This window comes from Quercus robur, chromosome 10 (genome assembly GCF_932294415.1).
Source record: "Quercus robur chromosome 10, dhQueRobu3.1, whole genome shotgun sequence".
NCBI classification, from domain to species: Eukaryota; Viridiplantae; Streptophyta; class Magnoliopsida; order Fagales; family Fagaceae; genus Quercus; species Quercus robur.
In genome coordinates, this window is record NC_065543.1 from 24,819,345 (window position 1) to 24,891,433 (window position 72,089).

Below are 72,089 nucleotides of genomic sequence, written 5' to 3' on the forward strand. Positions count from 1 at the left end.
GGTTGATTTGATGATGATGGCATTAGAACGGTCTCCTATTCCCTTTTAATCAATGGGGAGCCAACTGAAAAAATATTTCCTTTAAGGGGCATCAAACAAGGGGATCCATTTTTGCCTTATATATTCATTCATTGTTCTGAAGGGTTACATGCCTTGATTGATAAAGTAGCTTGGGAAGGACATATCAGAGGCATTTCCATATGTAGAAATGGCCTAGACTAACTCATTTGTTTTTTTGCAGATGATAGTCTTCTCTTTTGCAGGGCTTCAATTTAGGAATGCAACCACATCCAGGACATTCTTTTGGAATATGAAGCAGCTTTAGGCCAACAACTCAATAGGGACAAAACAACCCTATTTTTCAGCAAAGCAACCTCTCCAAATACTCAGGAAAGCATCATTAATTTGCTAGGAGTACCGGAGATAAAGTAATACGAGAAGTACCTGGGTCTTCCCTCTTTTGTGGGGAGGGGAAAAGAGGCGAGTTTTGCTTTCTTCAAAGAGAGGGTTTAGTCCAAATTGAAGGAATGGAAGGAAAAGCTCTTTTCCCAAGCAAGCGAAGAAGTCCTCATCAAAGCAGTAATCCAAGCGCTTCCAACCTTTGCCATGAGCTGCTTCAAATTACCTTCATCTCTTTGCCATGAAATAGAGGTAATGATCTATAAATTCTAGTGGGGTCAAAGTGGTAACCAGAGGAAAGTGCATGGGGTGAAGTGGAACACACTGTGTCGGTCTAAGCAAGAAGGAGGTATGGGATTTAGAGAGTTACAAAAGTTCAATGATGCATTATTGGCGAAGCAAGTATGGAGGTTAGCCACTAATCAAGACTCTCTGTTTTTTTGGTTCTTCAAAGGCAAAATTTTTTGAGATGGATCAATTTTTGAAGCAAAAAATAACATGGGGTCTTTTACCTGGAAGAGCATTCTAAAAGGTAAAGACATCCTCCTTAGGGGTATGAAGTGGAGGGTAGGTGACGGGCGGTCTATAAAAATTTTCAGGGACCAATGGCTTTCTAGTGTGGGCTCGGGTAGAGTATTATCCCCTCCCCCCCCCCCAAACCATGATCTGGAAATGAAGGTGGCTGACTTAATTGATCATGAGCAGCATTGCTAAAGAACAAAAATCATAGATGTTATGTTCCTTCCTTTTGAGGCGAATGTGATTAAAGCAATCCCCTTGAGTCTAGTGGATACACCAAATTGGATTTACTGGTCAAAGAACCGTAATGGAGTCTACTTTGTTAAATCTGGGTACAAACTGATAATGGAGAATGAAGAAATAAATGCACCAGGTGGTTCAAACCCAACAGTGATAAAAGAAGTTTGAAAAAAAAATCTGGAATCTCCATGTTCCAAATCGCATTCACACCCTTCTCTGGCAAGCAAGCAATGATTCCCTCCCCACGAGGGTGAACTTGGTTCACCGAAAGCTACCATAAGATGATACATGTCCCAATTGCAATCTAGAACCAGAAACTACAACTCATGCCCTGTGGTCATGCTCGAAGCTAGATATTGTGTGGCTCCCTCAATTTGCTAAGCTCAAGGAGGCAACCTCATCTCTCTCGACCTTCATTGAGATTGTCCATTTAGCCTAACATGACCCCAACTGCGTTGAGGTGTTTGCCAATATCATTTCCCTGCTTTGGATGAGAAGAAACAAAATGACACTCGGTGAAGAGAATTCTAGCTTTGAAAAAATCCCAGAGCAGGCTCGTAACTTGGTGCAAGAGTTCCATCATATCTGCCCAATCCACACAAAAATTCCAAGAACAGCCCGAGCAGTTCGTTGGAGACCTCCCCCCCCCCCCCCCAGGTGTGGTGAAAGTCAACTTCGACGGTGCTATTTTCTTAACCCATAATTCAGTAGGTCTCGGCATGATTATTCGGGATCAAGTTGGATTAGTTTTGGCTACCCTTTCACAAATAATTCCCCTGCCTACTTCTGTAGAGACAATGGAAGTGATGGTAGCATGAAGGGCTCTCTTGTTTGCCAGAGAGCTAGGATTTGAGAGAGTAATGGTAGAAGGAGACTCTGAAGTTATCATTAAAGCCATCAAGGAGAAAGCACTACTTTCCTCGGACCTGGGTCACATTTTGAAGGATATCCATGCTTTATCGTGTTCTTTTAGAAGCATTTCTTTTCATTTCTTTTCATCATACTAAGCGTATGGGCAATTGTGTAGCTCATCGGTTAGCTAGAAGGTCTTCTTGTAATCCTTTGTTAGTATGGATGGAGGAAGTTCCCCCTGACATTTTGGATGTTTACAACCATGATCTTGAATTTATTCATGAATAAAATCCGCCCTCAATTGTGGGCCGGCTTCTAAAAAAAAAAAAATGACAAGTACAATACAAAAATAACTATTTAAATTCTCAAATGTTTTATTCTTAATAATATTTTTTTTAAAAGCTTAATCCATAACAAAACAACCTGACAACATTTAGGTCTAGAAGACAAGAGAAAAGATATTGATGATTTGTTTTATATTCTATTTTAATTGCTTAAATGATAAGGAAAAAGGGTTAAAATTGTCAATTTATAAAAAATACAATTTCCTTTAAACTTGGGAATCTGGATTCCCACTTGTTTTAAAAGAAATCCACATTCCTACTGATAAGGGTTTGAAGGGGGAATCCAGATTCCCCTGGCATCTGATTCCCTAGCGTGATTTGCAACCAAACATGGGAATCTTTAAACATTCCTAAAAGTCCTAAAACATTATCCCGTACCAAACACCACATTAAGGTTTTCACCGTGTGTTGAGTTTTCAAAAATTTGGACTCGGGTTCTTCAAAATAAATAATAAAGATGGTTTTACCGACCATGGCAAGGGTTATATTTGTTGAAATTTTTGTTATAAAATTTTAGTTGAAGTAAATTTTCAAGCTCTTGAAACATATATCTAATAGAGTTTTACTTAAACTAAACTATTGTAAATATAATTACATGTTGAAGAGAAATAATAAATATATAAGATATAAAACCTAAAATAAAAAGAAAAAGAAAATAGTGGTGACGTGGAAAATTGTGGGAGTTTCAGAGGCTTCAGTTTTATATATAAATAGTATTTGTTTGGATCCAGCGTTTAGCTGACCGTTTCTGCGTTTGCGTTTTACACTTCATGGGACCCACGCTACAGTGCGTAAAAATAAACATGTAACTGTTCCCAGCTGAAATGCAGGATGAAATTAGCTTGAACGCACCGTTTCAATGAAAGCTGGGCGTGTGTGTGTACTGTTCTTCACCGTTCTTCGTGTTCTTCACCGATCAAACCCTAAACATGATTATTCATGTTCTTGAAACCCAGCAAACCCATTAACCAACAAGTGATCAAAACAGTGAAACCAAAACCATATGAATCAAACCCATGTGAAAAAAAAAAAAAAAAAATCAAACCCATGTGAAAAAAAATCAAACCCATCAAACCCAGCAACCGATCAAGCGATCAAACCCAGCAAACGCAACCGATCAAACGGATCTACCTAACAAATGGAACTGATCAAACCCAGCAAACCCACCGCCGATCAACCCATCCACCACCACCGAGTTCCAATCAACCCATCAAACCCCCCACCGATCAACCCATCCACCACCACTGAGTTCCCAAATCAAACCCATCAAACCCACTGCCGATCAACCTATCAAACCCACCGCCGATCAACCCATCCACCACCACCGAGTTCCCAAATTGAAAAACTAAAACATTAGTTCTTCATAAGACCAAACTCCATGGGAGAAAGAGAGAGGAAGCTCCACCTTGTGCATATCGAAGAGAGAGAGAGATCGATGTCTACTGGGAAAGGAGTAAAAAAAAAAAAAGGTTACTGGGGAAGGAGTGAAATAAAAAAATTTTAAAAAACAAAACAAAAACAAAAACAAAAACACGCTACAGTAGTTTCAGCCCAAAAACGCGCTACAGTAATTTTCACTTATTTGCTACAGTGTTTTTAGTTTTCAGTTTTTAATTTCACAAAATAAGTTCTATCCAAACGGACTCATAGAATTTTCAAGCTCTTGAAACATATATCTAATAGAGTTTTACTTAAACTAAACTATTGTAAAGATAATTACATGTTGAAGAGAAATAATAAATATTTAAGATATAAAACCTAAAATAAAAAGAAAAATAAAATAGTGGTGGCGTGAAAATTGTGGGAGCTTCAGAGGCTTCGGTTTTATATATATACTAGTATTATACCCGTGCGATGCACAGCTATCATGTGTAAATTAATGAAAAAAATTATTTTAATTTAAAATTAAATAGATAATAAAAATAAATTAATCTTTTACTCTATTTTTTTAAATGAATTAACCTTTAACTTTTTTTTTATAGTACTAAATATTTTTAACATACACACACGGGGAGAGGGGAGAAGGTTTTTTTTTTTTAAAGAAAAGTAACCTTTAAGTTATATAATGAATGTACATTGTGTAAGATTGAGTTTTTATATAAAAAAAAAAAAAAAAATCATATATAAGTCCAAAATTAATTGAATAGAATATGGTAGATAACTATGCAACTAATATAAAAGGAGATTCCTAAAAAAATATAAAGGGAGTTTGCATATGTAAAGCCCATATTTAAATGAAAAACCTTGAACTCAACCTCAATGTAATAGTTAAGAAATTTGAACAACCCAAATTACTCAACATAAAAAATAAAAGTAGATAAACTTACATAAGAATTAAATTTTTGTCTTTGAAAGTGAGGGAGGAGGCATTGAATTTTACCCTATCAAAACCAAATGGGTAACTATAAACTTCAAGAAATTTTTTTGAGAAAAACTCGATACCAAGAGTATTGTTTTATCGAGTTCTTCGAAACCTCAAGGAAACTCCCTAAAAAAAAATGAATAAAAAAAATTTGGGAATTTATTTTTTGAATTTGAGAGAAAAACAAAAAACAAATAAGAAATAGCCCTAAAAAATGATACATACTTGGACATTCAAAATATTAATTAAAAAAATAATGAAACCTGGCCTTATTATTTATAGTGACCTGAGAATCTAAAGAAGAGAGTCATGGTATAATAAAACTATTATCCATAATCATTCCTATATTTATCCAACCACAGTTAATTTTTTTTTTTTTTTAAAAGTTGATAAGAAGTAGTCTCCATTTAAGTTGTGAAGAAGTTGATATAAGAAAAAAAAAAGGAATTTATTTAAAATCAAATACCATAAAAATCAATTTGTTAATGTTAATTACAATTTTTTTTTTGTTATATCGTAAAATCAAGTTGTTACGTATTTGTTAACGTTATTAGCTTCTTCTTTTCTTTTCTTTTTGTTATCCAAAAATTTGACATTTATCCCAAAAAAAAAATTAAAACAAAATAATTTGAAAAAAAAGTATATAACAAATCCTCCCCGTGTGTATATCCTCCCAATGAAATTGGGTTTTTTTATTTTTTATTATTTTTTTAATATATATATTCATGGGATTAGCTATACTTCTAGCTCACAACTACACATTTTAATAGTTTATGCTTTAGATTATATTTTCTTTATATCCTATTATTTTAGGCTTTGTTGATAAAATCTCAAAATGTGACACTCTATTGGAATGTTATTTTTCAATTTTGGTCCAACTGACACTTTAAGGCCTTGTTTGGTTTGTCATTCACTCATAACACTCATAACTCAAATCTCCTCACTCAAACTCATATCCCAATATCTCACAACTCTTAACTCAATAAAACCCATAACTCACTCTCACGCTCATTTGGCTGAAGATTTTCACAACTATCTCAAATTCAAAAACCCACATTTCTGTCACTCACTAGGTCCCATATAGCATTGATTGCACTGCAAAGGCACTACAACGGCAACAGACTACCCGTGTGTAATACCTCTCTCCTCTTCACACCCTTCCCACAAAATCTCATTAGCTTCTCTCTCCATTCTCTCCACAACTCCTCTATTATCTTCAACTTCTCCTCACCTAAACCATTGACCTTGACATCTTCGAGAAGCCCTCTCTCTGCCTCTCATTTTCTGCCCCTCACCTATCCTCCTCCGCATTGTCCCTTTTTTCTCCATTAGAACCGATTGCCGCTACCTCCGTCCCAACCCAAGAAGACCGAAGGTCCGTTCAAGGCTTCCGTTCTCTGTTCTAATCTTCAAATTGGGAAACCCACATGGAGGAATTCACGAGCCCAACTCCGATCACAACCTAGGTATCCCTATTTCCCCATTTGCAGTCACATTCAGCTTTTAAACCCTTGTCGACACCGTGGGTATACCGAATGAAACTCGTGCCATAACCGATGCACAACCTACCTCTTGTGAAAATCCTTCCCAACCCTAGCATTGAGAGTGTGTGATCACATCCCATAATGGCTCACGAGGAACACCTTCCGCAAAATTACCCAACAAGAATTGGCCAAAGACAATGTCACGTAATTCATCAACACAGTCATCATCCCACCTCCTCAAATCCCCAGCCATCTAACAACAACCTCTGATCATGTAACAATCACATATAAAAAATAAATATTTCCATGTATTCAATGCCGTCCATGGTGTGGAGGTTTAACAACACTTACCAAAGCAATAACATACTATTGAACGATTTCATTTAACTGATTGACAGTGAATATATAGGTAGTTTAAGAAATACTCTTTATGGTTAGCTACAATAATACCAACAACAACCACAAATATCAAATTCTAAGGATGAAACCCCATCATGGCACTTCATGAGATCTGTATATGTGATCCAAGTTAGATTTAAAGGTGTGTTAGGTATCATCTTATTTTCATTAGTAACACTGCTTCATCTTCATCAAATAAATCAATATGAAAAAATTATGAAGGGGTACATGTTTCTTGATGTGTTGCAAACTTGCACTAAAAAGCTAACAATTTTTTTTCTAATCAAGTCAAACAATAGAGCAAATATGTAGGGGAACCCACAACACAAATTAAGCAAAGAAATAAATAAGAAAAATAAACAAAGGCATACAAGTAGAGTACTCTAACAAAGGTAGTTAATTTTTTTTTTTTTTTTTTTTTTTTTTTTCAAGCCAAAAGCGGAGCAAAGCATTCACAATACATGGTTATAAATACTAAGACATTGTTCATAATACCATGGTTCTAGCGAAGGAACAAGACAGAGAAACTTCTAAAATATTAAAAAAAAAAAAAGAGAAAAAGAAAGAGGCATAAACATAAAGAGTAAACACAAAGGGTATTCAAGAGTAAACAAGCATTCACAGACAACGTAGAGAGTAAACACAAAGAAAAAAATATACATGAGTAGCTATACTGAGACATTGTTATTAACCAAGCATTCATAGTGAAGAAATGGAGGAACATGGAAAAAAATGGAATTGGTGAATGGAGCTTTGTTGGAGCTGGGCCTTGTGTTGATTGGCGGAATTGGAGCAAAAGATTTTTGGATGGATTACAAGAATGCTTTTGGATCGGGTTAGGCTTGTGCTATGGCTTTAGGAGAAGGGAAAAGGGAAAGTGATGAAGAAGAGTATGGTCTGGTGGTTGAGAAAGTAATGAGGAAAAATATCTGTTGCTCACAAAAGCCTGCAGTGATGGGACGAGACACTGCTGTGGGGCCTGTGTTTGCTGGAAATTTACAAAATTGCCACTAATAACTTAAAACTCTTAACTTGAAAACAGCCTCACCGTGTTTCCAAAATTGCTCACCCATCACTCAAAATTATGAGATATCATTACTGAGTTAATGGTTTTGGAAATTCATCCAAACAAGTATGCTACTCGTGGGCCCCACCAATTTTGGGTTATGAGTTAACAAAACTGGGATTTGTTAACTTAGTTCAGGGAAATCCAAACAAAGCCTAAATATCTCTCTACCTTTTTTTTTTGAGAATCTAGACTAATAATTTCATTAAAAGAAAAGTCAGCCATAATCGGCTATAAGTACATTATTCAAATGTGGAGGAATCTCCTCCATCCATACTGTCAAACCGCTAACATGTCTTGCATGTCTAGCTAGGTTGTGGGCTAAGGAATTTCCTTTTCTATGTACATGGGTTACACTGCAACTACGGAAGAGACCTGCCAGAGATTTAGTCTCATTGATGAGTTGGCCGTAGCAAGCAAAAGATGGACCCTCTTGCTGTAGAGCTCTGGTAATAAGTTCAGAATCACCCTCTAGAATAATGGATTGAAGATTCAGCTCTTTTGCAAACTTGATTGCTCGTCTAGCTGCTAGCGCCTCCACCTCTGCCACTGTCTGAGGCATTGAGACTTTTTTCTACCAGAGAGGCAATGACCTGACTAGCTTTATCTCGTATGACCACTCCAATGCTTGCTTCCTTGGTCTCCTTGAACATGGCACCATTATAGTTGACTTTCAGGAAAGGTGGTGAGGGGGGTGTCCAAGTAGCTGGTGAACAATTAGGAGGTGATTGGGAAATCACTTTTGTTGGTTGGGCTCGGTGAAAATCCTGAAGCATCTGATGTGCTTGAGTTAGGACTTGGTTGAGGGGCATGGTCGTTGCACCAGTTCTGGTTTGATTCCGACGATACCATAACAGCCAAACAACCATAAAAAATAGTTCCAAATCCATGCCAGCTTCAATGATGAACCAGACTAGCTTTTGAAAATTCGGAAATGATCTATCACATTGAAAACTCCATACCTGATCTATACTCCAAATCCCAAAAATGCAATCGCACGACCATAAAGCATGTATAACGCTCTCCTGTTGCTGCTTGCAATGGTCACAGATGGCATCCGGTATCACTTTCCGTTTAACCAAATTCTCCTTCACCAGTATAGCGTTCTTAACAGCCCTCCACATGAAGTTTCGGACTTTGTTTGGAACTGAAAGACCCCAAATAAATTTCTAGAATTTCTGTGACATCTCTAGATTCCCATCTTCCACACTTCCTCCATTCCTCTCCTTTGACAAGAAATAGTAGCCTGACTTCACCGAATAAATACCAGACTGAGTATGATGCCAAATGATCTTATCCTTTGCCAACTCATGACCTAATGGGATGCTTTTGATCAAAGTCACCTGCTCAGGACTGAATAGACCTCTCAGTAACTCATCATTCCAGCTTTGGGTTGAAGGCTTGATAAGTGAGCTTACCCGTATTTCTGGGAAATTAATTCCCATCGGGTTGACTAACCTTGGTTCTTCTTTGGAGGGTAACCATGCATCGCCCCAAACGCTTATATCTTCCCCATTTCCTACACGCCATCGTGCCCCTTTCTTTAGGACCTCTCTTCCATGCAAGATGCTTCTCCAAGCATATGACCCCTTGGTAGAATCAAGAGCTTTAAGGATAGTGCAATCCGGGAAAAATATAGCCTTGAAAACCCGGTAGAACAAGGAGCTTTTATCATGTAATAACCTCCAAGCTTGCTTAGCTAATAAAGCATCATTAAACATAGCTAAGTCTTTGAATCCCATCCCTCCTTCACTTTTTGGTTTGCACATTGTTTCCCATTTTACCCAATGAATCTTTCGCCGTTCACCCCTTTGTCCCTACCAAAACTTTCGAACAAGAGCTTCTAGTTCCTCACACAAACCAATTGGTAGTTTAAAGCAGCTCATTGAAAAAGTTGGTATGGCTTGGACCACTGCTTTGATCAAGATTTCCCTTCCCGCTTGTGAAAGTACTTTCTCCTCCCAACCCTGTAATTTTTTCCACACCCTCTCCTTTATATATTCAAAAGTTGCCTTCTTTCTTTTGCCAATCAAGGATGGTAGACCCAAGTACTTCTCATAATTCCGGATTTCAGGGACTCCGAAAGCTTCTTTAATAAATTGCCTCCTTGCCTTCGGTGTGGATTTGCTAAAAAAGATGGAGGTTTTGCTTCTGTTTATGTGTTGCCCTGAGCAAAGGCTATAAGTCTCCAAAATGTCCAGCACCTTCCTACATTCTTGAGGAGTAGCCCTGTGAAACAACAAATTGTCGTCTGCAAAGAGAAGATGGGTTAGTTTGGGGCCCATTCTACAAAGAGAAAAGCCATGTAGTTCTCCCTCAGTTGCTACTTGGGAGATGAGACAGTGTAAGCCTTCTGTGCAAAGTAGAAAAAGGAAAGGAGATAGTGGGTCTCCTTGCCTAATCCCACGGGTTGGCCTGATCAGTCCCTGGGGTTCTCCATTCACTAAAATAGAATAGGTCACAGTTTTCACACAAAGCATCATTAAATTAATCCACTTCTCTGTAAGCCCCATTCTTCTCATTACTGCCTCCAAGTAGGGCTATTCTACCCTGTCATAGGCTTTACTCATATCTAGTTTCACAGCCATAAAAGCCCTCTCTACCCGATTTGTGACTCTGCATGCTATGAAGGATTTCAAAAGCAACTAGAATGTTATCAGAAATAAGGCGACTCTTAGTGAAAGCACTTTGATGCTCAAATATGATACGGGGTAAAACTCGTTTCAACCTATTGGCTAAGACCTTTGAACAAATTTTATAAAAAACATTACAAAGGCTTATAGGTCGAAAATCCGAAACTAATTCAGGGTTTTTAATTTTCGGGATCAAGGAGATGTATGTGTGATTTAATTGAGATGGGAAAGATGCTGTATTCAGAAAATGGAGAACTGATTGGGTTACCTCAGTGCCAATTAGTGGTCAGTAGTTTTGGAAAAAAATTGGAGGCATCCCATCCGGACCCAGCACCTTGAAGAGGGCCATCTGTTTAATTGCCATCTGAACTTCCCAAGCTTTGAAGTCCACTGAGAGCTTCTCATTCAAATATGCCGTGATCAAGCTACGTACTGCCCTCATTGCTGTATCGGTTTGGCTATGTCCAGTTGAGATAAATAGCCCCTGGTAGTACTAAACCACAAATTCCTTAACTTTTTCTCTATCCGAGCTCTAAACCCCATCACTATTTCTGATCTTCTCAATGAAGTTTTTACGGCACCTTTTAGTGGCTTTGCTATGAAAGAAGCGTGAGTTTTTGTCTCCTTGTGCCGCCCAAAGAACTTTGGATCTTTGTAACCACATCATATTCTCTCTATCAAGCAGTACGTCAATTTCCTTCTTTATGTCCCTAATCCGATAATTCAAGCCTGAGGTCATTGCTTCTTTTTCGACTTCAGTTAGGAGTCTTCTATTTCGTTCCAACTCCTTCCTTACACTCCCAAACTTCTCACGGCTCCATCTGGTAAGTTCGTACCCACATTTTTCTATTTTTTTTTTATCACACGGTCCTCAGATTGCTCAAACCCATTTGAAAGCCAAACCGCCTCAACTGTGTCTGTGCACCCTTTGTCGGAGAGCCACATCTCTTCGAACCTAAAGGGCTTATTCTTCCTGTCAACAATCAGATCTGAAGGAACTATCCATAAAGGGCAGTGATCAGAGGAGTTTGAGTGAAGGTGATGAACTTTTGCCCTCGCAAATCTACGAAGCCATTCATAGTTGGCAAGGCCCCGATCAAGCCTCTCCCAAACCGATTGTCCTGCTGCATAGTGTTTGCTCCATGTAAATTGGGGACCTACAAAACCAAGATCAAGGAAACCACATTCATCAATGACTTCACGGAACATTTGCATTTGAGGCTGTGAATGGTTGCTTCCTCCACACTTCTCTTCGCTTCGCACTATCTCATTAAAGTCCCTTGCACATAACCAAGGAAGATTAAATCTAGAATTTAATTGGTGGAGCTTTGTCCATGATTCATGTCTTAAATGGGTGGCGGGTTCCCCATAGAAACCTGTAAACCTCCAAGCATCTTCCCTTCCTTTGTTGATGATAAAGTCAATGTGGTACTTTGATGAAGTTTCCATGTTTACATCGATTGAATTTTTCCAAAATAAAGCAAGTCCCCCTCCTCTATTAATCCGAGGAACAACAAACAAATGATCAAATTCCAGTTTTCTTTTTATGTCTTTTAGCCTTGCTTCATCTGCCTATGTTTCGGCTATAAACATGACAGATGGATCTTTTGCCCAAACTAAAACACCAAGCTCTTTTTTTGTACGTAGGTTCCCAAGCCCACGACAGTTCCAAACTAAGCAACTCATTGGTCCTGGCAGGGCTGCCTTGCAGCCCCTGCCATTAAGTATGAAGAGTCTAAGGCTTCCTAAGAAACCTGGATTTTCTTGCATGGGGCCCCAGTTTGTTGTACACCGCATTCATCACCTGTTCTCTTCCTAGAACTAGAACTTTGCATGGATGAGTCATCAGTGTGGGACAATCTAGCCAGTTGCTTCCACTTCTTCGTTGTAGGGTTTCCTGTATGCATGGTGATTGAAGCTGATGTGGCAAGAGTCTCATTGGGATTTCCTGAAAAGTTGGGATTGGCTTCTTCCGTATTTTTTGGTGTCTCGTCCTTCAAGGGATCCGAGATCAGTTGGAGGGAGACTTTCGTGCCATCTGTATCCATCCTAGAATCTGCCAACGTATCATACTTATTTAATGCCAAATCAATTTCCTCAATTTGAATTTTGAAAGACTTCTGTTCAGTATGGAAAGTTTGAGGTAATTGATTTGGTTGACTCGCACTTTCCTAGGCGTGATTCAAGGAGATATTAATGTTTGAATCTTGAACCACCAAGCTAGGACTTTCTAAATTGGTTCCTCCACCCTCCGTGCTTCCTCCATTGTTCGCCGTGTGGGAAGACGACGACGGCGGCGATGTTGATATTCTGTTTGGACCCTCGGGAGTTACCTCCATGTGAGAGTGGTGCTGCTCGAAAACTTCCACACCCGGTACAGAGCAAAAAGTCTTCCATCCTGCATTGAATGGGCTTGCTCTCAACCATGCACTGAATTCTTGAGAGTTGAGAGGTAGAGACCCTTTACTAGACAACCACCTATTGCAATCCTTATCATCGTGACAGACCATCCCGCACCAATAACAAAAGTTAGGCAGTTTTTCATACTTAAAGGAAACCTAAACCTCTTCCTCATCCTCAAGTAACACCATACGGCCACGGCAAAGGGGTTTGGAGACATTCACCTCTACCCTAACCCTCACGAAATCACCACCAAACATGTCTGACTCCCGTTCGTGATCTGAGGCTACACCTATGGTCTTCCCAATTTGAATGGTCGTGGGAATGTCCAATCTGTCTACTAGGAGACCATGTAGCTGCACCCAAAATTTTGTGGATGTAAAGTTTAGGTTCTGAACGTTTCGCATGCCATTGAGACGACGAAACAAGACCAGATGTTTATCGAAGCTCCTTGGTTCGTTACGCAGCACCCTCTCAGCATCATTTTCCGTCTCAAAGAAAAAGAGGAATAGATGATCTCCCACCTCTCGGATATCAAAGCTTTTGCGAGTTTTCCATAGTGATCTGAATGTGCGACCAATGGCATCAACGTTGAGGGCCCTTCTGTTAAGGAACTTAGCTGCCAAGATGACTTCATTGGTGACAGAAGGCTGTGTACGTTTTTCCAACCTGACTCGATCTCCCTCTTTCTCAGGTAAAGAAAATCTGTTCCAACCCTTGAGAATGCTATCCATGACAATAAAGAGAAAAGAGAGTAGAAAAAGAAGAGAAAAAAGAGTATATGTTTCCCCACCCCCAAAAGAGACCCCACTAGCCCTACCAGTAACAGTGTTGCAGGAGGGGACCAAGTATCATTCCAGAGGAAGATAAGAGCGTTCTACTGCCAAGGGCAGAGAAAAATCTTAGAATGTATTAGAATGTTATTTTTCATTTAGATCTAACTAAGTTTTTTATCAAGTTAAAGAAGATTACAATAATTAGAATTGTTTGGGATTGTTAGAATTGTACGATCCTACCGATCCTGAATGATCATAACGATTCTACCAAAGATCCTTAAAAGATCTGGATTGTTTTGGACAGGGAACATTGTAAAGTCGTAGAATAGTAGGACCCAAATCAGAATTTTGGTAACCATGGTAGCATGTCCTATTTATTTATTAGTAAAATGCTGACATGGGATAATAGTATTGGAGGGTGTAAATAAGGTCTTTTACATCCAGTCCTTATCAAATTTGCACTCATTACATAAACATAATTTATTTTGTAATAATCATTTATTGGTAAATGCTAAGAGTATTCAATCTCAAAAACATAAATTTGCTCTCCTTTATTAGGAAGCGTGGGTGGAATAGTATTCAAAAGTGAGATAGATTTTTTTTTAAAAGTGAGATAGAGATAATGTCCTAAATTTTAGGATCTTTCTATATTTGAGAGTTGATAACAGTTCGAAAATTTGAATTTAAAATTAAAAGTAGTAACTCAGATTGGAAAAGAGGAAAAAAACTAAAAATTTAGGAGCTTTTTAAAAAATAGTAAATTACTCTTTTAACTAGTTTGTGTTTTTAAATTTAAAATTATTTAAGTAAAAGATATATATGGATATTTTAGAGAGTTTAAGAATTTGTGTGAGGATATTTTAGTACATAAAATGATAAAACCCAAATAAGGAATTCTATTATTAATAATATAGAATAGATATATATGATTTAGAATTTAATTGGTTTTAGATTCTTTGATTTTTGAACCTAATAATTCACTTGCTACAAAAATTTTAAACTTAGATGGATATGTGGCAGAAAATTAAACTCTAATTAAGATCCAATTTAGAATCTAATTACATTTAGACTCTTTAATTTTAACACTTAGTAATTCACTTGGTACAAAATTAAAAATTAAATTTGATTTTTGCACCTAATAATTCACTTGCTACAAAAATTTTAAACTTAGATGGATATGTGACAGAAAATTAAACTCTAATTAAAATCCAATTTAGAATCTAATTATATTTGGACTTTTTGATTTTTACACTTAGTAATTCACTTGGTACAAAATTAAAAATTAAATGGACATATAATGTAAAATTGAGAATTCAATTAAAATATAATTAGATTTTTTAAAAAGTTTTGGCTATTAATATATATATATATATAGATTATCAAAAATTAAAAAAAAAAATATTTGTTTCTCAATAAATTTATATGTTTCATTAGTTCATGACAAAAACAGTGCAAGACAGTTCACACAGGTTTTTTTTTTTTTTTGGTTACTGTCGATTGAATGCATGTAGTAATTACTATGTATTATTATTATTATTTTTGGAGATATTAATGTATTTTATTTATTTATTTATAAAACGTATGTATGTCTGTAATGTATTATTATTGTTGTTGTTTTTTTTTTTTTTTGAAAAGGTATTATTGTTGTTGTTATAACCTAAACCCACGCGCACTCAATTCTCAATAGTCGATACTCATCAATAGACATCATATATAGGCTTAAAAAAAAAAAAAAAAAAAATCATCATATGATATGACATATAGTATAACATAAAAAAAGAAGAATAAGAATTACAAGTAATACTAAAATTCGATTATTTTCTCCCTTCCATTTATTTTTTCTCTATTGAAAGTCAGTCAGTCAGTCATAGGCTGTTTTAGGAGTTTCCAACTTCTTCTTCTTCTTCTTCCTCCCAGCTTTGAATCCCATTCCCTCCCCCAAAACAAACATCATTGTTTCTGATTCTGATTCTAATTCTGATTCTGATATTTGATATTTGATATTTGGGTGGGTGGGTATATCTATCTTTGTCTATCTCTATCTCATTTGCTCCATTTCCTTTCATATATCTCTCTCTCTACTAATATTCTTCTATTTAGGTCATCTTCATTCATTCATTCATTCATACATACATACTAGTAGTATGCCGACTACTGTTACTTGTACTATTTTCACTTCCCAACATAGATTCAGGCAAATCTCATTGGAACCCTAGCCCTAGCCCTAGCCCTACACCTAGACCTAGACCTACCAACATCAACATCAACATCTCTTCGTGTTTGATTAGTCAATCGGACATGGAGAATGGCTACGATGATGTTAAATTGGCCGATAAATTCTCCGGCTTGGCCGTCACCGCCACCAACATCGTCGATAATGATAATGATCGCAACAACAACGACAGCTTGTTTCAGGTAATAAAAGCCGTGGAAGCCGCCGAAGCTACCATCAAACAACAGGTTGAAGAGAACACTCGTTTGCGGAACGAGCTCCAAAACAAAATTCTTGAGCTCGACAGATATGTATGTTTTTTGTTTTTTGTTTTTTGTTTTTTTGAGTTAAACAAAAATTCTTTGAACTCTGAAAGATAACACTAAACTTCGATTTTGACGATTGCAGCAGAGGGTAGATGAATCAATGGTTCAAAGACATACATGGAATGGGCGGGTTCATGAATCAGCTCCCGACGATAGGTTTAGGAACATGAACATGAACATGAGCAATGCGTCGATTGCACCATCTGGTCCAATCATTCTCCATCAAGATTTAAAGCCAAACACTGAGACTACTACTACTACTATGCAGAGTCGTGCAGAAAGCAACACCTCCACCAGCAGGCCTCCACCAGATAATGCCTTCTTCTCTTTGCAATCAACACCGCCTTTCTCTCCGGGCAGGTATAATCTACATTACCATTCCCAATTTAACTCAAATGCTTACTTGCATTAATTTTCCTCCCAAAAGATCAACTTTGATTCTTCTTTCATTCATCAATGCAACTATGTGATTATATTTAAGTCTTGGCTTAGATGATTGTTCTGTTTTCACTCATTAATATATGTAAAACATCAAAACAAGAAAGAATTTGATGAAACGACTCTATTTTGTCTATAAAAATGTCACTCGGTAGAATTCGCCAATGTTGTGTGATTGTCTTAGGTTTCAAATGGAAGAACATGATGCACGGTTCAATTTAACTGGACAAGGGCTGATGCCAATGACTGAAGTTAATAATAGTAGCAGTCTCTGGAAGCAGGTATAATTCATATAGTTCTAGAAGAGAAGAATTGGTTTTCTTCTTTTAAGGTAAATATTTAATGGACCGGATGTATTTGTGTAGGATCTTGCTGTCAAGATTCGGGAACAAGAAGAGGAGATTATGCAATTACGGAAGCATCTTGCCGATTATTCTGTTAAGGTAAAAACGGCAAGTGTATATTTCTTCTTTTCTTCCTCTACACATCTTTATTGTTTTCGCTTATATGCTAATTGAAGTGACTAATATTAAATATGTTATGATAGGAAGCGCAAATACGCAATGAAAAATATGTTCTGGAAAAGCGCATTGCTTATATGCGTCTGGTAGGCAGTATTTTTATTTTTTTATTTTTTACAAATCTTATTACCTTCCTTTTCCCTTATTTCAGTTTGGGGTTTGATGTAAAGTTTTTTGGTTGTCTTGATACTAGGCCTTTGATCAGCAGCAACAAGACCTTGTGGATGCTGCATCAAAAGCTCTCTCATACAGACAAGACATAATTGAGGAAAATATACGTCTCTCTTATGCATTGCAGGTAGTTTTACGATTCTCTTTTCTTATTTTCTCATACCTGGTGGATGTTGATTTTGTGTTTGTAAATTCAACTATATTGTCAACAAAACCTTCCGTTATTTTAATTATTCCATCGCCCCCCGCACCCCCAAAAAAAAAAACCTTCTGTAGATCAGTTTTCTCAAATAGTTATGTAAATTTGATGCTACAAATGGTGTTAGGAAAGCAGATTAGGTTGTTAGTCATATTTCCTGATTTTTTTATAATTTAACCTAAGTATTATGCTTCTATTTTATATCTGTTAGGATGCACAGCAAGAAAGATCAACATTTGTTTCGTCTTTGCTGCCTCTTCTATCAGAGTACTCTCTGCAGCCACCAGTTCCTGATGCCCAGTCTATTGTTAGCAATGTCAAGGTCAAGTTTAAATAATTTTTATGTGTTGTCATTTCTGATATAGACACTGCTTCTGTCGTATTGTAAATATCTTTGAAGTAGACCATAGTATAAGTGCTGAACATTCATAAGCTTCCACTACTCGTACCTTTAGCTGGCAAATGAATTATTATTATCCATTAATTTACTACAGATATGCAAATTGAAGATTTTTTATGTTCTTGTAATTGTGTACCATTTATAATCTTTCTTTGTACAACTCTTTAGGAGAGTTCTGTTTACATAAAATCTCCTCCTATTCAAAAAAAAGCATTCTAGGTAAGGAGTTCCATTTATAATCTATCTTGTTAGCGAGATAATGAAAACCATTGTCATTAGCAGGGTAATTTCTCATACAGCCTCTCTCTCTCTCTCTTTCTCCAACCTCCTTAAGAAGGGAAGAAAGAAAAGAAAGGGAATTCTGAGATTAGTTGGATTTCTTCTCTGTCCTTGCTTGAGAGAGATTATGGGTAGCATCCACATCTCATTTACTTAATGTTGTCTTTCTTGTAACTTCCACTTGTGTTAACTTCTATGCTGAGATTTCTTTTGGGTGATGGTATAAAACCTTGAGAATTTGTATGATATTGTAGATTGGCTTTTTCTTATTTTTCAAATTAAGTAGTCCAACATTGTTCTGGCATTGAAGGGAACAATGAAATCATGTGGAGCAAAAAGGTGGACAGTTATAGCTTGTGTCAATAGATTTGAAGGCCTTTTTTTTATTTTTTTATTTTTTTAAATATCAATTTAAGGGGTAGCAAGTTTGAATTACTTGCTTCAAGCTCAGATTATACTGGCTTGGTGGCTGAGCATTACTTGCCGAAAGTTAATATTTTAAGGAGGATGACTGAGGATTTTATGAGAAACTTTACATTGCTTATCAGAGAGAGAGAGAGAGAGAGAGCTGAACCATTAGATTCTATCTAGATATAACTAGTGACAAATTTATGGCTATGCTCAGCCTTGATTTTAATTGTGCAGCTATAGCCCTGGTCAACTAACTTCATTCCTCATACATTTATGTAATATTGCATGCTAGTTGCACTTTAAAGTGTGTTCCTCTCAAAGGAGGCTTGCATTTCAAGAGGGCCACTAAAATATTTACGTGTTGGCCCTTGGGCCATATTAGATGTGCCTTGCTTCAAGGCACACTCTAAGCTCGCTTTAAAAAAAATATTTCTCTTGTATGTAAGTTCTAGTATTCTATCTGGCCTATATTATTTTCAATATAGGGAATGCTGGCATGATGCTTAGACTGTTTCAAAGCACACCCCCTCCCCTCAAAATTTGGCTTTCTGTTTAGTTTATTTGGTGGATGGTGGTAAAGGGGATGGAGCACTGTATTTTTCATTTGTTGATGTTATGTATATCTGAAACTATCCTTGCTTCTAGAGGGGTCTTTAATAATTCCTCCCTTCCCTTCTCTCTCTCTCTCTCTCTCTCTCTCTCCCCCCACCCCCCCCCCCCCAAAAAAAAAGAAAAGAAAAAAAGGAGCTCTCATGGAGGATAATTTTTCATATTTTTAAAATTTGGCTTGTACTAAAGAAATCCTGATGGAAATTATTAAAATTTCTAAAAAAAGTTTCTGCTTTATTGCAGGTCTTGTTCAAACATTTGCAGGAGAAGCTCCTTCTTACTGAGGTATGTTCTCTATATTTGAGATTCTTTATGGCTAATCTTCCGTTTCGAGTTTTGAATTGTTGCATCTGGCATTGATCCTTAATTGATCAGTAAACCTAAACTGTGTGATGTTAGCTTAAGATATCCTGGATTTGGGTGTTTGCTGAGGAATTGGAAGTTTGAGGTTAGGTCTTACTTCTGGGCCTTGAGGGGGATGCTTAGATATTAGTTTTATATTGGAGAAGCATTTGGCAAGCTGAAGTCCCAGCAAAATTGTTTTTTATTTTTGGGTTGCGGGGGTGGGGGGGTGTTGGTTGGACAGCAGCTCAGATGATAACCCTAATGGTGGATAATTTTGGAGAATGTAACAAAATTGTAGCTGATTCTTGCTGTGTGCAAATTAAGGAGACTGGACTTTGTCATTGCGCTATTGTGCAGGAATTGTGGTTACCAGTCTTCTCTTTGTTTGGGATTTTGGATGATACCTAGGTTAGTTGTGGCATTTTTGACTTGCTGGAAAGGTTCCTTCAATAGATACCAAAATAAAGTGATAGGATAAAGTTTTCCTCCAAACTGGTGCGAAGGAATCTCCTCCAACCCATTATGTGTCTATTCATAAACCCATCCATGTGTATTAAATCACATGACTCATTAAATTATTTAGACAAGTCACATGACTTCTAAAGTAGGTTTGTAACTAAAAGTACACATAGATGGTTGTTTGAATTACCTTGTAGTGGGTTGGATGAATTTTCCTCCAAATTGGTTTGGAGGTAAACCCTATCCAAAGTGATATCAAATGCTGTCCCCTTACTTCTTATATGGTGCATGGATAGGAAGAAACCTGAGGACATTTGAAGGCACAAAGTGTTTAGTGATTGATTAAGTTGAAGACTATGTTTCAAAGTCTCTCCTTTATTGGGCGATAATAATTGATCTTACTACTATAGTTTCTTTACTAGAGCACTATCTCTGTTTTCTTTTTCCAAAGTTGATTATCTTGACCATGTTCCTTTTTTTTTGGTCATAGTCAAAGCTAAAGGAGTCTCAATATCAATTAACACCTTGGCATTCAGAAGCGAATCACCCGAATTTTGCTCCACAATCACCAGCCCACACCATTGGTGCACCGTTGATAACTTCAGTATGCTCATATGCCTTCTTGTTATTCCTCTATGTATCTCTCTCTCTCTCTCGCTTTTTCTAATTATATAAATTCTCTGTCAGAACAAAAATGAACTTGAACTGGTCCCTCAACCAACACATTCCCATGGAAAGATACCAATTTCTACTTCTGATGCTCAGACGGTCAGAGATTGGGATCTATTGAGTCACCATCATAGTGGTTTGGGTGGTGTTGCAGCACAAACTCTGGAACATGAGGACTTGGGGAGGTATTCACCTCTTGCAAGCAGGTGAGCCTGGTCAAATGGAGACTGCTACTGTGAACTGAATGTACAAATTACAACCATCTGCATTTGTTGGTGGGTTCTGTTCTCAATGAATTTTTATGTTGAGTGGTCATGCATGCGTGAATTGTTGTCAAAAATGTGTGTTAATAAGAGCAAATTGTGAACATTCTGTACAAAATCAAATATCTACATATTCTTATAGATTAATTGGCACCTTTTTTATTAGGGCAGCCAGTTTGACTCCACTACCATTCCCTCTGTTGTTACCTTTATTCTCAAGTTAAAAATTTGATGCAATACTTATAAAAGATTCTGAAACTAATATGATCTTATTTTTTATTTATTTTAAAAAGAGGTTTAAAAACCTTAATCTATTTGAAATATATAACAATTGCATTTTGTGAATAAGAAGATAGCTAGGATTCTACTTTTTTTTGATAGGTAATCAGAAATTTATTAATAAAGAGAAAAAAGAAAAGAAAAGTACAAGTTGTTCATGATGATGAACAACAAGAAAAAAAGAACAAACAACACGGCAATACAAGAAATCAGGAAACTAAACTAAGGGAAGACATAAACTCAGAGAGAGAAGAACAATCAGTAAAACCCCAACACCGAGACCACTCCCAAAGATAGCTAGGATTCTACAGTATGATTGTTGTTGCATTTTATAAGATATCAGCTTAAAACAAACTTAATTTGCATATAAGGTGCACCTGTGCTTCTAATGAATTGTTATTGATCTATCCAAAAAGAGTGTGGATAATCTTGGTTAAGTGTAAGCCCCTAGCGGACTCCCCAAAAGGAGTACTCTAACTCTGGGTGGGTTGGGCACTTAATAAGCTCAAATACGTATTGCTTCCATTCTTCTTTAATAAGTGAAAGAAACACTGTCCCATAAAAACCCTTTTGTTCTTTGTTTTTTATTAGGTAATATTTGTCTTGATTGTTTTAAGCATGAATGTTTTTAGAGGCTGGAAGCCATTCATCATAACATTCTTATGGTGTTGTGTAGCCTTTTATTGAGTATGGTTTTTGTAATAAGTTGTCAATGTTACAAGATGTCAAAAAAAGAACTTGAACGGTATTCTGTTTAAACTGTCTAGTTAATAAAATGATTGTTTTTGAACAACCTATGATGGATCTGAATGTATTGTTATGCACTTTGAAAGATTGGATGGCTGCTTTTAGTTTTCATTCCTTCTCTAATTTGTTGGATTTTCTTGATTGTTGTAATAATAATGGATTTTATTGATTGTACACAACCTTTGCACTTGGAAGTGCTTTACTTGTTAAAAAAATAATAATAAGATTGTTTAATTTAGCACCTTTTGTGGTCTCCCCCCCTCCCCCTCCACCTCCCCCGTGCCAATTATTAACTAAATCTTTTAGTTTCTTTTGATGCAACTAGTGTATCAGTGTATCATTTTTTTTTTATCATACATAATTATATAATTGCCAACGGGAATTGGTTCTTTTTACTAACTTTATGTTAATAAATCCACAATCTAGAAATTCATTATGGACAATTGAACCTTCTCAAACTGTTTCTTTTTAAGAACCAAAAATATTTGTGCTAAAATAACAGATGCCAAGAAAAACAAAAGGCCTTGGACACGCAATGGATCTTGAAGGACTATTTCTGCATCCCCCTGACCAAATCCACATACGTTAGGATTACTTGTTAATGGTTGATCAAGTTGGACTGATTCTCCCTTTGAAACAAGTTCATGTCCCGGGAGGATAATATCAACCACTTAATGTCCATCCAATGTATCCACTATGGTTATTTCGTATCCTCCTTTTCCTTAGAATTCATAGGTAGCTTAAACTTGAATATCTAAACAAGATGTATTTTGCATTTTTAGTCCAATGATTTTTATTTATATTAAAAAAAATCAGTGGATTTGTAGTAAAGTCAGAGTATGGGCGCTATGTGAAACTTCTAGCTAGGCCGGGATTCAAGAACAAAAAGAAGTGGAATGATTTTCTTGTAAAAATTGTATTCTATTATTTTATGCATAAAACGGATTGGGCTTGTATTTTTTATTTTTTGAAATTTTTTTGGTAGATAAGCCCTTTAAAAAGGCTCATGTTAAAGGTGTAATGAGAATGATTATATATAATATGTGGTGAGAGCTTTGTGTATTTTGACTTATCCTAAACAAGAGAAAGGGGAGAGATAAAAAGAGATTCCCCACTGCCACGACTTTTTCTCTGTCTCCCCCCTCCCCACCTCTTTTATTGCTAGATCCAGTGTTTATCTTCACAATCCCCCTCTTCCTCCACTATTGTACTTCTCTCAGTTCTCGAATGAATGCAACTGTTTTAGTTCTTTGTAATGCACTAAATGTTTGTTTTATTTTTGGATGTTTCTCTTGTATGTATTTCATGTACTTGGGTTGCACCCCTTATTTTCTTCTTGATGAAATTTTTTTCTTATAACAAATTGCAATAAAGGTTTGTTTATATCTGGAGGCAGACAAAATGTTAGTTTCTGGGATAGCTTTAGTAGTGACATTCTGCCTTGTATATTTTTGAAGATAAGTTAGGCAACTGAGGTTGCAGTAAGTTTGTGACTGGGAAATGGAGCTAATTTTGGAAACAGCTTTGACAACTTGGTGCTGGATGTGTGTGTGTGTATCTAAGTTTTGTTAATTTTATTTTACATTTTTGCTCATAGGTTGTCTAATTTCTTTATGGTTCTGATGACTGCTTAAAAGGTTTCGGATGATAGTAGGGAGTGTTTTGGAAGGTAACTGATGGTAGTAGGGAGTGGAAGTGGGATTTTAAGTACCAATTTTTGTCAAAATTCTTCTCGTTATTTAGCAACGATTCAATGCATGCTACCATTTTGGGAATTTTTTCTTTGTGGTTGTTTTTTGGTAAGATGTGTTTTAGTTTGGGTGATATCTTTGACTGTTAGTACATCACATAGTAGAGATGGTTTGGATCTCACTTAACAGACTCTCTGTGCTTAAAGATTCAAGTATCTCATTTTTGGAGCTCAAATATGGATTATTTGGAATTTCCTGGTTTTCACATAAGAAGATGATGAATGTTCTTGTTTTTATATTCTGAATGTCCTGTGTTGGTTTGCTTGAGCTTCTAGATGATTGCTACTTTTTGAAAATTTATTTTCCTTGATTGCAAGATAAAACTGGAAGGTCGTACATTTTTTAGCTTATTAAAGATGGCTTTCTCAGCACATAGTAGCTTATCTTGGCTGTTCGTTCTTACAAATTTACTTCTGGATAATTAATTCAATTAAGGATGATTTCGATGATGGATCTTGCTGTCCATGTCTCATTGTTCCCTCCACTGTTGTGTAATCTCTTCCCTTTGTTACCTTTAACAACTAATTTATATTCACCTAGTAAAACAAGCTTGCATTTCTTGGATTTATTGTGAGGTTATGTACTGATTGTCACTGCATCATGATGATTGCATGGCAAGTGCTGCATCTGTATTTTTTTTATCATATAACTGTGTTGTCCTGCTCAAGTGTCTTGCTTGTCTTGCAGGATTCCAGCAGCCCGTGGTATACATGGGCAGCTTGCTGTTACTCAAAGTGAGGTACATGCAGCACGTTATGGTGAAGAAATCACCAGCAAACAGGTCACATTTCGTGAACCAGTCAGCAACCGTGAGATGGATGATCCAGAATCAGAGGGAAACCAGAATGAAAGAGAATCTTCAGCAAATTGGAGTTCAGGAAACTCACCTTACGCAACCACAATTGATGATCCTGGCTCCTCGTATTCTCCTTATCTAGCGCCTGTACTTGAAGAACCTTCCTCATCGTTTTCTGAGGGTAACTTTATTTTACTTTCAGTTTTGCTGTTACGTCTCAGCACTGCTGTTGGCTATTTGAAACTGATTAGATTTCTATATGCAGCTGCAGATGATGATCCATTACCAGCAATAGAGGGCCTTCAAATTTCAGGCGAAGCTGTTCCAGGAAAGGAGCTCCAGGCATGTGGATATTCTATTAATGGGACAACCAGTTGTAACTTTGAGGTGCCTTTTCAGGATCTGTTTCTTTGAATCTCTCATCTCATTTTATGGGATTTGGTTACAGAAATTTCCTAAATGCACCATGAAACACATAATATTGTGGAATACTTAGATGTGATACAAATACTAATCTATAATCTTGTGATTTTTTTATTTTTTATTTTTTACTGCCAGTGGGTACGGCACATGGAAGATGGATCTGTTAATTACATTGATGGTATCTTTTTTATTTTCCTTGAGCTCACTGGTTTTGTGTGTTGTATTACCATCCTTATCTAGATATGTGGGTCTTATGTTGTTTCTGGTGACAGGAGCAAAGCAACCAAACTATCTTGTCACAGCTGATGATGTTGAAACATACCTTGCTATTGAAGTGCAGCCTCTGGACAACAGGAAGCGCAAGGTATTGTTTCTCTTTTCCCCTTTTACTCCCCCCCCCCCCCCCAAACAAAAAAAAAAAGACATTTATGTTGGGACGGAGTGGGTATTGATTATGGTATTCTATCTTATTCATAATAGTAACTATTTTTAGTTGTTCTCTGTAAAATATGAAGTCAGCCAATGTTCTCTCCCTTGAATATACTTATATACTCTCCAAACTGGTGTATATTACACATCTGGGCATTTGGTGGTTGCAAAAGTTCTACTGCTTGTTTAACTTATAAAAAAAAAATTCTAGATGTATAGACAATTTTAGTAGATCGATCATAACCTTTTTCGTTGTGAATGCAGGGAGAGCTTGTTAAGGTTTTTGCTAATGACCACAAAAGGATCACTTGTGGTAAGTAATTATAATCTGATGAATCAAGTCTTGCATGGTTCTCCTTTATTTTTTGAACTATGTTTTACTTTTGCACTGCTTTCCCCTGATTCTTTTTATTGGGGTGCTTATCAATTCCTGTGCTTTTGCCTGGTTTCCTAAATTTTCTAGTACTCCCAGGAAAAGGAAGGGGGAGGGGAGGCATCATCTGGAGTGTCTTGTCTGTCTAATTTTGTTGATTTTGTTATTGAGCTTTTCTATGTTTTATATTATAATTTTTTTCCCCTAATAGTTGACATAGGTTTTGTATTCCCGTCACTTGTTTGGTTGCTTAATGATACTTGTTTGTATATATATGCAGGACCCGTTTCTAAATCAATTAAAGAAGTTTAGGAGAATCTCCTCTAAAACATTTTTGAAACATAGTATTTGTTTACGAAGAAAAAAATGGATCTAGAAAATGCATTTTGGGCACATTTGGGAATCATTGGTAATGGAAACTATTGTAGCGCAATAACTATTCTCATTCATGTGTTTGATATGACATGACAAATGTTGGAACAAGATAATATTTTAATTTAATTTCCTAAAATATCTTTATAATTTTTGTATTCATTAAGATTTTATTAACTTTTGTAGGCCTCAATTTTCATTCCCCCTTTTAAAAATTGATAAATCCTTCATTTAAAAGGACATTAATATTTTATCTGATAATTCTAGTGTTTTTCTAAATATTAACAATTGAAAAGATTAATAAATAATTAAGTTTGTATGGAAAGAATGGGAGTTCATTTGTATTGAACGCAATTCCTCTTTGCTTAATGTGGACTATATGGAGGGAGACGAATAGCTGAACATTTAATGGTGTGGAGCTATTTGTTATTGAGCTGAAATTTGGATTCTTGACATTGTTGTTCAAGTTGTCCCAAAACATAGGCACAAGCAATGCGAAATCTGTTGTAGGTTTCATCGATGGCTTTTCTTTCACATGTAATTCTTTAGGAGTGTTTTGTGCACATGAAATTTGTCCTCTATATCAACAAAGTTTAAGTATGATAATTATAAAAAATAATTAAAAAAAAAATAATAATGAAGTTTTAGTATGACATTAGATGGAATAGAATGGAGGATAAGTATACATGTGTTTGACCCTAACTAATCTGTTGAGGAGTCAATTTGGGACTAAGGTTTTGTTGTATCAACAAAGTTTTAGCACCTAAAAAAAAGTTGCTCTATCACAAGCCCACCAATACTCATATCACCAAATCCAAAAGTATTTCCACCATCTTATTAAGACCCAACTCCAATCCAAAAAATATGAAATTCATTTACCACCAAGTCACCATTACCATCACAAATCCCATCTCTTGGGTTAAAGGCAAACTACACGAACTCCATTTTAGATGGAACTATCGCCAACCGTGAACTGTGGAATTTTTAGATCTGAAAGGCACCATGGAGTCTCAAATATTCAAGTTCAGGTTGGTCACTGCTTTGGTTGACTAGTTCATCAATCTCCAGTAGTGCTCTTTTGTTTTATTCGTATCCACAAGATGGTGCTTACATGTTTCAATTCAGTGTGGTATGCCAGCCATGAAGGTTGATGGAGCTAAGAAGTAGGGGTCTGTTTTCATCAAACTCCAGTAGAGCTCTTTTGTTTTATTCATATCCACAAGATGGTGCTTCCATGGTTCAATTCAGTGTGGTATGCCACCCGTGAAGGTTGATGGAGCTAAGTAGGGGTCTGTGTGAGAGTTTTTTTTTTTTTTTTTTTTTTCTTTTGAACTTGAGAGAGAGAGAGAGAGAGAGAGAGAGAGAGAGAGATAAGGTGTTTATAAGGATTTTATATTATGAAGCTATTATGGCAGTTCACTTAATAGTTATTCCTCTAATTTTTAAAAGGAATGGCTATTCCTTAAAAATGAGGAATAGGCTAGGCAGTGAGGGTGAATAGCCATTCCTTATAATGAAAGTGTAACCAAACGATTGGAGAACTATTACTTTTCCATTATAGGATCTATTCAGCATACCAAACATCCCATTTTCAGGAATAGGTTTCCCATCATTGAGGTAATATCATCAGTATATGAGTTTTTAGTTTAGTTTTTCAATACCTCATAGACTCTTTTTAGTATTTTCCAGTTTCATTAGTATGGTCAAACTGTGTAATGTGTACTAGATATCTAGGAAGCACAGACGCAGACATGGGTATGGGTATGGATATGATACGGTGACGAGCAATTTTTGAAAAATTATTTAATGACATGGCGGGTATGACACTAGTATGACATGGGTACGACACGTGGATAGCACCCCAAATGAAGTGTCTGTGCTTCCTAGCTAGATATCATAAGGGCTCAATATCTTACAAGCACCTAACTCTAGAGCTTCACATGAGACCTCATGATTACCATATTGTATCTGGTTTGCTTCCTCCTTTTGTGTTTTATATCACATCATGATTCTGCTTCTCAAACTGGTGGCCAAGGTATACTAAATGGAAAGACAAATTAGAGTTCAAGTCCATCTTGTTTCCTAGTTTGGGACTTTGCTTGGTTAATTATTTCTTTGGTGGCGAATTCTTCCTTGGTTGTCTCACTGCGGAATTGGAAAATTGAACCAAGGTTATTCAAATTTAACTTCAAGCGACATTCCTTTGTGGAAGTAACTACAACTGATGTAGGGTGTTTTTTATTTATTTATATATATATATATATATATTTTTAAAGGTTGTTAAAAAAGGATGGATGTCTTCTTTTGTTGTGGGTATCCTACATTATAATTCTTTGATTTGTTTTCCTTATTCCTTCACATTTGACGAGATAGCCTGTGTGTCTGTTTGATGTTTTATTTCTCTTGTTGACTAGAATTTAATTCTACTATGTGCTAGCATATTTCGAATGTTTTTGGACATATAGTTGTCATTGAGACTCTCAGGGTAATAAATTGCTTGGTTCTTGTGGTATAATATATTGCAAAGCTAAAGGCATACCATTCTTTTCAACTTGTTTACAGATCCTGAGATGCAAAACCACATTGAGAAGACTCTTTATAGTGGTCATGCTTCATATAGAGTATCCTATTCGGTATGGCTTCAATGAAAAACCCCATTTTGTCATTCTTTGTTTCCAGTATGTTAATATTGAGTTCTTAAATCCTTTTTTTTTTTTTTTTTTTGGTTTTAAACTGTTGTTTTCTGAAGCTTAAACCAATTTTTATAAATAATTTTTTTACAGACAGGATATCTTGATATATGGGAACCAGCTACCTTGTCCATAAAGAGGGAAGGTTACAATATCAAGTGTAGTGGACCAAGTGGTGTTGTAGCCTCTGAAAAGTTTTCGCCCTCCACAGATGTATGATTCCTTACTTGCTTAATCTTTTTGAGGGTATTAAGAGCTTGGCCAGTACCTTGAAACAAGGCTTTCATAGCCTGGTTAGGTCAATATCCTATTTTCCTTGGTTTGTGAAGGAAATTAGTGTATTATATACTAATAAGATATTTGGTGTCAATTGGTGCATATGAACATGGACAACATTCAAGAAAATAGGAATTATAATGATTACTTTACAACTCATACCGTAGTAAACTCAATCAAGTTCAATAACTTGGGGCCGATTAATTCTATACAATACAGTCTAAAGTTCACTGCATTTTGATATTGGTCTTCCTTGATACTACTGCATAGTTATGGGATCTCATTTATTTTGTATCTCATATCATTATCAAGTGTCAATAACTAATATGATTGACCAGCTTCTTCCATTAACTATTGGAATTATTTTCCAACAGTTCTTAGTTTACCTAACTTATGTTCTATTTTTTTATTGGTAAATTACTCATGCACCTTGTGGCTCTTAAACCCATGACCTCACCATCTACCTAACTCTTACAAAGGGAGGTAGTGCCATTTGAGTTAGATCTCATTGGCCAACGTATGTGCTATTTGTAAAAAAGAAAATTATTTGTAAAGGATTGTAATTTCAATCTTATAAGAGAATCCTTTAAGTCTTCTTTGAAACCAACTCTGGCATTCGATTTAATCCACTTGTGCTGTTTAGAACTAGAGAGGAACTTAATTGAGTTAGTCATTCTAATTTTTTACCAACATCCCTATATACAGATGTAAATGACAGCCATGACCATTAGTGTGATAAAATCCTCCCATTTTCTTTGTGTTCAGCATTTTTCCATGGCTACCATAACAAAATAAATAGTTAAAAACATAAAGAACTAAAAAATGAGAAAGACTAGATGTGTTTTTGGGTATGTGAGAGAGAGGATCTGTATCAATTAGGGAAAAACATGGACCACTAGTGGAACATAGGAATTGAATTCTTCTCTAATCCAACCTATTCTGGTCTGATTTACTTTTATACTGTTCAAAATCAGTTCCCCATTTGAATTACATCAATTCCACAATGATCAAGTCAAATTCCAATGGAATTGAATTCTTGTTTTTAAGATTTCAAAACAGGCTGTTAGTGGTGTTATTGTGAACCAGGATAATTTATTGAATATAAAAGATAGTCAATTTGAGATGACCAATGTCCTGAACTTGAGAGATGAAATAGACATTTTTGGTTAATTTTCTGCTTAATTCTCATTAATGCATTCAACGTACATTAATAGCCAAGGATGAGATAACCTCATCAAAAAATCCTAAAACATAGGAATTAATTTGAATAAAAATAAATAACAATACTAATCTAATCTAGGAAGATTTATTCTATCACTAAACTAAATTCAAATAACTTATCCAGCACCCGGGTCATAACAGGTATACTCTTTTTTTATAGAATAATTTAGGGTGTAATTGAATATTACATGTGAACAACCCTGATTAGTTTGTTGAGGAGCTATAGTTGACCCCATAGTTTTGGGACTAAAGATTTGTTGTTGCTGTTGTTCTATAAAGTTGTGGGTATTTATTCATTCTTATTTCATTCTTTTTCCTTTTTGTAGGTTACAATTCCCTATGGACTTACTGCAGAATTTTTAATTATTGGTTCTGGTGGTGTTGAGCATCTCTTAAGAGCAGATAGCAACTCAACTGATGTTAGCAGGTACGTAACAAGTGTTTCTCATACTGTTTCTTTTTCTTTGATCATATTGTATTTGATGGAGATTTCATAAAACCATGAAATGCACCAAGTGATTATTTACCGATTTAAAATTGATATAACTTTTCCTTTTTGTTGCACTTATACAAGGATATGATGGATGCCTTATGTGAAGTTGATGATTAACTCCTGTTTTCATCCTTCGCATTATTTTTCTTATAAACTAAGTTTTACATACTTTCTCTCTCTCTCTCTCTCTCTCTCTATATATATATATATATGTGTGTGTGTGTGTGTGTGTGTGTGTGTGTGTGTGTGTTTGTCATAATTAGGCTAATACATAAATATAAAGAAAAAAGTAGGGATAAAATAATAATCTCAATAAAGACTCATTGGGAATTTAGGAACACATACAAATATACACACACGGGACAAATAAAAATAGAGACCATCTCCACCAAGCATTGCAAATAGGTAGCCAATTATTTATCACTCATATCAATCTACTAACCTACGTAAACCATCAGACAGATGGCTCAATGCACATCTTTGTCAACATGACCCCCAACACCAACAGCCACTTGCATGTTAATCCTTTCAGAAACAGCTGAAATGTTACCTCCCAAAGATCCAAAGATTTGCAAAATCAAAGCTCCTTTTCCTACTGTGATTTGTTCCTCTGCGCTGCTAAAAATTATTTCAGAAAGCAGTTAGCAAAATCAAAATTCTCCACCACCACTGCTCCACCACCAAACCATTTCAAAGCTCTTAACAGCTTCCCCCACCAGGTCAACCTAAGCTCCAAAGCTTCTTTCAAGCATACCTGCATTGATAACAGAAACACTCATGAAACCTAGTCAGGTTGATTCAAAATTACTACTTGATAGAGAGGGAGGGCTGAGGACATGGTGGAAGCTAGTGGCAACCAGTGTTGTTAAAAGCATGCTTAGGTTCGCTTCAAGCTCAAAGCTCAAAGCCCCAAGGTCTGAGCACTTTGCTTGGGCAAAAAAAATAAAAAGCTCACTTAATGAAGCATGCTTTGGGCATGCATTTTTGGTGCTTTTTGAAGAAGCACAAAGCAGGTTGAGGTGCGCTTTTTTTATTTTACTGCTAAAAAAGATATGAATCATCAAAATTAATTGCTTGATCTTGAAAGAAATGACATGAACCAATGATTTACCATACAACCATTATTCTTAAGGTGTTGTGTTACACAAACAATTTTTATTTACATGTCAAAATATACAAACAAGATTAATTACTATTCTTGTGCCTTTTGGTCTTTAATTTTCAGATGTATGTTGATTGAACCTTATACATTATTTGATCATGGTTATGTATTTATATAAAGCACTAGAGAATTATGTTATATTTAAACTTTCTACAACTAGATTACTGCGACATTGTCCATTGATAATTTTTTTTAATTAACTATATAAAATTTTAAGAATTGAAATAACATAAGTAAAATTTGAACTTACAAACACTATACAATTGCGCTTACCTAATAGGTAAAATATACAAATTTTGAGTTTTTAATTTCTATTATTATATGTTACAGACATGTCTTCTTAAAGGTTATTAGATATTTAATTTGAAAAATATGCACTTTACTTCAATCACGCCTAGGCTCTAAGAGGCCTATGAGCTTATGTTTGCTAGATGCTTTTACAAACACTGGTGGCAACACCATAGAACTAAGGCCAGGCAAGCATATACCAAAAGTATCCTCTTTAATTTCAAAAATTACAAAAAAAAAAAAAAAAAATGTAAATCTTGTATGAGTCCAAAATTCTCATTTAGGCCAAAATGAGCAAAATTGACTGAAACTGCTAAAACAAGCTGAAATACTCTGATATTTAATCCAGTACGTTTCAAGGGGGTTAACTGCTAGGAAGCACAAACACTTCATTCGGAGTGCCGTCCAGCCTTGTCTAGTTATAAATTTTTTTTTTTAAAATTCTTGTCGCCTTGTCATACCTTTGCCCGTGTCCGTGCTTCCTAGGTTAACCTTACTGGGTATGATAATTTTGGCCATACCGGCCGGTATTGTACAAAATTTCTAATTTTATAAAAAATCCAATCTCTGCAGTGAAGTACAAAATCACAATTTTTTATTGCAATTGAAAAAATCCTTTATCTCCACCCCAAACAAACAAACAAAAAAAATAAGTAAGTTTTTGTGGCTAGAGGTAACTTGGATGCTAAAGTAATAGTATGACATAAAATATGGAATGGGAAAGTTGGAAATAAAAGATATGAACAAAGTTTAGCTACAAAATTAGTTGAAGTTTAAGGCTACAACTTTACTCAATAAAATAAAAATTACTACATATTTTGAAAATCTAACCGTTGAATTGCATGTTCTTTACGCTCTTAATACACTTGTCAAATTTGGTGTCAATTGGATATTATTTATTTTATGATCTATAAGTTTATATTTTATGCATGATTTTAAACTACAAAAACTTGTAATTTAAGCAATTTATTGATGACATAGCTATGAAGAATATAAGAAAAAGATGTGATCCAATAGTGGATTTGTCAAAATTCACCTTCAATAAAAAGATATTGAGTAAGGTTGTAGCCTAAGACTATAACCAATTTTGTAGCTAAAGTTTGTCCAAAGAATATTAACTGTGTTCATATATTAAATTTGATAATTTTTCCACTTAATTCTAGTATTAATGATTTTTTTTCCCAATAGTTAAGATAAAGCCACTACAAATGGCACATCTTTCCCTTGTAAAAGCAATACATAATAACATTTTAATTATTTATTATCACATATAAATACTTAAACCCGTCTTATGTAATTACTATTACATATCTTATGAGATAAGCCATCATAATGGTCATGCCCATCGAGGTTGTTGGGGCTTCACCTGTTTTTAACTCTAATCATAGTATTTTTATATATCTGAATCATTCAAACTAATCTATGTTTTTTTGCATTAAAAACATAGAGAGGTATTTATGGGATTGCCAGCGTCCCCCACCCTAAGGTGGAGGTTGAATTTGGGTGGTTTTTTTATTATATATAAGATCTATTAGCACCTCCCCCTCCCCCCCCCCCCCCCCCCCCCTTCTCAATAGTGTGGGCTCATGGCCTCCTCTCCCCTCACCAAAAATAAAAAATAAAAATAAAAATTGGTCAGTTTTTTAAACTCTCATTTTTCATGTGTTGGTTGCTTGGTATATTATATTATATTTAAAGTAAGCAGGGAATATTTATCTTGCCTCCTGAGAATAGCTCCAAATTAAGTTCTTGAGTAATTAGGGGTAGCTTGCTTCTCAACCTGCTTCACCTTCGTTGATGTTTTACTCTGTTTCAGAAGCTTCTCTTTATAATTTGGAATTGTTCTTATCTGTTTATTGTGATTTTTTTTTTCCTACTTAACAAATATCTTGACTGACTTTTTATCCTTTTTCCCCCTCTTCCTGCTGCAGTTTTAGAGATACAATTGTGCTCACCTTGAGATTATTCATCCGAAGGGTATGATTTTTCATTTTCTAGTGGTTCTTGCCTGGGTATAACTGACATGGAACTTTGACTTTTGTCCATGCAGAACAGCAAATTTGTCTGCTATTCTTTGCTTATACTTCGATATACCATTTCTTAGAATGTAGATGTATCTTTGTTTGTGTGTGTGTCCTTTATATTTGTGTGCATTAATTTTCAAATGTGGATGTATGTATGTTTGCACGTACCAAATCAGGTATTTCTTAGGTGTAGAACTTGCAGACCTTATAGATTGTGATATTGATCTTACAGGGTATTAAATCAAAGAATGTATAGACTTGCTAAGGCCCCTTATGTAGTCTTTCTAGGGTGACCTACATCTTTTCCTTTAGAGTTGGGACTGTGTCTTGATCTCCTTTGCATGAAATACAAGGGACTTATTCCTTTTACACTAGGAGATGCTGCTGCTGGATGTCAGTTTCTTCGGGTACCATTATGTTTCTCTCTGAAACTGTTGCCAACTATGAAGAGAGAGAGGATAGAAAGATGGCAAGAGAAGGGAGGCCATGCCCTAGTCTCAAATTGAGAGATAAAAGGGGAGAAATTAATGGTGGAGAGGAGAAGAAATAAAATGTTGAGAAAGAGAACAGAAGGTAAGACTGTAAGAGGTAAAGAGAGGATAGAGAAGACAATGCTTCTTACACACAAAGAGATTCTCAGACATTCTTAAACTCATTAGATTTATCTTGAGAGAGATTTTTTTGTACTCCAACTCGCCTTACTGATTGGCTTTATAAACACCAAAAACCATGTAGGCACCATTCAAAAATCTTCCCACTATATTGTGCTCAGATTTATTTCCATTAAACCTAAAAACTGCTGAAATATTTATTTTTGATATCTTTGTATGAATGTCTATGTGCTTGGGGCTGTGTTCTTATTTCTGTTTTTGTGGGTAGATGAATAACTAATGTGAAGTATTACATAATCTGGTTTTCAATGCTGACTGCAATCAGGGTAGGATAAATAATACATTCATCTCCATCCTTTTTCCCCCTCCAATGTACCTAAGAGTTTGCAATTTATTGTCCGATTCCCAACAGGCTCTGCTCAAACATGGAAAAGAGCAGTTCAGAACAATCGTATGATTTAATATGGACAAATTTGTTTGTTGAGATTAATCTGAGCCTGTTCTGGATTTGAATATTGGACAATCTGGACATATACCAAGATCCAGATATATGTTGAGAGATTTGATTTGTGGACCTTTGTTTTTAGAATTCTTTGGAGTTAGTGGGTTTTACTGGAAACGGTCAACCTTATATTTGGATGGAGAAATTGGGTTGGCAAGTATTCAACTATTCATCGGATATTTGGAACATTGTTCTGTTATATTTGATTTGGACTGTAAGGAAGGAACGCAATTGGTGCACTTTCGAAGATGTGGAAAGTACTAACCTTCACTTGTTCCTTATGAGTGGTCTCGTGCTTGGTCCTTTACAAATAGCAATTCTATTGCATTGTTATAAAGCCATTGCCATTTTGTATATAATTCTTTCATGTTGTAATGCATTAGGCTTCTGTGTGTCCTTTGTAAATGAAGTAGCCTTTCTTTAATAAATTATTCTTACCTATAAAAAAGCATTAAAGTTGTGATGTAAAGAATGGTTAAATTTTCTATATTTGCTGAGAAATATATACTAAGGATTTCATAATTGTTTCACATGTTAATCATTTAGGTGTGTTAAATATTTGATATGTATGCTTCTGACCTTGGATAAGAGATTATACTTATAAATTATTACTTTAAATTATCCTTTACATATTCTAATGTGTTTTGCAGGCTGTTGAGAAAAGGAAAGGAAAGAAGAGGGGTATATTCTTTAACAAGTAAGATACATTTTGTTCTATAGCAAAAGAGAGGATCTGCTTATGTGCGATCCAGTTAGGCAGTTACACACTTGTGGATTGGGGATTGCTGCTCAAGTTTCCAGAGTGACTTTGTGTGCTATTTTCAGTATTTACGATGTGAGCTAGAGTTGTAATTGTAATTGTAGGCAACGATGCTTTATTTTTGCCCTCCTTGCTGTAATATCCCCTCTCTCTCTCTCTCTCTCTCTCTCTCTCTCTCTCTCTCTCTCAAGTGCAGGATGCGCTTCTATGATGGCTGCATATCTATGCACACAAATTCTTATGCATCTCTTTGCTCTAATTGTAATTCAGGATATAATTTACAGGGAAGAGTAAAGAGGATTTTTTTTCCAGGAAAAAAAAAAAAAAAACCCCTTCATAGAATAAAAGTTGTTCCTAGTTTCTATAGATTTCTTTACCTTGTGTTTGGGAGCTTGAGTAAGGGAAGGGAAAGGAAATGAAGAATTAAGAGGGAATTAAATAAAATGAAATGAAATAGGGCTCTTTTCCTTTGCTTGGATGTTTAAGATCAGGAAAAAAAGAATTAAAATACATGATTTGACAACTTATTTAGCAAAGGGGATCAGTACGAATTTGATAAGATTGTAACAAAAAAGGATGCATCATATTAGGCTGAGTTACTAATTCTCGTAATTGGTACATTGTTTACAGTTACTCCCAAGGATTAGGTTCTTGGTGTGTAGTATCTTGATTTATTTGCTTATGTTTTTCTAGCTATTTGCTACCTTATATTAGGAGATGACAATTAATGTATATATAACTACAAGAAACAACCAGCCCATCTAAAAATGTGGGAGGAAACCAGCGTAATTTTGAAAGCAGGTCACTTATGTTTTTTCTTGAAATTTCGAAAGCCCAGACTATTCTGTTAACGTAAACCAGAGTTACCAAACTCTTCTATTAATAATCTTTAATTTAATGTTTTTCTTTTGCTATATGAATGAATGAGTTAATGAATTGTACTGATAAACAGAGCAAAAGAAACAAATTTAGCCCAAACGGCCTCAAGCTGCAAACACAGGAAACAAGAAGCTCGTCAAGCTGCAACCAAAACAACCCTCTTAAAAAATATAAATAAATTTCACAACCAAAAATGATATAGATATTGGCAGTAAAAGCAGCCAACTTACAGACGGTTGAATGATGCTATTTTTTTTTTTTTTTTCGCTAAATTGATTGAAACTATTTATATCACAAAAATTACCTCGACTTTGATCTTGACGTTAAGGCCAACAAAATAGTCTCGAGATCGAGACCATCTTGGGCTCGATATCAAGATTGTGATGCCTTGATCAACAGCCAGAGTGTTGGTTAAAATGGACATTATATAAAATAAATGTCAAGATCAAAATGTGGTCTCAAGACTAAAATCAAGACCAACATGTATTCTATATCGAGACTATGAATCTTCCATCAACCACATGTCAGTAATAGTGTTAATGATTAATAATTATAATTGGCATAAGTCATGTATAAGCTTCCAAAATTATGTCACATGTAAGTTTGGCAATTATACCCTGTGAATCTTGAGGGGAGTGGTTACAACTTACAAGAAAATAAAACCTTTATTTATCCAACGATCGTGTTGGTCTAATGACCCCTCCCTACATCCTAAGTATCCAAGGGCAGAATCAGGTGGTGGCGCAAGCCCCCCTAACATTACTGTGGGTGCCTTTTTGCACTATTGGGCTAAGGCTTTTTATAGAGGATAGGAAAGTTGGGCTTGACTCTCTCCGCGAGATTCCCTTGGAACCAGTCTGTGCACAAGATCAAACACTTCAAACAAAGAGAAATATATATATTTATATGTATATAGTAACAGCAGAATAACCGTTAGTCCGAGAATGTTAGTAGCAAAAAGTAAAAGTGTCATCTTTATTGAGATGACAAAGAGTATAGTTTTGTATGGGGAAGGGAAAAGGTTGCCTAGTGATGCATGTTAGGTCTGCTGTGTATACTCTACTTTCTCAACTCCCTATTCTCTCTTACGTTTCACTTTTTTTCCCTCTCTCTCTTCTTTCACTTTCAACCCACTGATCTAATTCTCTTGGGCACTATGTTCTTCACACCATTGTTGATATTTCTTTCCGTTGTCTAATGATTGATGTTGTGTTCTTACCTCATTCTTGTTGCCGTTCCTTTCTTGTTCATGGGTACTATTCCTTTTATACCCAAGATAAAGTCTAGGCAATTTCCCCTTTTGCCCTCGCTTTCCACCAATCATTTTGTCTGCTATAGGCATTCAGCCAACACCCACTACGTACCATTCTGGCCATGTGCAGATGGGTTCACTCCCACTATCTTCTGTTTGCTAGAAGTGGGTTTAGTCCCACTACTTGCTTAGCGACAAACTTCCTTCATCTTTTAGGAAAAAGCTATTCCAGCCACCAATTTTCTACCCATTTTGGTAAGTATGCTTTCTGCCAAGATACCAAAACTAGGTTTTTCCCCCCTCCACCAAACAATACCCTTTGTTCCTCTTCAACCGTGGGCCTTGCCTCCCTTGCATTGGCTAGGTTGCAGGTCGACAAGGCTTCAGCTGCACCATTTTTTGTTCTTTGGCTTCTTCCTCTTCATGCACTTCCCGCTGCCTTTGATTTTGTCTCGTTTCCTCTTCATGCGTTTCTGCTGCCTTTGGTTTTGTCTTGTTTCTCCCTCACGCATTTCCTGCTACTATGACTTTGTCTTGTTTCTTCTTCATGTGTTTCTTGCTGCTGTGGTTTTATACGGTTTCACCTTACTTTACTTTCCGCAAAATCAGAATTCATCCTTATCCCCTTATACAAAGGCATTATGGGCTTTCTGCCATATATTGGGTTAGGCTTGTTGACCTATTTTGCTTTCTTTTCTCTTCATTTATTTAATACATTGGGTTGGGTCTGCTGACCCCTTTGCCTTCTTTTTTCTTCATTTATTCACTTCATTGGGTTAGGCTTGCTGACCCTTTTATTTTCTTTTTCCCTTCGTATATTCTACTGGGCCTCACTTATTGGGCTCCATTTTGTTTCTCTACCTTTGGGTTTTTCTAATACTCATTTTTCTCTTTGAGAATGGCCTCCTATTACTCATCTCTCAAAAGGGACCTGTGGGCCTACTTTGGCCTTTACTTTCTATTCTCAACATTACTCTTTCAAGAAGGCCTTTTATTACTCCACTCCTGAAAGGGGCTCGTGGGACTACCTTTGGGTTTTATTCTCAAAATACTCTTCTTTTTTAGGTCATCACTTGGACCTTATTTATGGATTCTCTTCTCTTTAGGCCTTTGGAATATAGCCCGATTACTTTCTCTTTGCTCATACTCTAACCCATCTCTTAGGGCTTTCTTGGGCTTTTCTCCTCATAGGCTTTTGGATGCAAATTTACAAAAAGGGGTATCAACAATTACCAACAACAAAATATAGTATATACAATATATCCATATTCAGTTTGGGCCCAAGAAAAATTAGAGTTTAACCCCCCCCCCCCCCCCCCCCCCCCGTCTTTCTTCCAAAGCTCGGCTCCCTCCACAAACTTAAAATTAAAACTTGTTGACACCCAAAATTTAAGGTTTTTACATAGTTTTTATACAAAGCCTGAACTAAAATATTGGCCGAAAAGACCCAAAAATTTAATGCACAAGCAAAGTCTTGAATAAGGCAAGGCAAGCCCAACCAACATGTGCAAATAAAAGATGACCTTAAATAAGGTTGCAATAAACCCAAAAGATGGACCAACAGGAGTTTAAATGGAATAACATGGGTGGCCCATGAAGAATCGGGTCCCACCATGGAAATTTCCAAAAAAAAGGGAGGCAAGAAATACAATAAGAAAATTAGTCCTATAGGAACCAAGAAGAGCAATATAGCAAGGCTGAAGCCTAGCCACAAAATCCGAGAAAAGAGACATCATCCATGAGGTATGACAAGGGACCACTCTTCAGGCATAAGACTTGGTGGTTCAATAGGAAGGGAAATTCCAAAATGGCTATCCAACGAAATCCTTTAGCATATGTGTTTTCCTTATGAAGCATTGTAAACACCGCATTTTGTACTCCTTATGACTCGGGCCCCTGTTCTCCAGTGATGCTGAAATTCTAAGGCCCAAGGTTGGTTTAGGACCCAATTAGATTACAAATTGACTTGAGAGGTGTTAAAATGGAAAATATAACTTTTTATGAGCAAATAAATCTATTTTTGGAAAATAAAAGGTTAAGGAAACCCTCGATCTGTGTACGTAGGCCATAACCTGCATACGCAGGTTTGATGCATGCGTACGCAGGCACGGACCTACGCATGTAGCTAGGGTTTCAAAAACCTATGAAAGGAAAGTTTTTTGCATTAATGTTGAGGTTTGGAACAAATCCCACATCGTCTAGGAGCCGTTCCAAACCCCTATTTTCTCATTATATAAAGGCATACATGGCACCTTTTCAAAAGACACAGAAAATCCTAAGGGAAAACCTAAGATTCATTAGAAATAGTGAATCAAAGGGGGATTTTTTCACAAAACATCCTCAAGTAAATTTTATTTAATTGGGACCTTTTTTGGTCTTGATCTTTTGAGTTTAAGATTACTAATCACTTTTATATTTGATTGTGAATAGATTGATTGATGGGAACGGTCAAAATCAAGCTCGAAAAGCTTCTTGTTTGAGGTATTGAGTTCTAAGATTTTCTTTTTCATTTCTTTACTTTTCTTGCTTTATTCCTTTTGTTTTCCTTGCTTCCTTTGTTTCTTTATATTATAACATGTTTGTTTAGCCTAGGTTTTCTTTGATTTATGATCTTTTGCATGTTAGGTTGTTAGATTCAAGTTTTGTTCGTTTTTCTGTGTTTCTAGGTTAGGGTTTTGGTGTGTTTGCGTGCGCATGCTTCTGCATGGCCTATGTATGCGCACACATACTCGTGTCCAAAAACCCTAATCTGAGTCTTTTTACTTCTTTCACATAATATGTCTCTGTATTTATCTTCTTGTATGTTTTTTTGAACCTCTGTTTCTTTATTTATTTGTTTGTTTGCACATGCTAGATTAGGGTTTTCTCTTATGTTTCTCACTCGATGCCATGAACATGCATTCACATGTCCATTCATTAATGCCATAGGTGCTGTGATGTAGTGAGATAAGCAAGGTAAGACATGCATTGGTATGAACATGCATTTGAGTGATGGATGTGTTTGTTTGATGCTTGTTTTCATATCTAAAAGTTTGGCATATATATTTGATGATTGATGCTTTTGTTGCCATGCCTACTTTTCTACCATGATTTGTTTTACTACCTTGGTTGAGATAATATGAGGTGCCATGATAGATGAATGCTAGGGTCGGTTGATGAGCATGATAGATGAATGTTAGGTCTTGGGATGATTGTTGCCATGTTGTATGCTTAGATGTATGCCGAGGCATACTCCCCTAAAAGTTACTGTGCATTGCGCCCACAAGTATCTATGCCATTTATTGAAAAAAAATCAATCTTAGATGGTCAATGCCATTTCCTTAGGCTACTAGAAGGACCACACCACCCTATCCCCACGATTTTGCAGAGGAGGAAGACCTACAACACCCAAAAGTCTTGCCTAGCCAATCGAATGAGAGAATGTTCTATATCAGGGAAGACTAGAAGAGCTTTCAAGGACTCTAATGCTAGAAATGTGAAAGAAGCTAGGAGACAGAGTTTCATTTTGTTAAAAGAAGGGTTAGCAAAAACAAGACAAGGGTAAATATGTAATTTTTGAAACTCACTTATCAATATATATAGGGGACAAGGCACCAAGAAAAATGGGTAGCAAAAGAGGGTGACCTAGCATCTCAAATTTAGATACAAGCAAAAGAAGCAACTTAACTCACTCAAATAACAATCCTAGCTTAGAACCACCATGGGAAATACTAATCCTTTAATATAAGGAAAGGAGAAATACCCATTGTCAACTTAGAAATCTAGGGAAGCCATATTGTTATGAAGTCCTAAACCTGACAAGGTTTATGGAGCTTAAAGCCTAATATATAAGACCATAAGAGTTGGGGTTTAGGTATTATGGCTCAACTTTATAGAAAAGCTATAATGGTTAAGCGATTAAAAATAATTGATATTTTTAGAGTACTATTGCTTTATAATCTAATGTTACATTATGTTACTACATATCTTCGTTGGTCCAGCAAAACGACCTCACTCAGTCATCGTGGGACTAAGCCTAACTCTCTGTATTCTTAGAATCTCTATCTCAGCCATAATAACTAATAAGCCCCAAGTCCTAGTAGATTAATAATTGGATCTAGGCTTGGTTGAACCCCAATGGTTATACAACTAAATAACAACTAACAAATTACTCATAATTATTGCTTTATATCATGATAATTTCTTGATTTCGTTGTTTGTTCACAGGCTAGTTTTGTAGAATGGTCTACTTCTTGTAGTGGAACCAAACCCAACTCCACCCATAACTCTAATATGGCATTGAAAAGCCCCTCAACAAAGAGAATTTGGGCTAGACAAATAGAAAAAAAATGCCCCTCAACAAAACCTAACCCAAACAACATCACTATCTAAACTCTTACCCAAGCAAGATCCCAACCCAAACAAAGACAATCATGTCTCAAGTCTTCTTTGTATTTTCTCTAGTCATCTTCTTCATTTGCTCTAGTCTTCATCTTCGTCATCATGTTTCTCTATCTCTTTGCTATTTGTGATTGTGTATTCAAAATTGTTCACACCTCTTCGTCTTCTTCTTCAGCTTTTCTCCTCCTCCCCCCTCCTTTCTCCTCTCCCTCTCTCTCTAAAGTCTAATCTCTTGTTTTCACTTTTCAAAGTTCTTATTTTGTGTGCTCACTGTACCCACGTGAACACTGAGTGTCTAAAATTTAATCAAATCCTACCGATTATTCACAGTTAAAATTTTCAATTTCCCACCCACCAAGCCACATTGCCACTTTTATCTTAAGGCTCAATTTTTTTAAAAGTATTTGCTGATTTGTTTTTTCCCTTTTCTTCAAACAAATTAGAGTTCTATTATTATTATTAGTAGTAGTAGAAGTAGTAGTAGTAGTAGGAATGGCAACAAGCCCAGTTTCTTTATCTCCAAACCCGCCCTGCCACCCATGACCCGAACACACCCCGTTAACTAGAAGGGTTTTTTTTTTGCCCCCATACCCATCCCTACGGGTCCCCATGAGCCCCACCATGCCTCTTCAGGGCCTTGAACTAGGCCCAATCTAAAGGCCCTGAAGGCCTGAATCAAGGCCCAATAAAAAAATTGTTCAATTTCCTGAAGCCTAAATGCCTTGAAGCCTAAAGGAAAAGTGAAAATAAGATCAAAAAGTGCTGATTTGTAAAAAATTGAGGAACAAAATCAAATGTTTCATCCAAAATTCCTATCAAAATACAAAATTTCTTAGAACAAATTCATTCCAACACATCTTCTGCCCCAAAAAGTCTAAATCAAAACGCATTCAAACCCACGAATCTACAAAACTTCATACCCACCTTCATTCTCAAAACCCCAATTTTCAAACTCAAACCATCAAATCAACCAACTTAAACCAAACCAAAGGGGAATGATATTTTGGCCATAGAGTTAAACAAAGACAAGGTGGAGAACCAACCCCAAAAAAGGGTGGAGAGTGAACTTGTGAGATAGAAGGTTAGTTGGCATTTACGGTGAAGTGGAGATGCAAGGAGGTGGGAGGGCTTGAGGGGAGTGGTCGGCGGTTGGCCAAGAGAGACTAATGCAATGAATGACATCTTATTCAAGAAATTATGTAAAGATAAATAATAGAGACTAATGCAAATCATGGCTTAATTATACAAATTAAGCATAGTAATAAGGAGATAATGGCTACATAAAAATATAACAAGTATACGTTTTAAGGCATTATCATTTAGGAACCATATATATAGCGTCCTCTCGAGAAATGACATTTTTTATCTTACTACCAGAGATATGAGTTTGGAGTTAAGGTATGGTTTTGGGAAGGTGTTCGGCACCCAAAACCGTCCAACCCTAAGGTTGGCTTCCTCTTATCGTGTCTTATGCCTCAACCCTATTAAAGGCACACTCAATATCGTTATTCTAACTCACACACACACTAGCATTCATCTAACAATCAACATGGCATCAATCATCCCCCAATAGACCTAATCATACATCTATCATGGCAATCAACCAAAGCCTAGCATCCATCTAGCATACATGTCTTATCATCATGGCATCTCATCAAATCATAAACCCTAACATGCTCCAATCTCACATCATAAACCCTAACATACATCTAGCATACATGTCAAACCAACCTCACATTCATCTAGCATGGTATAACATAAACCCTAGCATGTTACTATCATCATGTCATTATATCTCATTTAAGGCAGAAGCATATGAACATTAAATCAAGGTAGAAACAAGGTAAACCAATCATAAAGCATTAAGAGCGCAATTATATCATCAAACCTAAGCAAGATCATATCACAAATAAATGCATGTACATTGTAAATGCATGACTTACCTCACTTACTTTGCAGCAACTCAGCACCTATGGCATTATGCATGAATATGTGAATGCATGTTCATGACATTAAAGCAAGGAAATACAAGATAAACCCTAATTCTAGCATATGAAAGGGAAACAAACAATTAAACATGTGAAACAAAAGTTTAACAGCATAAATATATAAAAAAGGACCTAAGATAGAAGCATTACATGTGAAATCAGAAACAAAATCATCAAAATTAGGGTTAGGATTTCTGGGCAGAATCATGCGCACGCATGAACAACCCTGAGTGCGCATAATCAAGCCTGTGTGCACAGGTAGGATTATGCTCACGTGGGTTTCAGCCCAAAAACCCTAGAAACACAGCAAATAGAGCAGCACTTCAAAACACTAAATCTAATATCCTAACATGCTTTAAAATATACAACTACGCAAACCTAGACTATTCAAACATATTAAAAACATAAAACAAGCAAAGAAACAAACAAAAACAGAATTAAACTAAAGAAAATAAAGGAAAAAGTTTAGAACTATACCTCGAAGAAAAAGCTCTTCAAGCTTGATTTTTTATCGTTCCCCTAAGTCAAATCTATTTACAATCAATAAAAAGAGTGATTAGTAATCTTAAACTTGAAGATCAAGGCCAGAAAAAGGCTTTAATCAAAAGAAAATTGACTTGATGATGTTTTGTGAAAAACTCCCTCTTTGATTCACTATTTCTGGTGAATCTTAGTATTTTTCTGTGGAATTTCTGTGTATTTTGAAAATATACCATGTAAGGCTACTTATATTGTGAAAATAAGGGTTTGGAACGACTCCCATAAGATGTGGGATTTGTTCCAAACCTCAGCATTAATGCAGAAAACTTGTCTTATTTATGTTTCTGGAACCCTTCATGCGCATGCAGGATCGGGCTTGCGTGTGCATGTCAAGGGTTTCCTTGGTTTACTTTTCAAAAAATAGATTTATTTGCTCATTAAAAGTTATATTTTTCATTTTAACATTTCTCAAGTCAATTTAATATCTAATTGGGCCCTAAACCAACCTTGGGTCTTAAAATTTCAACATCATTGGGGAACAGGGGCCCGAGTTGTAAGGGGTGTGCGGTGTCTACAAATGCCCCTCTTTTAATTTGTGAGCTTCTCTAATAGAATCAAAAGAATAAGAGACAAAATATTTTGTTTCGACATACATCTAGGGCCCAACCCACGCACATGACACACATTATGCATATATGGGGTAGGGGTGCAACTCCAAAGAGTTGCGCGAGATTCGTATGTCCAAATTCCCATCTTTATTGCTCAAGAAATGAGCAATGACAAGTTCACTATACCAGAACCTGTTTTGTCAATTGCAAGCAAAAGGCGAGTGACTCACTATCTTAGAGTCACTAAAAAAGAAAAACAAACATGGGTGCTCTTACGAGCTTAAAAGGATATATATCTGTGGTGTCCATCTGGGGCTCTTGCCTCAAACTTCTCTGGGTGGCTTGCGCCTTTGGGTAATACTTGTCTTCTCCATCTTTATCTCTTCTTGTTTTGGTGAGGCTCTTGCCTCGAGGTGACCTTGGTCTCTATCCCTATCTCTACCTCTTCCACTGTGCGTGCATGTTAAATTCCCTTAAGATATGTGCACGAGTTCTATGTTGTTCCTTTTTGATTTGCATGGGATTCCTGCCTGCATGTTCAATTCCTGTAGGATATGTGCACAAGTTCTATGTTGTTCCTTTCTGATTTGTATGGGGTTTCGTGCTTGTATGTTCAATTCCCTCGGTATATGTGCACGAATTCTATATTCTGATTTGCTCGACTATTTCTTGGATGAAAGATCCATTGGGGATGCTGGAGAACACACTAGGGAGTATAATTCCATTAAGAAGTGTTTCGGTGATGATTCTGACCTACCATGAGGTCTTGATGGTTTACGGCCCACTGGGGACTCCTTGATGGTGTGTTGCTCATTGGGGAACTTTCCTTCACCGAGGAATAATTATCTTCTTCTTTCTTAAAATTCACTGGGGATTGATGTTAACTCCACCATCAAGGGGGCTTTATCAACTCCGTTGGGGAAATTTCATTTTACAACTCTCAAGGGGGCTACTTCTGTGTCTTGGACCTAAGGGGGAGTCTGTCTATAATACTAGATTTACTTGGGATTTGGTTGTTGATCTTGACTCACTAAGGAGTGTTCATGATGATTTTTGATCCATTGAGGGATTTTTTTGATTCTTTCAATCCACTGGGGATACTTTTGAGGGTTTCAATCCACTAGGGATATTTTTTTATGCTTATGATCCATTGGGGATTCTTTTTAGGGTCTTTGTTTTCTTTGCCTACTGAGGGCATTTCTATCATTTTTGGATGTATTTTTGAATTTTCCTTTGCACTTCTAACCTCTTGGCAACTTCATAGGGAGATATATATATATATATATATTTTTTTTTTTTTGCTAAACTACACGTAGTTTAGCGGGGTGGCCTAAACTACATGCAGTTTAGCCATCAGGTATGTTCCCGCCTCTTCATCTTTTTTTTTCTCCAATGATTACCAATAGTTTCTTTTTCTTTTTCATTCTCTTCATCTTCCTTCATCTCTTCATATTCTCTAACTCCTTCTACAAATGCCTTTTACCTCTCTCTCATTCCCTCACAATCTGACCCTCATCTTCTTCTTCAATCTCAATTTCTCTCTGAAAACTAGACACTTTAGGAAGGGTAGGAACATGTTTAGGATGAGTTTTGGTTGAGAAAAGTTTGAGAATGTCGAAGAACACCCTTCTGTGTTCATTCCTGCGTGTGCAGCTTGTATTCATGCATACGCAGTTTTGTTCTTGCGCGCTTGTATCTGTTCTTCAGTTTATGCGCACCCAGGTTCCATCTTGCGTACGCGTGCAGAATTCTATGTACGCAGTATCCTTCATGCGCACGCATGGCACCGAACAGAAACCCTAGTTTGTGCATTTTTCATCTGTTTGCAATTCTAACATCATCCTTCACCATTTTTGCATTTAATTGTACATCCCATGTCATATCTCATCCTATTGTGAATCCAATATCACTTTCCTACCATTTTTTTCACCTAATCATGAATTTAATCCTACTCTCTTTTTGTAGGTTTTAGCCCCATATTTCGATAGTGGAAGTATTAGCGAGGTATTGGTATGGTACAACATCCTCACCAAGGAGACTCGGGGCCACATTTGTGCTGGGGGTTTTGAGCTTGTCATCCATCTGATGCCTAAGAGGTCTGCCAGTGTTGTCTTAGCGCAAACCTTAGTTGAGAGGTGGTGGGACACTACCCACACCTTCCACATTGCTGACCGGGAGATGACTATCACTCCCTACGACTTCCACCGCATGACTGGTCTATGGTTTGATGGGTCCCGATTAGTCTGGAAGACAAGTCGGGCACTTGGCTGGGTATGGAGTTGCTTGGGAGGAGGTATGCTATTGAGACAATCTGCTATAATAATCTAGAGGCAGACTTCATGCATCATCCATAGGGGACGGTTGAGGAATGTATCTAGATGGTTAAGGTCTTTCTGCTGTACTGCATTCATATCCATATCCTGCAAACTGTTACCTTGTAAATTGCCATACTTGTGTCTTGCAAATTGTACCATAACATCTTGCAAACTGTCATATCTGAATCTTGCAAACTATCATCTTGCAAACTATACCATATCTAAATCTTGCAAACTGTTATCTTACAAACTGTACCACAACGTCTTGCAAATTGTCATCTTGCAAACTATCATATCTGGATCTTGCAAACTATCATCTTGCAAATTGTTATATTATTTCAGCGTTGGGCCATAGAGTATGGTCTCATTACTTATAGGACTTCGGTGGACTTGAAGAGTGCCACCTCACTTTGGGCCCACCTCGACAGGCTTTCTCTTGATGATGTAAGTTAGGAATGTATTGCTTTCCACTATTTGCATGCTTCTTAGGATTTTCTTCCAAACCCCACGTGTTGTCACAGATTATGTGGAGTCCTTCGGCTGGTGCTAACCTTGTATCGGACCCGAACTTGGAGGCAGTTGCTATCGTTACTTCTAGGCTTTCCCAGCCCCTTGAGGGCAGTGGACTGAGGGTGATCTATTTGGCGAAGAGGGTGTGCTACTAGCTGGCAGGTGAGGACATGCCCTAGGTTCCTATGGATCCTTCAGTGTTCATGCAAGCCCCTCGCTTTATGATGAATGCGGAGTATGACCTGTAGAAGCCGGGCATCCCCTTTGTTGATCGGGTCACGGATGAGCTAGGCTATGACAAGTTTAGTGGGACTCGCCTTATGCCTTCTTTCATTGCTAAGGTATGTGTTCTTGCTTCTCTTATTTCCCTTTAATCAGTCGTCATTTGCATTCTTTTACATTAGTAACATTCAAACGAAACACTTGTGTCAGGCTAGCCCTACTGTTAGTGGTCTCATTGACCCTCCCCATTTGCTTTGGTCGGTCTATGCTTACGACCCTGATGGCTATGCTTGGGAGTGTCCTGTTGGTCGCAATACCAATGTCATGAGTTACCTTTTTCCTAAGGGCACACGGGCGGTAAGTTCTCTTTCATTCTTGTTCTCTTTCCTTTCTTGCATCTCTCAACCCTTGTCCTAACAAATTTCTTTCCAAAATTTAGCCCACCGTTCTGGAGCGCGAGGAGCTCATTTGGCTTGCAGGAAAACTCAAGCTGGAGTTGACTGAGTATTCCCGACAGTTGTACGGTGGTGAGGATGCTAGCGATGATGATGATGGCGCTGATGGTGGTGGAGGTTCAGTGTCAACTCCAAGCTATCAATTGAGGAAGAGGCGCTTCCGGTGACCCTGCAGATAGGCAGACATAGACACAGATACAACATAGCATAGCATACTTTCTCTCTTTTTCTTCTTTTGTTTCTTTTATTATTTTTCTCTTTTAGCATACATGCCTGCACTTTAGATTTGGTTTGAGACATTGGGTTGTATTTTAAGAACACCTTTTACATTTATGCTTTTATTTAGGATATGTACTTAAGTTACAAACTTGTGGAAACTTTATGCAATTTTGCTATCCTTGGTCTTTGACATTTGGAAGTTCTGTGCTTGCTTTGTCCCTTGAATCTTTTAGGCCATAAAAATTACAGGAGAACATAATCAAAATAGGAGGACTTGGTTCTGCATGCCTTCCTTCACCTTTTCTAGTTCCCAAGAGGCTCTCACTTCTTTTGGTCTCCCTCACATCTTTCTTATACCATAAAGTCAAAATGAGCGAATCCTTTCTCTCAATCCCTAATTTTTGCCTAGGTCTTTGACCTAGCGGGATTCCTCTAACTTTTGCATGGATTCCTTTTGGTTTTTAACCCATCGAAGTGCCTTGTATCGTCTTTGGACTTTTATTTATTTATTTTTATTTTCTCTCTCTCTGTCTTTTCTATTCATTCACGCCTTCTCTCCTTCTCTTTTACCTCTCCCAGATATGTCCATATGAGAGGCTCCAATTGTTTCAATCAACTTTAGGACATGAGAAAAGACTTAAAGGGTGTCATACAGTGGGTTTACATAGCTAAGAAAGCTTACAAAAGTCCAATCAAAAGAAAGAAAGACTGACTGACAACCTTGATATGCCCCAAATTTTACTTTTCTGCACCGTATGATTCTCATGTCTTTCCTTGTGAGTTTAATAAAGGATTGGAATGTTCCAAATCCTCTATAGGAATAGTTAATCATCTTTTAATTTGAGCAATGAAAGAACCACCCATTTATTATTTTTGTTTATTGTCGTCTTTTTTTTTTCTTTTTTCCATGCCATGTGATTTTTGCTCATGACGTCCTTTGAGGAATTTTCACCATGCCCATGGTCTTTGCCCCTATATTTTGCCTAGATCACCCTTTTGGGTTTTCAACCTAGCGGAGTCCTTTTGCCTTAATTTTTGCTTAGGCCGCCCTTTCGAGTTTTCAACCTAGCAAGCTTTTTTATTTTCTTTTCAAATGTTGTATCGTCGAAGTCTATCTATGTTGATTGGGCGAAGCATCTCTTCCCCATCCAAATCTGTGATTCTCGTAGCACCTCCTAACATGATCTTCTTGATAATAAAAGGTCTAGACCATCTTGGCTTCATCTTTCCTCTTGGATCAAAAGTTTCATCTCTAAGCACTTTTTGGACCAAGTCCCATTCCTTAAGGTTTCTAGGTCTCACCTTTTTGTTAAATGCTCTAGCAATCCTCTTTTGGTATCCTTGTGTGTGGTATTGTGCCCTAGTTCTCTTCTCATCTATCAAAGCCAATTGCTTATGTCTTTGTTTCACTCAATCCTCCTTTAGGACCTTGGTTTCCGCTAGTACTCTCAAAGATTGTATCTCCACCTCAATGGGAAGTATAGCTTTACTACCATAGACCAACTAGTAAGGGTTGCCCTAGTTGACACACAAATAGAGGTTATGTAACCCCATAAAGCAAATGGGAGTTTCTCGGCCCAATCTTTGTATGTCACTACCATCTTGGCTAGGATGTTTTTGATGTTCTTATTTGCTGCTTCTACGGCCTCATTGGTCTGTAGTCCATATTGAAGACTTGTGATGCTTAATGTTGTACAATTTCATGAATGTTGTAACCTCTCCCTCAAAGTGGAAGTGGGAACCATTATCGGAGATAATCTTTTGGGGTACCCTATATCGACAAATGATGTTATTTTCTTTGAATTGAGCCACATGCTTGGCTTTTAACACGGAGTAGAAAGCTGCTTCCACCCACTTGGTGAAGTAGTTAATTGCCACTAGGATGTATTCGTGTCCAATCGAGGCCTTAGGGGCTATGCTTCCAATCACATCTATGCCCCAGACTAAAAAGGGCCATGGAGAGGTCATGTTGTATAGCTCACTAGGTGGCACATGATTCAAATTTGCGTGTGTTTGTCAATCGTGGCAACTTTTCACTAAGTCTACACAATCGGTCTCCATCGTGTTCCAATAGTACCTATCCTCAAGATCTTCTTGGCTAACATTCTCCCATTCATATGAGGGTCACAAATCCTTTGATGAATTTCTTCCATAACTTTCTCGGCTTCTTCTTTCTTCAAACAACGAAGATGTATACCGTCATAAGATCTCCTATAGAGCTGACCTCTACATAAGATGTATTGCATTGCCATCATCCTAATCGAACGAAGCTCTCTCTTGTTGGCACCATCTAGATATACCCCCAACTCCAAGAATTTCATGATGTCATAATACCAAGGAACCCCTTCCTCCTTTATGACCAAGACTGAAGCTTCGGCCTTCTCTTTATGTACCATCCCATAACTTTGTTCAATCTTTAAGGGTCGTGTCCATACTTCTTTGGGTATTTCAATCTTTAAGGGTCGTGTCCATAACTTTGTTCAATCTTTATGACCAAGACATTTGCAAACTGATTTTGAGCTCTAGGGATGACTGTATATTCAATCTTGTCAAAGGTTTTAGTTAACTCCTCTAAATATTGCTGATAGGGATTTAAGTGCTTTTCCTTCACTTTCCATAACCTCTGTGCTTGAGCTATAACCAAAGTCAAATATCCAAAACCTCGACCTCTTTCACCACCAATTCTCGGAGAGCTTCCATTCCGGCGATACAAGCTTCATATTCTACCATGTTATTGGTTGCCTCGAAGTTCAACTTAACTGCCAAGGGTATGTGGATCCTTCAGGAGTGATCAAGAGTACTCCTATCCCATTTCCATATTGGTTCACGGCTCCATCAAAATATATCTTCCATGCCCCTAGCTCAATGTCCAAAATATCCTTATCCGAAAACTCTTCTCTACCATCCTCTCATTCCGTGGGGTTTTTGGCGCAAAAATCTGATACGGTACTCCCTTTAATAGTTTTCATTGCCACATACTTCAAGTCAAATTCTGCTAATAGGATCAACCATCTCGACAATCTTCCACTCAAAGTGGGCTTCTCAAACAAGTACTTCAATGGATCCATCCTGGCTACTACCCATATTTGGAAAGGTAGGATAATATGTCTCAATTTTTGTACAGCTTATACGAGAGCAAAGCATGATTTTTCGATGGGTGTGTATCTAGTCTCATAATCATGGAACCTTTTGCTCAAATAGTATATGACTCTTTCATTCTTATCATCATCCTCTTGTGCAAGCATACTTCCAACCGCATCTTCTATGGTAGAGAGGTAGAGGAGTAATGGTTTTCCGTGCATTGGGGAAACCAAGATAGGTGGAAGGAGGAGATGTTCCTTAATGAGCTCAAAAGATTTCTGACATTCATCATTCCATTCATGAGGTTCATTCTTTATTAGAAGCTTGAAGATGGGCTCACAAGTGGAAGTGAGTTTGGCAATGAAACGATTGATGTATTGTAATCAGCCCAAAAATCCCCTTATCTTTTTTTCGCCCTTAGGTGGAGGTATTTCTAATATGACTTTGATCTTTGATGGGTCAACTTTTGTCCCTCTATCACTAACCAAAAAGCCTAACAACTTCCTTGCGGCTACCCCAAAGGTGCATTTCATTTTTGCAAGTTCAATCTCAGCGTATACTTCTTGATCATCTCGAAGAACTTCCTCAGGTTAACGATGTGACCCTCTCTCCCCTTGGATTTTATAATCATATCATCAACATACACGTCAACCTCATTGTGCATCATATCATGTAACAAGGTTGTGGCCATTCTTTGGTAAGTTGCACCCGCATTCTTGAGCCCAAATGGCATCACGGTGTAATAATAAATTCCCCATTCTGTGGTGAAGGTAGTTTTGGTCATATCCCTATAAGCCATTTTGATTTGGTTATACCCTGAGAAACCATCCATGAAAAACATCAAGGCACTACCAGCTGTGTTATCCACTAAAACATCTATGTGAGGAAGAGGGAAATCATCCTTTGGGCAAGCTTTGTTCAAATCCCTAAAATCCACACACATTCTTACCTTCCCATTTTTCTTGGGTACGAGCACAACATTGGCTATCCACCCGTCTTGGTGTATAGGTTTGATGAACCCTACCTTCAATTGTTTGGTGACCTCTTCTTTGATCTTTAGAAGCCATTCGGTTCTCATATGCCTCAACTCTTGCTTGACAGGTACCATGTGAGCATGAGTGTCAATGTGATGTTAGGTTATCTCGGGGTCAATGCCGGGCATATCTTCATAAGACCATGTAAACATTTCTTGAAATTCTGTGAGCAACTCTTTGAGATCTCTTCTTTCTTTTTCATTTAGGGTTGAGTCAATTCTAATTAAGTGTGGATTCTCATCATTTCCCAAATTAAGAGTTTCAAAAGTTGGTTCCATAGGTTCAATTTTCTTTTCCAATTGTTTATTAATTTCATTTTCAAATTCATTAGAATCATTTAAGTGCAAAATTTCAATATTATGAGACACAGCAAAATAAGCCAAATCAGAATTCATCTTATTAAACATGTGGAAAAGCACATTGGGACTTGCATTACAAACTTTCTTTCCCACATTTTTAGAAAACCCAACCAAAGTCCAATTATTGAGTTGCCTCACAGCAGGCACAATGAATTCCATCTTGTTTCTTCTTTAGGGCTCATTACCTCCATTATTGTCTTTTTCTTGGAATAAAGTCTTCAACTCAGCAGACCAATCTTCATCCATTAGAGGTCCCCATATGCGTATAGCTTCCGTTATGTCATGCAGAACTTCACCCTCATTGGGGAAAATTTTTCCTACCTCGTCGAAAAACCAGTTGCCGTCATCTTCACTCCAATAGCTAATCACTTCATCACCTCCTTCCTTTGCTTCTTCTTCTTGAGTTAGCACAAGATATTGATCATTGTTTGAAGAAGGATCCATGGTACGTTCATGCATGAAGCAAGTTGGGGTGACTTGAGTTGCCTCTACCGACGAGGTCCATTCCGACCAGTCATGATCTTCCCAAGATCCCGCATCCCCCAATTTAGAGAAGTCATTGACGTGGGCTTTCTTGAAAGTCCGTGGTTCAGGGGTGCTCCTTAGTTGCGGCATGAATTCGGGTAGAAGTAGGCAGATCTTTCCTTCTATCACATCCGATCGATGTCTTTTTAAGTTCACTTGCTTTGTTCATAGTCAACCTTGTCCCCTTCATCCCATTCTTCTCCTTCCATTAGCTCATATTCTTCCATCTTGGAGAGGTGACTTATTATCTTCTTAAGGACTTCACCTTGTGCCTCCACACTCTCGAGTAGCTTTTGCATGAGGGGCTTTTCACTTGAAGCATTCATGCTTTCTTGGAATGTCTCGCCTTCCATTCTTCTCTTGAACTTGGATTGGAGTGGGGACTTAATCTTGACCTTGGTGGTGCAATGGTGCCTGAAAAGAAGTCCCATTAAGTCCATGTCCCAATTAAAAAGTTCCTTTTATTTTTAGATGTTCTTAGAAAGTCTTTAAGTCCATTTTAATGAAGGTCCAATTACAAAGTCACTCCCTTTCCTCTCATGAAACTTACTCCTTGTTTCATTGGGCTTTGGTCCATTTACAATGATGCTCTCATTTTACTCTCATGGGCTTTCATTAGAATGTACTTAGAGATTTTTAACCCTTTGTTTCAAGCATGGGCTTACAATATATTCATCACCTTTGGGCTTTTCTCTTTCATTTCATTATCATCATTTTTTTTTGAAGTAGCCCTTTAGCTAGAATATATTGTAGCCTTCCTCTCAAGGTCCACGAAGTTCTCATCATTTTGGGTCTAGGCATACAACAAAGAGGCCCAAGATTAGGGAAATTCAAATTGACTTTGTAGGATTTTGGATGCTAAGTCCATAGCATACTTATTATCTTAGGCCCAAAGTCTTCTTTTTCAAAAGGGCTTTCTGATTTAGGCTTATGATAGCAATTAGGCTATGGTTTTATGAACCTTTCAAGTTAAGATATACCCTTAGATTTAGGGACAAGCCTCTTGCATGTGAGAACTTTTTTTCTTTTATCCCAATTGTCTTAAGGTATGCCATAATTTTTGGGGTCATCCTTCCATTTTTACATATTTTATTTGTTCTTTAGAATTAGGTGATCACAAGATATATGGTTGAACAAATAAGAGATATATAAAGGGTACCCTCTTTTGATAGGATCTAGGATCTCTCTAAGTGTGGGTAGGCTCCTTATTTAGGTCACTCACAACTAGGTGGACCATGATTCCAACCGAAGGCCTAAGTGGACCTTTGTGGATTGGTGGCAAACTTTTAACATACTCAAAGCCCATCATAGGTAATGACACCGATTGTGAGTTGGTGGGATGAACTTTGAAAGACTTGGGCCCAAATAGAGCCTTCCATCTTCCCATTCATCACCAATCGAGGTTAAGGGACAATAGAACCAAGTGAATGTGTGTGCAAACAAGTATTGAATAAGCCTTTATTAAGGCTAAGACATAGGACACATAGGAATTAAACTCATTATCCCCAGTGGAGTTGCCACTGTGGACACAGCTAGAGAGTCACCACTTAGTTTTTGCAGTGGTTTAGGAACCATATATATAGTGTCTTCTCGAGGAATGACTTTTTTGATCTTATTACTAGAGTTAAGGTATGGTATTAGGAAGGTGTTAGCACCCAAAACCACCTAATCTTAAGGTTGGCTTCCTCTTATTGTGTCTTATATTTTAACCCTATTAAAGACATACTCAATACTGTTATTCTAACTCTCTCTCTCTCTCTCTCACACACACACATACTAGCATTCATCTAACAATCAACATCGCACCAATCATCCCCCAATAGACCTAATCATACATCTATCATGGCAATTAACCAAAGTCTAGCATTTATCTAGAATACATGTCTTATCATCATGGAATCTCATCAAATGACAAACCCTAACATGCTCCAATCTCACATCATAAACCCTAACGTACATCTAGCATACATGTCAAACCAACCTAGCATTCATCTAGCATGGTATAACATAAACCCTAGCATGTTACTATTATATCTCATTTAAGGCAAAAGCATATGAACATTAAATCAAGGTAGAGACAAGGCAAACCAATCATATTATCACCCAAAGCATTAAGAGTGCAATCATATCATCAAACCTAAGCAAGATCATATCACAAATAAATGCATGTACATTGTAAATGCATGACTTACCTCACTTACGTTGCAGCAACTCAGTACCTATGGCATTATGCATGAATATGTGAATGCATGTTCATGACATTAAAGCAAGGAAATACAAGATAAACCCTAATTCTAGCATGTGAAAGGGAAACAAACAATTAAATATGTGAAACAAAAGTTTAACAGCATGAATATATAAAAAAGGACCTAAGACTTGTATTACATGTGAAATTAGAAACAAAATCATCAAAATTAGGGTTAGGATTTCTGGGCAGAATCATGCGCACGCATGAACAACCCTGCGTGCGCATAATCAAGCCTACGTGCATAGGTAGGATTATGCTCACGTGGGTTTCAGCCCAGAAACCCTAGAAACACAGCAAACAGAGCAGCACTTCAAAACACTAAATCTAACATCCTAACATGCTTTAAAATATACAACTACGCAAACCTAGACTATACAAACATATTAAAACATAAAACAAGCAAAGAAACAAACAAAAATAGAATTAAACTAAAGAAAATAAAGGAAAAAGTTTAGAACTGTACCTCGAAGAAAAAGCTCTTCAAGCTTGATTTTTGATCGTGTCCCTCAGTTAAATCCATTGACAATCAATAAAAAGAGTGATTAGTAATCTTAAACTCGAAGATCAAGGCCAAAAAATGCTCTAATCAAAAGTAAATTTACTTGATGATATTTTGTGGAAAACTCCCTCTTTGATTCACCATTTCTGGTGAATCTTAGTGTTTTCCCGTGAGATTTCTGTGTATTTTGAAAATATACCATGTAGGGCTACTTATATTGTGAAAATAAGGGTTTGGAATGGCTCTCATACGATGTAGGATTCGTTCCAAACCTCAGCATTAATGCAGAAAACTTACCTTATTTATGTTTCTGGAACCCTTCATGCGCTCGCAGGATCGGGCTTGCATTTGTAGGCCAATTTCTGTGTGCGCATGCCGAGGGTTTCCTTGGTTTACCTTTCCAAAAATAGATTTATTTGTTCATTAAAAGTTATATTTTTCATTTTAACATTTCTCAAGTTAATTTAACATCAGTTGGGCCCTAAACCAACCTTGGGTCTTCGAATTTCAGCATCATTGGGAACGGAAGCCCGAGTTGTAAAGGGTACAAAATGCGGTGTTTACCAAGACAAAACCAAAATGCTACCCACCTAAGATCTTAGACACTCATTTAGCTTGGAGCCATTTGAATAATTTTGAGCAAGGAAACAGAGGAGAAGGTGGAGGCTAATATCTAGAAGACCATGTAGGGAACAAAGTGACAAAATTTTAAAGTTTTGTTAACCAACTGGGTTTTGATCCAAAAGGGTGTTCTTGATTCTATCTCTGGGGTGAGTTATTGAGTGTTTGAGCTTCAAAGTTTTGTATTTTCTTTTCCTTTCATTTGCTCTTTCGGACTTATTCTAGGTAGATTTAATTTTTGAAACCTAGGGTTTTAAATTTTTTTTTTTTAAAAAAAAAAAATTAGGTAACTTCCCCATCTTAAAATTGTGCATTGGTTTATACTTACATGCATTGCCTAAATTCCCCTGACATATTAACCAATTTTTAAAAATGTTCTTGGTGTTTTAAAAATCTGGAGGTTTTAATCTTATCTTTCATTGTTCAATAGCTAAGCCACAAAAGAAAATGTGTTCTTGCGAATAGCAACTGTGCTTTTTAGAATTGTGTCATTGCCATATTGTCCTAATTAGGCAATGACATGATTCCTAAAAGTAGAGCTGCTAGTTTCAATATGATGCCCATGAAGAACTTCAGTTAAAGTCAGAAATACTTCACTATATTGCAAATAGAAGACAATAACACATTTTATGAATGAGCCTAATTATTTGACACAATACCTTTATTATTCAACCTATATGCATTATGATCTGTCTGTGTGTATGTTGTGCTTTGTGTGGACCATAGGAATGTTTTGGATTTGAGAAAAAAAGGTGTTTACATGTGGTATCTATGGTCCCTTTCAATGTGTATGTCTCCCAAAAATAAAACAAAAACTTTTGTATGTATTTGTTGTGTTGGTATTGTACTCTTTTGAATAAATGAATGTGTTAAGATGTGAAGTTTACTACATTAATTTATATGCTGATGGCTGATTTGGATTTTACTTTTGAGAGTCATCATGGTGGCACCTTTGTGTGGGATCTAGACTTAGTATATTTAGGTGGCAGTGTTTCTACTATTGACAATATTGACTTGATAGATTGATTTTCTTTGAAATACAAGATATGTGTGTTAGGTTACAAGCAGCTAGTACAAGTAGATTTCATTAACTTATTCCTAGAGGTAATTTGGAGTGAGGGTTGGGACTAATAACTGGAGATGATGAAGTGGTTTGTGTGAGATTCATGTTGCATAACCAACAGATAGGGTAACAATATATGTGTGTGTGTGTGTGTGTGTGGAGGGTGGTGAGGAGCCCCTTGTAGTTAAATTACTTGGACATAATGTACAAGTTAATGAGAGAGTAGTGGGTGAAGTAGTTAATTTAGATGAGGTAGATGAGAAAGTTCATGTAGATGTTGGTGGAGGTAATGATGTAGTAGTTGAGCCAAACGGTGGACAAGAATATTGAGATTTTGATTGGTTGGAGAAAGGGTTTGAGGGGCTAGATTTTAATGATGATGTGTTTGGGAGTATGGATGTTGGGCCATTTACATAGGATGGAGTTAGGAACAATGCAACCTTACATATGAGTAATGTAGGAGAGAATGCAGCCCCACAGAGGCCTAATGCAGTAAACAATGACAATGCAGCCCCAATTAGGTCTGATGCAGGAGACAATGTATGGAAGATTGTGAGTGGATTGAACCACCTATTAAAGATGATATGCTAAGTTTGGTAGGGTCTTATGATGATGAGCCACCTATTAAAGATGACATGCAAAAGAACCAGTGTTTAATGTCCAAATTGACATGAGAAAACCAGTGTTGAAGAAGGGAATAAAGTTTCTAAACTCTAGGGTTTTTAGGGAGGCCTTGGAGGAATATGCTATAATGAAGCTTATAGATATCAAGTTTAAACTAAATGAGAAGAAGGTATATCAGTTTATTGCATAAATGAATGTGGATGGAAGTGTTATGCATCTCAAATATCTGGGGAGTTGACATTCCAAATAATAACATTCCATCTAGAGTGCACCTACCCTAGAACCTTCCAACACAGTTAAGTGACTGCATGTTATGTTGTAAAGAAGTATGTGCAAGATTTTGGCAAGAATCCCAATTAGATAGTAGTTGGTGTTTAATATCATTTGAGGTCTAATATTTTAGTTGACATAAGTATCAGTCAGGTGTATAGAGAAAAAGGAAAGCTACTGATTTGATTACTGGGGATGAACAGCTGCAATATGAAAAGCTTAGGGATTATGCCGAGATGATAAGGTTGAATGATGTAGGAAGTAAGGTTACTTTGCAAACTAAAATGGAAAATGAAAATGCATAGCCCAAATTTAAGAGAATGTATATAAGATATAATGTAGAGAAAGTTGATTTTTTGGGAGGTTGTAAACCAATCCTTAGATTAGATGGGTGCCACTTGAAAGGCAAATACTATCTACCACAGCTAGAGATGGAAATAATAACATTTTCCCAATTGCATTTGCTGTTGTTGAGCAAGAGAACAAAGATTCATGGGTCTGGTTTTTGTAGCAAGAGAACAAAGTTTAAGTTACATTTAAACTACTTTATACAGAATAAAATTACAATTAAATGGTGCTAAACAGTTAACATTATTTGAAAGAAGGGGAGAACTAGAATTGAATCCACCCATTTAATATTTTTATAAGACTACAATTTCATCATTACTTAACATAATTTGAGAAAACATTTTTAGGTTTTTTTATTTATTTATAAAATTATAGAAAAAAGGTTGAAATAAATAATATATATATTATATATATATATATATATGATTTTGTAGTACAACATTTTGTAACAATAAATGATAAGGACGGGTGATGTTAGTGCGTTTCTTGAAACATTTGCGAGGATAAAAAGTCTAGTAAATTACAATTTATTTCTTTATGGATTTTTTTTGATAAATTATTTTTTTATGGTTTGGTCCCATATTATTTAGTTTACAAAATTAATTTATTAAAAACATTTTCAACTTAACAAAATTTTGTATTTTTTTTTTCTTTTTGGACCAATTAACTTTGATCCTATCATAATTGAGTGAGTCCCACACTGTTTATTTTATTGTTATAAATTCGATGGAATCCTAAGGATTTAATTAAAGCTATAGTGAGTAGTGTGAAATCAATTCAGGAAAATAACCATCTCAAAAGAAAAGAAAAATTCAGGCAAATAAATTGTAATTTTTCCAAAAGAGAAGAAAAGAAAAAAAAAAAAAAAAAAGGTTTAAAAGAGAGCAGAGAGAAGGAGAGAGGGTTCGAGGGTTTTCCAGTTGTTTAAAGAAAGAGAGAAAGGGTTTTAAGTCATATAAGGGAAGGCCTCTTGCTTAGCTTTGATTCCTTCTCTCATATTTTTCTCTTCTCTACAACTACAACTACAACACTCTCAGCCTCCATCGAAGAACAACAACAACAACAACTACAAAATGCACGCCCCAGTACTCGTTCTCAGTAAGTCTCTCTCTCTCTCTCTCTCTCTCTCTCTCTTCTACATCAAAATTCCAAATCGATTATTTGCTTTTTCTAAAATGAATGTTTGTTCACAGAGGACTCTCTGAAACGCGAGTCTGGAAGCAAGGTCCAACATGCTAATATCCAGGCTTCTAAGGTAACCAACTCTTAATTGGGGTTTTGTCATTACTTTGTTTGCTATGCTTAAAGTTAAAATTAAAATTAAATTTTGATGGGTACCACAACCACAACCACAACCGCAGGCTGTTGCTGACATTATTCGTACAACGTTGGGTCCAAGATCCATGCTGAAGATGCTCCTTGATGCTACTGGTGGAATTGTTGTTACTAATGATGGAAATGCTATATTGCGTGAGTTAGATCTTGCTCACCCTGCTGCTAAGTCTATGATCGAACTTAGCCGTACCCAAGATGAAGAAGTCGGAGATGGAACCACTTCTGTCATTGTTCTTGGTATCTTTCTTTTTCACAATCCCTAAAAATGACTATTTAGAGTGTGAGAGAGTATTACCATGTTCTGTTTGTTAATAATAATATCATTCACTTTTGTCCTTAATTTTTGTTGTTGAAGCCGGTGAAATGCTCCACGTTGCTGAAGCATTCCTTGACAAAAGTTATCACCCTACAGTTATCTGCCGTGGTAAAATGTTACTTGTCTTTTATGAGATAAAAGATACTTTGTTTTTTTTTTTTTTTATTGTTGTGGTTTGTCACTTGTTTTTGTTCATGATTATGCTTTATTTCATCTGCTGCAGCCTACAACAAAGCTTTGGAGGATGCTATTGCTGTGTTGGACAGAATTGCCATGCCCATTGACGTCAAGGATCGTAAGTTTCTTGAATCTTGATTCATTGCTGGAGTCACATATTGAATAGGTTTTCATACTCTTCTTGATTAAAGGAACTTGTCTTGCTTATAGAATATCAATATCCATAAAAGAGTGTGTACATGTATTTTTGTCAATGCAACCAAATACAGTATGTGTTTTACGTGTTATGTTAGTCACTGGTTTTGGAAAAGTGGAGACTTCAAAATAGATATGCATTAAGGATCAGCTTTAAGTCCAAAAGAAATTAATTTTCTGGACCGATTCAAGATGAAGTCCTTTGGTCCATGCTTCCGTAGATGATGCGGTTTTAGTAGATGAAATTAGTCATGAAGCTGACACCAAGGTGGAAATCTTGATGGATGCTTTAGAATCTAAAGGTTTTAGGTTAAGTAGGTATAAAGAAAGTACATGGAGTTGGTTTAAGTTTAGTACAACGGAAACAAAGATAGAGGGCTTGTAGAACTTAATGGTTAAGAGATCGTAAATATTAAATGCTTTTGATATTATACATATTTGATCACTAAAAAAAGTAAGAATTCATTAAAATATGAAAATAAAAGATGCAAAATACAAGAAATTTACCACAAAACTACAGACACAAGAAAATAAGAATCAGCATACAGAAAAACAATCTATCATGGACAATAAATCAGAAGCAGACTCAGGAGAAATGGAATGAGCCTGATGCCAGGAGAGAATAGTGCTCAGTAACTGTGACTTGAGAATGAGAATCGATGATTCTTTATCTTCAAAAACATGTGAGTTCCTTTGCCTCCAAATAATTCACATTAAGCACGAGGGAACTGCACTCCACACTGGCAGCAAGTCCTTGACTGTAAGGCCAGTCCAACAATACAACAGCTCCCAGTGTTGTTAAAAGTGTGCTTAAAGCATGCTTAAGCGCAACGCGTGGAGCGCACAGCCCTTAGGCGCGCTTTTTAGAGCTTTTTTATTAAGCGCAAAGCGCGCTTTTTTGAGCTTTTTGTAATTTAAAAAAAAAAAAATCCTGATTTGATTTTTAGCCATTAGATCTAAATATATTTGATATAAGCCACTAATTTAACATATAAAAACTAATAGTGTGGTGTGCTACCATACACCTAATAGATGATAGCAATGAGTGGTTGACTGGAAGGGTAGAAGAAGATGAACTAGATGATTTTGCTAAAGATGATCTTGTGTTTGATGATGATATTTTGACATGGGGTAGTGTTGCTAGAGCTTTTGGAGTTGAAGAAGAAAGATTCAACTTGAGATCAAGAATAGGACCACTAGGGCAAGCAATAGGTTCAAGTTCTAGTCCATAACATGCTCCTCATGATGGAGACGAAGAAGATGAGGAAAATGATGTGGGCTACAAATCTTGTGATGACAATGATGATGGTCCCTTGCTTAATGAGGATGATGATGATGATTATGTAGATTTGGATTGCATTGCATATTTGCATTGATTTTGTTAGGCAAAGATAACATTACTTAACATTCTAGTACTTTTTGGCCTTTGCCTTTCAGGTTCTATACTTCTATTTTGATTCAACCATGTTTTGTAATCATGGCCATCAAATATCATGGTTGCAAATATTTTATAAAGCACAAGAGAATTATATAAATGTTATATAAATTATATAAAATGTTTTATTGTAATTTATATGATTAATTGATCACTTGATAGTTGTATTGACTATTAATAATTTTTCTTTAATTTATTGATTTATATATATATACATATAAAATGCGCTTCAAATTGATCAGGCATGCGCTTGCGCTTTGCGCCTAGGCTCCAGGAGGCCTTTGCGCTTAAGTGCACTCAGTGCTTTTAACAACACTAACAGCTCCTCACCCTTTGAGCCATCACCCAGCTTACCCCAAAAGATTCCACAGAAAATTCCATAATTCCCTAACTGCCCGACAATGTATAAATAAGTGATCAATCGACACCCCATCCGACTTACATAGACTACACCAATTGGAATAACAATACCCTGTCTACGTAAATTATCATTTGTCAAATTCTTTCCTTTCACTATTGACATGAAAAATCAGACTCGAGGTGGTGCCTTAACTCTCAATACAACTTTCTAAGGGAATGAAGAATCACATCCTCTGCACAGGGCTCTGTAGAAAGAACCAACCTTGAATCCCTTAACAGTGCAAGGTCTCCAAACCATCCTATCCTCCTGGTGGGGACTGAAATGAATGGAGTAAAAGGTATCAAAAAATAAATCCAACACTTCAAATTCCCAATCATGAATGGTTCCAATAAAAGTCAGGTTCCAATGAATGATACTGCCAGAAATGTTCATATAATCAGCCACCGTAGCCTCTTTGTTTCTAGCAATATGAAAAAGTTCTGGAAACTGATCCTTAAAATACTCTCCCTCCCCCCACCAAACATCCTTCAAAAACACAATTCTATTCCCTGTACCCAGCTCAAATTTCACAAATTTATTAAACATGGTCCAACTATTACTTATATTCTTCCAGAGGCCAACGCCATATGAACTGCTTACAGGAGTTGTACACCAGTAATCCTGAGAAGTCCCATACTTCACAGCAATTTCGCAAATGTGCATCCTTTTCTACTCCAAAACACCAAAGCCATTTTCCCAACAATGTTTTTGATATTTTAGATAAATAATTCATAATAATGGAGAGATCAAAGAGGATGTGAACCACAAGATAAGAGAAAAGTGGATTAAGTAGATAACTGCATTTGGAGTATTGTGTAATCATAGGATACCTATTAAGTTAAATGGAAAGTTGTACAAGACTACTATAAAACCAACTATGTTATATGATACAGAAAATTGGGCTATCAAGAAACAATATGTTAATAAAATGAGCATAGCTGAAATAAAAATGATAAGATGGATAAGTAGAAATATAAGGAAAGATGGAATACACAATGAAGAAATTCATTTAAAGATAGTAGTGGCTCATCTCTTGATGAAGAGATGAGGGAGAGTTGCTTGACATAGTTTAGTCATGTGCAAAGAAGAGCATTTAATGCACTGGCAAGGAATATTGATTTGATTGAAGTCAATAGAACGAAAATAGTTACAAGAAAACTTAAAATAACACTAGCTGAAGTAGTAAAAAATGACATGTTAATTAAGAAAGTAACAAAGTATAATTTTGGATATGATATAATGACAGAGATGAATAAATGTGGCTGATCCTAATTAGCGATATGCATTGCCATGTAGATATTGTGGACTGTCTCTTTCAGAATGGGAGTCCTCTACAATGTAATTCATTAGATGCACTCTATGTACAAACACTGTACGTGAGGTCTCTCTTCCGTAACAATAAAAGTAATTATTTAAAAAAGGGCGTGGGGGGAGGGGGGGAGGTAAGGTATATAATGTGAACCGAGGTTGTGATAGTATGTAATGACTTGGGCGTTATTGCTCTTATAGATGAATGGAAGAAGGGCTTGTATAATTTGTATCCATGTCTAGTGTAATAGGAATTTTATTTGGTGGAACATCTATATGTGACATCCATAGAAATTAAGGGTCTGTTTGGTTTGCACTTTTCAAAAGAGTTTTTAAATACTATTGTTCTTAGATTCAATTTTTTTTTTTTTTTTTTCAAAATAAAAGCTTCATTAGGTACTCACTACTCTGTCACTCTTTCATTTTATTTAACAGAATGGTAAGCGGTGTCAATCAAGTAGTTCTCTTGTTGTACTGTTTAATTGAAGCTAGAAATATTGACTGTTCGTTATTGCAATAGTTTCAGTACTCTCTCTCTCTCTCTCTCTCTTTTGTGTGCTTGCTCTTCCACACACAAACACATGCATCTGTTTGTGTTCATGTACAGCCAGATACACAAACATCTTAATTGGCAGTTATTTTATGATGGAAAAGGGATTTTGTAGTTTCCTTAGGTATAAGTTAAGCTTGCTTCTGTCTGGTGTACATAACATATGAAATTGTGGCAGGTGCAACAATGTTGGGGTTGGTCAAGAGCTGTATAGGCACAAAATTTACCAGCCAGTTTGGGGATCTCATTGCTGTAAGTATCTTCTTCTAAAGGTTAAGCATGTGGATGTCTTGATAACCATTCTTTTCTCTTTTCCTTTGTTTAACTTGCAACTTGAATCTGGCTGGCATTTGATTCTTCTCAAGGTACTCTAGAAAATGCTAGAATCTTTAAGAGTTTGCCATGAAATGTTGGGTATGCCTCATCCTTGAGACAATAATTTTAAGACATGCCTCATGCTTCAATAAGAAGAAAAGATGGCCCATGTGACAATTCATCATGCTTGTACTCATTTTATTTATTTATCTAAACTTCAACTTGTAAGACTATTTAAGATTTTTGACCAATGAGCTCTAGCTGAAATGACACCTCCCCTCTTTATAGGGTAAAGGTAGAAGGTGAGTTAGTAAGTTCAAGACATGCGAGTGCATGTGTAAATTACCAATAAAAAAGGAAGATTTTTTGTTGTCCTGGTAAAGAGACTGTGTTTAGAGTTGGTTCATCACATTATCCTTTTTTTTAAACAGGAGACATGATGTTAATTTTTGTTTGTTGATAGCTTGCACTTGCATTGTCATGCTCTGCTCACCAACCATAAATGTCCCTTTTTTGACAAATATGCTGAAACTGCACTGTAACTTTATATGAATTGTTAAATTTATGTGTTGCTTTATTTCGGAAATTTTCTAGGATCTAGCTATAGATGCCACCACAACAGTTGGTGTTGATCTTGGCCAAGGCTTGCGAGAAGTGGATATTAAGAAGTACATTAAGCTTGAGAAGATCCCTGGTGGACAGTTGGAGGATTCAAGGGTTCTTAAAGGAGTTATGTTTAACAAAGATGTGGTTGCCCCTGGAAAAATGAGAAGAAAAATTGTAAACCCACGTATCATTCTTCTTGATTGTCCCCTCGAGTACAAAAAGGGTGAGAACCAAACAAATGCAGAGCTGGTTAGAGAAGAAGACTGGGAAGTCCTGTTGAGAATGGAAGAAGAATACATTAAGAACCTCTGCGACCAGATAGTGATGTTCAAACCAGACCTGGTAATCACAGAGAAGGGCCTTAGTGATTTGGCATGTCATTATCTGTGCAAGCATGGAGTTAGTGCAATCAGGAGGTTAAGAAAGACAGATAATAATAGAATTGCAAAGGCATGTGGAGCTGTTATTGTGAACAGACCAGATGAACTGCAGGAGTCTGATGTTGGTACTGGGGCTGGGTTATTTGAAGTTAAGAAAATTGGGGATGAGTTTTTTGCTTTCATTGTTGACTGCAAAGAACCAAAAGCTTGTACTGTACTTTTAAGAGGTGCCAGTAAGGATCTATTGAACGAAGTGGAAAGAAACTTGCAGGTACTATAATGATGTGATCTACAAATTATTGTGTTTGAGTAGTGCTGTTTTCTGAAGCATGTTTCTTATACAGGATGCCATGTCAGTAGCGAGAAACATACTAAAAAATCCAAAACTTCTTCCTGGAGGTGGTGCTACAGAGTTAACTGTATCAGCTGCTTTGAAGCAGAAGAGTTCATCTATTGAAGGCATAGAAAAGGTAAATGCTTGTCTCCTGCATCTATTTTATCACTACCAAGTAAATATGAGATCTAAATTTATCTTTCTTGGACAGATAGTTTATTGGCAAAAATTAGGTAGAGTGCTGTAGCTTTACATGATTACATGGTGCTTATCTTTTTTGTTTATGTTTTGTGGTTGTAAAATAGTGGCCTTATGAAGCTGCTGCCATAGCTTTCGAGGCTATACCCCGTACTTTAGCACAGAATTGTGGGGTGAATGTGATTCGAACCATGACCGCACTACAAGGGAAGGTAAGAGCCTTTATACAGCATGGTCATATCATGAGTTGACAATTCAATTTTCATGTAAATACTAATCATTCTTATTTTTTGGTTTTTGTAGCATGCAAATGGTGAAAATGCATGGATTGGCATAGATGGAAACACTGGTGTAATTACTGACATGAAAGAGCGCAAGGTATGTTCAACATGTTCTTGTGGACTTCCATTCTTGCTTTGTTTGGTGTAATTTCTATCTATCAACAATGCTGCATTTGTTTCGGCAGAAAATGTTTTATTGAAAATGACTTGTTTTCTAGAAAACATTTTGGAAAATTGGCTTGTTTTCCTATGTTTGGTTGCAGCAATGGAAGTGAGTTGGAAAACATTTTTTTATTGATTGTCTCACAAAAAATCATTAACATTATTGTAATTCCAAACAGTTATATGAACCAAAACTTTCATTCACAACATGAATTTATGTAGTACATGTGTCTAATATATTTTCCAATTAGTTATCAAGAAAATATAATGAAAAATTATGGGAAAAATAATATTGTATATTCTGTTGCTTGTATGAAGTACAAAAGTACACCACAATTTGCTTGAACTCAGTAACTACTAAAAATAAAGCTCAAGGAGCTTCTTCAAAATATTAAATGCACCTATTATTGGATTAAGTTCAACTGGGGCCTTTAATTCTAGATCTGGAATTGGTTCATTTAGGGGTGTTCGCGGTGCGGTGCGGTGCGGTTTAGCTAAAATCATGACTGCACCGCACCTTATTTTTGCGGTCACATGTGCAGTGCGGTGTGGTGCAGTGCGGTTTAAAGTTTAGCCAAAACCATAACTGCACCGCACCTCATTTTTTCGGTCACATATGCAATGCGGTGTATAAGATGCGGTTTGAATGATTTGAAATTGGTATATATTTCAAATTTTGGGCTTTTTCTACCCAGTCCAAAACTAATTTTTCTCTTTATTTTGGTCCAAATTTTAAACTATTGAGTTAGTTTTTCTTTATTTTGGGCTAGCTTTCTTAATCAACACTTACTAGGGTTATCAAACTTTTTTTTTTTTTTTTTTTTTTGAAAACTAGGGTTATTAAACTATTAATAATATATTTAATATTAAAAATAATTAAATATATTAATATATAAAGAGGGTGCGGTGCGGTGCGGTTTTCTTATTATAAAACCACAAACCGCACTGCACCATGCGGTGTGGTGCGGTGCGGTGCACTATTACTTGCGGTGCGGTTATGTTATTTTGCGGGCGGTTTTGGTGCGGTTTTTGCGGTTTGTGTAGTATGGTGAACACCCCTAGGTTCATTAGTGCCAGTGGCATTCTAGGCAAAAGCATCATTGCATGCAGCTGACTTAGGGCATGTTTGGTATGCTGTAACATTACAATGATTATTCATGTGTAATAACTATTAAGTTATTTGGTTTCATCTTTATTATAGGGAATAATTATTCCTTAGTAATAGCTATTCTTTAAATTGAGGAATACCTATCCCTTCTAGGATGATTGTAATAGTTATTCCTTAATACATGTAACAACTTTTAGATTAATATATTTCCAAAAATACAAACTTCCAATTTGCATGATCTTTTACAAATTTTTTATATGTAACAACTAAACTTATGAATAGAAATTTTATTTCCAATAATAAAGATGACTTTTCCTAACATAATCTCCTTTTGGTGTACCAAATGTACCCTTAATGTTTGACATTGCTTGAGTGTCTTGTGGAGTAGTGTTGATTTTGCATGGATCATACTTAAAGTTTGCCCATTAAGCTTTGTACTTCTCTATGAATTCGGGAGTATGAAAAATATTGATGCCAAAGAGTGTACTTTAAATCAAGATAATGAATGTTTTTGGCACCAAAAACATTCATTAACTTATTGGTCATAAATATTATCAGACCACATTCCAAATCAATGAATATATTTTATTGATGTTTGGATGTTCAAAAAAAGACAAATTACCTATAGACAGTTCTGAAACAAATGGATAACCGCATCTGTTAAAATACATCAAGTTAGTCAATCTATTCTAAAGTTTTCACAGCCTAGTGATGACAGTGGCAATAGTTGAAGCATCTGGACATTATCATCATAGTTCTTGCAACAAAAAAACTTTACATTAACCACTGAATAACCTTCCTAAATTCCTAACTAGCAACTTTACTGGTACATTTAATCTGGGACTGGGATTATCTATTATTATGGAATCAACCCAACTAGATCATCTTGTAATGAGAAACCCATAGTAATTATTGGTCCTGTCTCAATGCCGATGTTCTGTGCATAGCAACTTGCCACATACTAAGCATTGAAGCAAATATTAGGTTTCTTTTATTTTATTTTTAAGTTTAGAACTCTGCATCAAAATTCAAATTATTTCAATTATGGCACTTGCTGTAGCTAGATTATTAACCTGTTTTGTCTGAGATAGAACTAGTGAAGCAGCAAAGCCTAAACAATACATGTTTGGTCACAAGCTTATTGAAACAATGAGCAGCTTATGAAAATGACAAACGTTAGGTAATAAGTCTCAAACAAATATTTTATGTTAAAACCAACTAAAAAGTGCTCATCTTCAAAAACAAGTTTTTGAAAACAGAAATTAAAAATACATTCCCAGGCATGCCCTTAGTGTTCTGTTGACCAGATCCTTAGTTTTTCATTGATTAAAGTTTTTGTGCCAAATCAAACACCACAAAATGTGGAAAAATATTTTATAGAAACTGTTTTTTTTTTGCTGAAACAAATGCAGCATTAAAATATAAAAATCATTCACAGCATTAAAAATCAATGAATTGTGGAAGGATTCTTGGTATGTCCTTTTTTTATTAACTATACACAGGACAGTTATCCGACATGGTTCAGTAATTTCCAAAATCTCGTGTTCAGCAAATTTTAGAGATGATATGGAATGATGGCACATGATTTCATAAGATCAACATGCATTTTTTGAACCCCCCCTCTCTCCCTTCCCCTTCTTTTTGAAAGCATTGACTCTTTAGGTATTAGTACCTTGATTTTTCTGTATCATATTGTGATAAATTAACAAACTAAGTTCTTTGTGTTCTACTATTAAATATATGACTGAATGAACTGTTGAATGCTTGGTTGTTCATATATTGTCAGATTTGGGATGCCTACAATGTGAAGGCACAAACTTTTAAGACAGCCATAGAAGCTGCTAGCATGCTCCTTAGGATTGATGACATTGTGAGTGGGATTAAGAAGAAGCAGGCCCCTGGAGCAGGAGCTCCATCAAAGCCCACGGTTGAGACTGAAGCAGATGCTGACAGTGAGCAAATACTTCCTGACTGAAGATATCAGAACAATTAAAGGCTTTACTTTTTGTAGTGTTTGAAGGAAGCTGGGTGTCCAACAGTTTTGTTGAACTTTTGACTTATGTACTGTTTGAAAATTTCAGATTTTTGCCTTGTGCTGTCCTGGGACCACCTAGTCTGTTCTGGGAGCAATTGTAATTACGTTAAAAACGTTTAATGGGGTGTCTTTTATTAGCAGAATCAATTATTATGATGATTTCTTCTTCCCTTGTGTTTATTGGGGGTAATTCCATTTAGTGACACAATTGAGAACATTGCATAGAGGCCTTTTAAAGGATACCTAGGCTGTTACAATTCTGCTCAATTGGCCCAGGCTCTCTCAGGTTATTTAACAAAGTTTTGGCTTTGCTATGTTTGAGCTTTGCTTCATATTTAATGAAATTCCTTGAATTTTTGAAGTATATATTGAATTACCAAAAATAATGATACGTTTATGGTATTATAAACCTTTGGCAAATACTTGCACATTGGTGTGTATAGACACATGGGTGTGCAAACAACCGAAAATTTGAGTTGAAGACATGATTTCAAGTTGGAAATCGTGTTCACCTCACGATATCAGTTGTTTCACGCTTGTATGATTGATGTGCAACAATCACTGCTTTAAGGGTTTGTTTGAGATCTATTTATTTTTCTAAAATTAAAAACTTTTTGCTGAAAGTACTGTAGCAAAATAATTTAAAAGTTAGATGATTTTTTTTGGCTGAAAGTACTGTAGCTAAAGCTGAAAGTACTGTAGAATTTTTATTTTATTTTTTGTGTAATTTGAACCCTATTTTAATGCTTGAATATGCAAAGTGACTTCCAAATATGAAAGCCAAATATTTAACCACAACAACAACTAATTATTTTATTTATTTATTTATTTTTTGTCTTAGATTTTAATTTACTATCAAGTTTGTGTATCATAATTAAGATACATATTTTATCAAAGCCATCAATTATGGTTACCCAAAAAAATACAATAATGTTAATGGTAATTATAACCACAAGTTTTTAGATTTTGACAAAAAAAAAAAAAACTATAATATGAATGGT

General features: G+C 36.3%; 2 protein-coding genes across 4 annotated transcripts; both read left to right on the forward strand.

Annotated features, from left to right (window-relative positions):
* The first annotated feature begins 15,304 nt into the window (after positions 1 to 15,304).
* LOC126703724 (uncharacterized) lies at positions 15,305 to 36,341 on the forward strand. Of its 3 annotated transcripts, none has more exons than XM_050402807.1 (20): positions 15,305 to 15,997; positions 16,095 to 16,372; positions 16,635 to 16,731; positions 16,816 to 16,893; positions 16,998 to 17,057; positions 17,165 to 17,269; positions 17,553 to 17,663; positions 19,284 to 19,325; positions 20,335 to 20,448; positions 20,532 to 20,719; positions 24,241 to 24,530; positions 24,621 to 24,736; positions 24,908 to 24,950; positions 25,045 to 25,136; positions 25,466 to 25,514; positions 28,509 to 28,579; positions 28,730 to 28,849; positions 30,460 to 30,560; positions 34,008 to 34,053; positions 35,864 to 36,341. In XM_050402807.1, the coding sequence occupies exons 1-20, from the start codon at positions 15,773 to 15,775 to the stop codon at positions 35,912 to 35,914; spliced, it is 2,277 nt and encodes a 758-aa protein (XP_050258764.1). In that variant the 5' UTR covers positions 15,305 to 15,772; the 3' UTR covers positions 35,915 to 36,341. The 3 variants fall into 3 exon arrangements, with proteins under 3 accessions (XP_050258764.1, XP_050258765.1, XP_050258763.1); XM_050402808.1 differs by having other exon boundaries at positions 15,307 to 15,997; positions 16,098 to 16,372; positions 24,615 to 24,736; XM_050402806.1 differs by having other exon boundaries at positions 15,308 to 15,997; positions 24,615 to 24,736.
* Positions 36,342 to 60,847: 24,506 nt separating this feature from the next.
* Positions 60,848 to 71,257, forward strand: LOC126704427 (T-complex protein 1 subunit gamma). Its single transcript, XM_050403439.1, has 11 exons — positions 60,848 to 61,051; positions 61,147 to 61,208; positions 61,315 to 61,525; positions 61,644 to 61,712; positions 61,828 to 61,899; positions 65,848 to 65,921; positions 66,579 to 67,241; positions 67,315 to 67,440; positions 67,610 to 67,714; positions 67,806 to 67,880; positions 70,840 to 71,257. The coding sequence occupies exons 1-11, from the start codon at positions 61,027 to 61,029 to the stop codon at positions 71,026 to 71,028; spliced, it is 1,671 nt and encodes a 556-aa protein (XP_050259396.1). The 5' UTR covers positions 60,848 to 61,026; the 3' UTR covers positions 71,029 to 71,257.
* Positions 71,258 to 72,089: the final 832 nt, after the last annotated feature.

Coding starts and splice junctions, on each gene's coding strand:
- LOC126703724 (XM_050402806.1), top strand. CDS start 15,773: ATGGAGAATGGCTACGATGATGTTAAATTGGCCGATAAATTCTCCGGC. Junction 30,561..34,007: donor AACTCAACTGATGTTAGCAG/GTACGTAACAAG, acceptor TTCCTGCTGCAG/TTTTAGAGATACAATTGTGC. Junction 34,054..35,863: donor TGAGATTATTCATCCGAAGG/GTATGATTTTTC, acceptor TGTGTTTTGCAG/GCTGTTGAGAAAAGGAAAGG.
- LOC126704427 (XM_050403439.1), top strand. CDS start 61,027: ATGCACGCCCCAGTACTCGTTCTCA. Junction 61,052..61,146: donor CGCCCCAGTACTCGTTCTCA/GTAAGTCTCTCT, acceptor GTTTGTTCACAG/AGGACTCTCTGAAACGCGAG. Junction 61,526..61,643: donor CACTTCTGTCATTGTTCTTG/GTATCTTTCTTT, acceptor TTGTTGTTGAAG/CCGGTGAAATGCTCCACGTT.